The sequence below is a fragment of the Pinus tabuliformis genome, chromosome 8 (genome assembly GCF_031772625.1).
Source record: "Pinus tabuliformis cultivar Carrire ecotype Pingquan chromosome 8, CPIR1, whole genome shotgun sequence".
Taxonomy (NCBI): Eukaryota; Viridiplantae; Streptophyta; class Pinopsida; order Pinales; family Pinaceae; genus Pinus; species Pinus tabuliformis.
The window spans coordinates 1,275,484,427-1,275,556,515 of record NC_142294.1 but is presented as its reverse complement, the minus strand read 5'-3'; the positions used below and the strand labels follow the sequence as shown (position 1 = coordinate 1,275,556,515).

At 36.6% G+C, this 72,089-nt stretch overlaps 2 protein-coding genes and 1 pseudogene across 2 annotated transcripts; 1 reads left to right on the top strand and 2 right to left on the bottom strand.

Annotated features, from left to right (window-relative positions):
- Nucleotides 1–26,743: 26,743 nt before the first annotated feature.
- Nucleotides 26,744–26,828, top strand: LOC149240048 (U6 spliceosomal RNA; annotated as a pseudogene).
- Nucleotides 26,829–27,759: 931 nt separating this feature from the next.
- Nucleotides 27,760–64,013, bottom strand: LOC149240046 (ER membrane protein complex subunit-like protein (Protein of unknown function DUF106, transmembrane)). Its single transcript, XM_089373621.1, has 8 exons — nt 63,707–64,013; nt 63,520–63,613; nt 63,152–63,271; nt 62,981–63,029; nt 28,888–28,987; nt 28,531–28,592; nt 28,329–28,387; nt 27,760–28,090 (listed from the first exon to the last, which is right to left on the bottom strand). Exons 1-8 carry the CDS (start codon nt 63,856–63,858, stop codon nt 27,986–27,988), a joined length of 741 nt encoding a protein of 246 aa, XP_089229747.1. The 5' UTR covers nt 63,859–64,013; the 3' UTR covers nt 27,760–27,985.
- Nucleotides 49,710–52,536, bottom strand: LOC149240047 (uncharacterized). Its single transcript, XM_089367239.1, has 2 exons — nt 50,424–52,536; nt 49,710–50,299 (listed from the first exon to the last, which is right to left on the bottom strand). Exon 1 carries the CDS (start codon nt 52,355–52,357, stop codon nt 50,669–50,671), a length of 1,689 nt encoding a protein of 562 aa, XP_089223365.1. The 5' UTR covers nt 52,358–52,536; the 3' UTR covers nt 49,710–50,299; nt 50,424–50,668.
- Nucleotides 64,014–72,089: the final 8,076 nt, after the last annotated feature.

Sequence of the window (72,089 nt, the reverse complement as noted above, 5' to 3'; positions counted from 1 at the left end):
AGAAACAGTTGCAACAACTACAAGAGAAAAGTGTCATTTGACCAAACACCTTTCCATGTGGGTCACACATCATCATTGTGCCAAAGAAGGATGGGACTTGGCAAATGTGTATTGATTACAGGGCGGTAAACAAAATCATGCTTAAGAAAAGGTATCCCCTACACAAGATAAATGATATGTTAGATCAATTGCAATAAATGAAATGTTTCATTGACCTGGACATAATGTTTGGATATCACTAGGTTTGAGTCAGAGAAGAAGATACCTAGAAGATCGTCTTCAAAACTAGGCAAGATTTATATGAGTGGTTAGTCATGTCATTTGGCCTATGCAATGCATCAGATACATTTATGAGGTTAATGAATGTTATATTGTGCCCTTTATATATTCATTTGTTATTTTTTACTAGGATGATATTGTGGTATATAGTGTTATCTGGGAGGAGCACATCTCACAATTGATAGAGGTGCTAGAGACATTAAAGAAACACCAATTGCTTGTAAATCTCAAGAAGTGTGAGTTTGCACAATAGTATTTGGTTTATTTGCGGTACATGATAGGTGGATAAGAGCTAAATATAGATCCTTCCAAGACGGAGGCCATCATGAGGGAGTCAGTGCCTACTAATGTTTTTAAGGTTAATAGTTTCGTTGGGGAAGTACAGTAACTAAGGAAATTCATAGCCTCATTTTCAGTAGAAGCAACACCACTTCATTCCATAACAACAAGTGGTAACAGTTTCCAATGGGGAAAGGGTCAACAGAGGTCCTTTAAGGAGTTAAATAAGAAAATTGGTTAAGCACTAGTTATAGCATTACCGAACTTGCAATGGCACTTCGAAGTGGAGACAGATGTGAGTGGGTACGTTACGGGGAAGTCTTCGTGCAAAGGAGGAAGACCTATATGCTACCATTATGAAGTATTTCATGGGGAAATTCTCAACTACCCTACCTATAGTAAGGAAATCTACGCCCTGGTACAAGTTATGAAGAAGTAGAAACATTATCTTATGGGAAGGAAGACAACAATACACATAGATCACCAACCACTATAGTACCTACAGACCCAAAGTAAGCTACAACATACTAGGAGTTACAAGTGGATGGGGTTTTTACAACAGTTTCATTCGGTAATCGAATACAAGAAGGGTAACACAAACAAGTTGGAGGACATGCTTTCAAGGCCACCCACATCAAATATTAAGTCTTTGGGAAATTTGATGCACATGGATTCATTCACTCATGATGTATATAGAGATGCATATTCAGAGGATGAGGACTTATTGTAGCGGCTGCAACACCCTCCAAAATTTTGGCCTACATCCAAATTTCAGATCCTTCCTTGGTTTTTCCCCTTGATGGTCGCAAACACTCGGGCTCATCCCATGAGCTCTTGTCGAGTCTTCACACCCTTTTTGCTTGATTGACCACTGGTCATATTTTTTGGCATGTTGATCACTATGTCATGTTGGCGAGTTTGTTCTGGAATTTTTGAGGGTTTTTCTTTGTGTGCATGAGTTGTTTTCGCTCTGTCGACATTGGTCGCACTCGCACACAAATTTGTAAACATTGTCGTGCAAGTTTCGTCATGGTCGTTCGAAGACATATCTCAACTGTCACACTTGTCGCTCTTAACCTTTGAGTCAATCTCACTGAGCACATGTTTATCTTGTTGGTTTGAGGTGTCTTGTTTTCGAGTCGTGCTAAGTGTGTGATCAAAATTTCATCAATGCAAAAGTTCACTTTCTTTCACACTTAGTCATTTCTCTTGAAAAAGTTGTCGATCGCACAACCCTCCTTCAACCAGACCCCGATATCAGTGACCTTGCACTATTGCCCAAAACTACGCAGAGCTTGAGGCTACCCTCCGGGAAGCCTGCATTGCGTAATTCCAATTTTAAGCCAACTAGTTGTCTCCCATAACTGCGCAGAAGTTGTCCCTGAACTTGATCCAGTTTGTGCTCCCTGCAAGATCACCCATCAAGCCTCCCGCTAGTCAACTGAAAAAAATGACTTGAGTTGTGACCCAGGGCTACACTGGCCTCCAAAACTGCATAGAACTTGTTCAACCTGACTGCCTTGCACTGCCTACAAAAACTGCACAGACATGTGGAACAGGGTTTTGTTTCCTATCACTGCATTGTCTCGAGAAATTGCGTAGATATAACAGGCAGGCTTCCCTGCTAGCCTTCTCTATCCTCCCTCATAAAATTGAGTTGATTTGTTTATCACCTTCCCTTCTACCCCACTCTGTAATTAGCCCAAGAATTGCGCAATTATGTCTGGGAGCCCTCGTTGCCTGTCCCGGAATGTCTCCCAAAATTGCGCAATTTTTACCAACAGCTCCTGCAGCTTGATCTTGTTCTCCTCTGGAAAACTGCATAAGTTTTCCTATCAGTACCTCCTACTTCCTGCTCTATCTTCCCTAGAGAAACTGTACAAATTCCATCTAGATGACCTGTGCTCCCATTGAAAATTGCACAGATTTTCCTAGCAGTTCCCTGACACCTTGCCTGGTCTTCCTCCCAAAAATTGCACAATTTTTCCTCCCAGCTGGGTTATACCCTACAACTGTCACTATTGTCCCAGATTGCGCAAATCTGCCTCCTAGTGACATATGTGCAGTTTTTTCTGATAGTGCTCTGGAGCCTCGCATCCCAGCCTGAGCTATGCTCTACGCAGTTTCAATGCCTTGTCCCTCTCCCGGTCACCTGCACCGAAATGGAAAATAATGCATCATGTTAGACTAGGATATTTTTGGATTTGATTTCGTCTCATCATGAGTGATTGCAGGAACAAGTATGTCGATGAAACATGACACGACGACGAATGGGATGGAGAAGGAGTGCATGCTACAAGACTTGCTTGTAGTTAAACGAACGCATGAAGCACATCGAGCAGCGAGCGAAAGGGACAAAAATACATGCACCATCAAGAAAATACCAAGACCATCAAAGACCCCATGCACTTTGCCATGCAGAGGTGAAGACATGTTACACTAAGAGCATAACATCACTCAGCAGCACAACAGCTCGACACAGACACCACAGTAATCTAGTACATGTCAGTAGTGTAATGTCAAGTTATGTCATGAGTTGTACTATGGACCATACTTTTTGTAATCAATGTGATGTAAAGTGGAAGTCCAAGAGACCCACATATGAAGTTGAAGAGTCATGTAAAGTCTAAAATTCATAGGAAGTCAAACAGTCATAAGCGAAGTCGAAGAATCACAAAGGTCAGTTCTCCCCCCTTAGCTATATATACTCCCTCATTGTATGAGCAAAGGAATTTTCACCTTGGCTCCTCCCACATAGCCTTGAGATTTTGTAGTATGTTCTTTGAGGAGTGAAGAGTGGCTCCAATGTCCCACTTCTCAGGCTAGTACAAATGTGTCTTGTAATTTTTTCTTAATTCAAAAGCCTGTCTCAGGTCAGCACATTTTCACGCATGTTTTGTATCGATTTATAAGACTATTCTTTAAACGTTTGTTATGCATGTTTGCTTACCCTGTACTAAGATAGTTGAACTACTTTGGTTATTTTAGTACTTACATTGTTGAAGATGTGTTGTATTATTTATCATTGTTGTCATGTCTGTGTGGACTACTCCGTTGTACATTAGACAGGCCATCCTTGTGTTTTCTTGGTTTTAACGACCATCGCCCCCGTCTGGACTATTCCACTGGATGGTGTTTGTGTTTTTCCTTGAACTTTAGTTTTAATGACTGTCACATCCATTGTGGACTATTATGTTGGATGCTGGAAAGACCCTTGTTGTTTTCATGTGTGTTTCTTCCTGGGTTGGGACTACTCCCTCTCATCAAGAGGCTCACTTCACTCTGCCATTTTACAGTAAGAGAACCTAGACACGAGTTACACTACGCACTCATCGAGCACATGTACCTTGTTGTTTGAAGATACCATCATAACACTTTCATGTGCTAACAGCTAGAGCCAAGGCAGATCTCTAAGATAATGGCAAGCGAGACATCGTACCAGATGGGACTCCTACACTAAATGGTGTGAGGTCTAGTTGGGACTTCATACTAGGGAGATCCCCTTTGTTGGTAGGTCCATCACTATCAACGAGACTTCAAGGAGGTGCTTCAATAGTTGTAGAGCCAGAGTCATGTTCACCGTGGTGATAGCACAGTTGACTACCATATCCAAGATAGGTCACTATATAGGTTGGATAAGTTATGTGTTTTTAAAGGTAATTGACTGCAGTTGATTAGAAAGGATCACACCTCTAAGATTGGAGAGCACTTTGGTGTAGGGAAGACAGTGGCCAACTTACAAATATATGTGTATTGGATCAAAATGCAAGAATAGGTAGCTAGGTTCATAAGAGGATGTATGCTTTGTTGTACACGCAAGCATAGTAACAAGAAACAAGTTCTATATCATCCCTTACCTGTACCCACTCATCCTTGGGAAATCATTTCCATGGAATTTGTACGAGGTATACCAACAACCAGGAAGGGGCATGACTACATATTCATGGTAATTGATAAGTTCATAAATATTTGTGTTTTAATGCCTTGTAAAAAGATCATGAATCGGAAAGAAGTAGTGAACTTGTTTTTTAGATAGGTCTAGGTGCAATTTGGGATACCAAGGAGCATCATTTCAGAAAAGGACACAAGATTTTTGTGCATTTTGGACTACAATATGGGAGAATATGGATACTAAATTGAATAGGTATACAACATTTCATCCATAAACAAATGGGTAGACAAAAGTAGTCAACAAAACTTTGGCATTGTAGCTTTTGATGGCTTACAATCAAAAGAATCTAAAGGCTCGGGATGAAAATATGGTATATATACAACACTCTTATAATATAGCAGTCCACACTTCTATTGATAAGTCCCCATTTGAGACTTGTTTTTGGATATTTTCCACCTTCACTTTTGGATATTTCATATGGGTATCAAGGAGGGAGGGATGTTTTACGCAGGATTGCTTAAGGGTAGAAAAAATTTTTGAGAATATCTTACAATTCTATCTACATATACAGAAGACATTTTATAAGTCATAGGAAAAATAAAAAGCCACTTATGATCAACAAAAAATAGAGAGGTCATTCAAGGAGGGAAACAAAGTATGGTTGTAGTTGAATAAGGACATGATATATGGTTCTGGTAAGAAAATCAAGGCTTTGTGATATGGTACCTTTGAGATACTAGGAGATAATGCTTATAAAATCAGTCTAGCCTCATACATGCACATTTAATCAATGTTTAATATAGAGAATATGAAAATCTATGAGCCTTCCATGCTATATCAGGAAAAGGAATAGGTCCTACCATCTGTAGAGGATGTGGCACCAAACGCTAAAAGCAGAGTATACAGAAGATGCAGTTTTGCAGAAGAGGTCCAAAACTACAAGACAAGGGTAGAATTACCTTTGGAAGATTAGGTTGAAAGGAAAACTTCCAAGCAATGCTAAATGGTAAACCCAAGAGAAGGTGGAGGAAAAAATTCCTCACCTCATTAAGTAAAATATTTTGGGTCCCAAAATCTTCACAAAATAGGGAAGTATGATTTAGATTGGACCATTATATTTTTTTCCATCCATATTGATGATTTCATTAGAGAACTTTTGAGGTCTAAAATGGGCCTCCTAAGAAAAATGTACAACCAAAATAAACTTTATAAGAACCAATAGGATTCAAGATGATGATGTCAACCATGGGGGATGATTCACCATTTTTGGGGTAAAAAAGTAAAAAGATTAAAAAATAATAAAATAATAAAACTATTTTTTCAACTTGTATTTTAAACTTATCTCCCTAAGGTTTTACTCAAATTTCGAGTGGGATTACTTGTTGGATGCAAAATTTAATTCGTCGTCCAAGGAGTACCCATGTTGCATACTTTCAATGGACCCTACTATAGGAAAAATGAGAAATACATGAAAAAACGTGATTGCAATCACGTTTTTCATATATTTCTCACTTTTCGTGTAGTAGGGTCCATCAAAAGTATGCAACATGGGTACTCCTTGGATGAGGAATCAAATTATGCATCCAACAAGTGTTCCCACTCGAAATTTGAGTAAACGCATAAGGAGATAAGTTGAAAATACGAGGTGAAAATTAGTTTTTTTTCATTTTTCCCTCTAAAATTTGATGATGTAATCTAATCTTATTTTATTATTTCCACTATTATTTTATAATTTCCTTAGGAGACCCATTTTAAACCTCAAAATTCCACTAATGTTAGGGTATAAAAAGTGGAGGAATCGACTCATAGGACCATTTTTACCAACGGGATCCAGTTTGGCAGATTGGGGTTTGAAGCCTTTCGAGAACAGTTTGAGGCATCAAAGGGAGATTTTTGGGTGTAAAATTTTACCACATAAATGTGCGCATTTTTGTGATATTATACACATAAATACCATTCCAACAATTCAAGAATGGCCTCAATCGAAGTCAGTATGCTAATTTTATGTCACTCGAAAGTTGACTTTATTGTTTTAACCACCATAATTTGAGAGGATGCCATGTCATACCCCATTATTCATGGAGAAGGGTTTATCCATATGATAATGGTGAATAAAACTCTATAAGAGTCCATATTTTAACTCTAGTTAAGAGTTGAAGGAATCAAACCTAACCACTAAAAATCTATCATTGTTGTGTTATCACTGGGCCACAAGAGGAAAAGGGGTTACATTCTATTCAAGTGCATTTTGTTCCATAGATGAGAAAAGTATTCGAGAGTAGATATGGAGAGAGAAAACAAAGAGTATTTGTGCATTGTAGCATTCCATGGGCCATAGGTCTCATTTCTTTGTACTTGCATCCATTTTTCATTTAGAGAAACAAAGTAACCTCACCTTCCAACTAGATTTTCTCCTGGAAGGGTTTCCCAAGTTATATCTTGTGTAAATTTTTGGTTTGTCAGTTTTATTTCATTGTTTTATATCTGATGCATAATTATAATTTGCATGCATACATAATAAATGGTAATTTACATATCCATAAATATGAGGAGAGATAAATCGTGATAGTGTAGATTTAGGGATTTTGAATATAATTTGGTAGATCTGTAATGAAAAACTATCTAGTGGAGTATCCATGGAAGTTTACAGATCATGTTCATTTGATTTTATTCTTGAAACTGATATGCCTTGTGAATAGCTTTCACAATCTTGGAACATTATTTCTAGAGATATTGAGATCCAAGAGAGAAGAGAAGCCCTTGAAAGGTAAGCTAGTAATCCTCTTGATTTTTAGTAGGTTGTCTTATGTCCTCACAATCTTGTACTTCACAGAGAATAAGAGGTAAATCTCGTGAGTTTGATCCTTTGATTGAAATCAAAAGAAGCAAATGTTAAAAAGTTTGTAAAGACTTAAAAAATCTCATTTAGATTTGGAAACCAAAGTCACAAGTATATCAAGAAATTTTTCTCCTAAAAAGGTCATCATGACTTCTTCTTCTAGTTCAATCATAGCCTTACTTCTCATGCTTCTTCTTCCTCTTTAATCGAAAGCATGTATTGCCACTTCAATCATGTTTGGTTGACAACAAATCCTACTAAAGTAATTAGACAATATGGATTATTCCAATTTGAAGAAGATATAGATGTTACTCCCTTGGCATGTACCTTCTCCTTTAAATTTAGTTCCATCTACTAATCCCCTTCCCAAATTTAAATATCATTTTCCAAAGTTCTTTGGCAATGGAACTATTTTTTTCAATGAGCATTTAGTTTTATTTTTTAATTCATCGAGGAAAATGACAATGATACATGCATGAGATTGTTTGTTAATTAATTAGAAGGAAAAGTTGCATTTGACTTTTTTTATTTAATGCCCAAGTTTTTCGCAAATTGGGTGGAACTATGTTATTGGTTTAAATCCACTTATGGACAAGCAAATAATCCAATGGATTTGTTAAGGGAATATAAAAATATTGTTTATAATAAGGGTGAAACAATCAAATCATTTAGTCTACATTTCACCAAATTGTACAATCAAAGTCATGAGGTTATTAGACTTCAAAATCAAGTTCCCTAATGCATTATATTCTTCCTACCAACATATATTGGAATAGAAAAATGCTAATAGTTTAGCTTTCACTCTACAAAGCTATTTGGAATATGAATAATTGTCGATGAGAAATAATCTTATGGTTGACTATTTGAATAAGTAAATTGACATGTCTACAATTTTGCAGCTTGTGCAAGACATGAGTAACAAGATGGCAAATTTCGAAAGGAAGGGTGTTGTTTCAACCTCAGAGACTTCCATGCAAGCTTCCCCGAGAAATTAAAACCAAAATTTTCAGCCCATAATCATACTTTCAGGATCATGAAAACACTTGCAAAGTGAGAAAGAATGATAGAAAATAGATCTTTTGGAAAGAAATATGAGTCCACAATTGTCACTTTTAATTAGTCACTTGAAGATGATATAATATTAGTTGATACAAGAAACAAATATTATCAGGACATAAACAAGGTGGCTCTTTGGAAACCACTTCTGCTCAAATTCATATTCTCAATAGAATGACTCTCAAAATGCTTCAAATACAAGCAATCAAGTTGCTAGGGGTCCTCAACAACTTGAGGTAAACCCCACTTCCTCTTCTTCATCTCTATCAAAATACAACATATTTAACAAATGGCTACTTTAAAGTTGATGAGTCATTACTCGATATGGTTATTGTTCCATAACAACATAATCATCTTAAGAATTTTATGGAAGATATGTACGTAAATAAATTAGGTGTATATAATTCTATAAATCTGGTCAAATTTCCTCATTATTATATTTCTATGAAAATCATGGATAAAATTGCACATTGTTCTCTGATTGATGGCGGATTTGAGCCTAATGCAATGTCAAAAACCATTATTGAAAAACTAGGTCTTTCTTTCACCAATGAAAATTCTAAATGTATGTTAGCATATAGCATTCAACACATAGCTACTATTGGTGAAATTAAGGATGTAAAATTATTATTATGTGTACATGTTGATATCGGGGCGACCTACAATATTCAAGTCATAGATATGTCAATGATCAATTATTCTATCATTTTAGGAAGACATTGGCAAGCACTAATAGGTGAATACATGTCCATGGATAAAACCTATATCTCTCTTTCGAAATTCGGCAAAACATTATTTTACTTACAAGGGGAAAACTTCACCCTATACTAGACGTGTGCCTCAACTACATGTGAGTTGTGTTGAAGATGATATTGGTGTCTATTCTATATTTTTAGAGGAAGATGGAAATCTTGTCGCGCCTCTATTGAATTGGATAATGGTATTTGGCATATTCATTTTGATGGTGCATGTTTTAATGAAGGCAATGGAGTGGACATAACCTACATTCGAGGATTCAGAACTCATTATCAATTTGGTCAAGAGGATCTACACCCCATCCAATAAAATTCTAAAAAGGCATGCACAATCACTTTGGGAATTAATATTTATTCTCATCTTTTAATGCTACTCACATTGACGGGGAATTTAATTCAATGGCAAACAAACTTGTTGTTTTTACAATTAGTCGTACAAGGCAATTACTCCTTAATGATCTAATTGTGCGTTTAAGTCTTTGTATCATGTTCACTTCCCTTTCAACATTTGGTCCTAGGAAAATTTTCCAGGTGATGAAAACATATGTGCTTTCTTGCAGAATAAGCCCATGAAGAAAAAAAAATATTTATTTGCAAGAAAACAAATACCCCAAGGGATTAACTCCTTCAGAAAACTCATCCTCATCAAGTGATGCAAGTAATCAAAAGAAAATTATTGAGGAGGATTCTAAGAGGAAAATAGGTGATATTATTCTTGTGAACATTGAGACTCAAGAAGTTCCAAATACTTTTAAGATTGGAGCCCATTATTTAAAACAAGAAAAACAAAAGCTCATGGACTTGATCCATGAATTTCGAGATATCTTTACATGGTCCTATAAAGATTGTGTGGTTTTCACCCAAGCATTATTCAACACACAATACCTATCAAAAAAAATGTGAGGCAAGTGAAGCAAAGAAAAATATTAGTTAATCATGTGTTCAAGGAAACAATAAGGAAGGAAGTTGACAAGTTTCTAACAGTTCACATGATCCTTTTTGTCAAATTTTCAAAATGGGAAACAAACCTTCATTAGAGTTAATTTCAGCCTAAAAGTGGCCTCCTAAAGAAAAATAATAAAATAATAGTTAAAATGATAAAAATAAGAGTTATGAATTTTGGAAGGAAAAGAAGAAAATTATGTTTTTATTGTATTTTTGGCTTATCTCATTAAAATTTACTCAAATTTTAAGTGTAGACACTCATTGGATGAGAATTAAATTCCACATCCAACAAGTACCCATTAGCATACTTATGACATGACCCACATTAATAAAAATTGAAGATACATTAAAAAAAGTGTGTTGAACACGCTTTTCTAATATATCTTCAATTTTTATCAATGTGAGTTTTCTCATAAGTATGCATAATGGGTACTCGTTGGATGTGGAATTTAATTATGCACCCAATGAGTGTCCACACTTGAAATTTGAGTAAATGTATAAGAAGATAAGCCAAAAATACAATTAAAAAAAATAGTTTTATTCTTTTTCCTCCAAAATATTTACATATATATCTTTTTAAATTTAAAGGATTTTAATTGATTTACATATTATGGACATGAAAATTTCATGGGCACTTTTAGGCTGAAATTTCCTGTAATGATTCTGGTACAAAAAAAAAAAAAAATGAAGGCATTAGACTTTATGTTGATTTTTGTACCTTGAATCATGCAAGTATAAAAGATTAATTTTTTATTTCTTTAACATGGAATTAACTTTGCATTAAGTAGCAAGATCTCAGATGAAGTCACTTCTTAACAGTGTCCCATGGATAAAACCAAATATGTGTAAAGATAAGTCAAAAAACAAACAAACAAACAAACAAACTTAAAACTTTCAACAACTATTGGGGCACCTTTACTTACCAACAAATACATTTTTTCCTAATCAATCCAGAGGCCGCATTTTAGCAAGCTACAGAAATAACTTTCAATGATCTTAGTGGTGAAATCATTCAAATGTATCATAATGATCTAATTTTGTACTCTAGAATCTGACTAAGATTATTTTTATCATCATAAACAAGATTTCCTCCATTGCAGAAAATTTAGAATGTCATCAAATCCTATAAAATACCTTTGATTGGGCATATTGTATCTAATTTTGATATCAACATTGATTCAAAAAGAGTTATTGTCATCCAAAATATCCCAGCTTTCAATTCAAAGAAGGAAATGCAATCAATTATGGGTAAGATCGATTTCATGAGGTAATTCATACCTAATTTTGCTAGAATGGCTAAATCAATTCATAATTATTAAAACAAAACCAAGTGTTTTTTTAATGATAATATTGAAAAGGATTTTGTAGATATAAAAAATGCAATTGGTTTTACACATCCTGGCAAAACTTGATTTTTCTAAATATTTTATATATATATTAATGCTACTAAAAATTCTAATTCTACCATTCTTCTTCAGAAAGATGAACTTAACCATCAACATTCAATATCTTGCATGAGTTAGAGTTTATATGATAACAAATTAAAATATTTTTTAATTGAAAAACATACATTCACTCTTGTCAAAGTTATTAAAAGATCTCTACATTTCATTCTTGGTAAACAGACTGAGGTAAAAGTCCATTTACTTGCAGTAAATATTTTACTCTCACAGATGCATTTATTCGAAAAACTAGCACAGTGGATTTCCAAAATACACACTACACACACAACACAATCAAGTTACATGACTTAGTTTTTCACTTGGCTCAACATCCCAAACCAGAGTGCTTTTATGAAAATAAATAGTGTTACTTTATTTAAACTATTTTTAGTTGAATATAAAAATCTTGATTTAACAGGGCATCGTTGGTGCCAAAATATAATTTATTTTTTGCAATAGACTAATATTCAGACATTTTGTTGCAAAGGCCACTGCACATAAAATTTTAAGGATTGGTTACCATTGGTCATCTATTTTCTGATATCTGTATAAATATGTACAATCATTTGATGAATGTCAAATATCAACTGGTAGGGAGAAATTCTCTTACTTTACTTTTTGCCTTGATTTGAGCTTTAGGACATATGCATAATATTTTTGTATATGGATAAACCAAGTTTCGTTACCTTACATATCTCTTACTTAGTTTATTATTAACTTGACTTAACTTTTGATGAATCTAAATAGAAAAGTTAAATAAATAGTCTATGATGCTCGTAATGTTATTTTTCCCAGTAGTTTTCAACTAATTAAATATTATTTTGCAAAAACTTGGTTGTTGCAGTTCTTCCCGGTTTTCTTTCTTCCCTTGCTTCATTCCCTGAGTGTTTTTTATGGCATACAATTAAAGCTTTTGATCCAAAAGTTTATCTCCAAGAAAAATGCATAATCAACAATCTAAAAATCAAAATATTCATAACTATGAGACCAAAGATCTTGAGTTCTAGTCTACTAAATGTAGACTAACCTGTGGAGTCGCCATTTGTTGACCTAAGTATCTCCTACTGGTTGCAAAGCATATATCCTTATGTTAAGAAAAGAAATTAAAGTAGGTCCTTCAAGAAAATATCATCAATTATTTTATATGGCATCTTTGTTGGGCATGGGCATGAAAGTTAGTGGTTTGTTGATTTTATAGATGCATCACATATCTTTATTAGTGAATACTTATGTTGTTCATAATGAAAATGGTTTTACTGCATGAATGTAAATAGTGTTTAAAGGGAGAAATAAGTAATTTATAAAGCATATTGTTGACATTCATGAGATAGTTATTTATGTTTTTTTAAAAGGTTTATGATGACTCCACAACTTATGTGTATTGATTATGGTTCTACACTTGATTAAATAGTGATAAGATGTTATATGAGTAACATTTAAGGTATAGGGCATTAATCTTCATTGTCTTATTGTGATATAAAGAGATTCGTGAAGAAAGGAGATCACGACAATATATGAAAGCCATACTCATTAAAAGACACAATTAGCCCCAAGGGATAGCTCAATTGGTTGAGTTCTCGTTGCTAAGTACCTTTCCAATTGGGAGGTCGCGAAGTCAAATCTCCACGACGCCCTTGGGGTTAGGCCCAATCAAATAATCTGACGAGTAGATCCCTTCAAGTGGATCAGCCTGGATTATTACTCGTGGATGTAGTGGCCACTTAGTGACCGTGAACCACAGTTGAAAAAACAAACGCCACACTCACTAAAATACACTGTCAACAAATCTTGAAGTTATATTATGGTTGCTCCTATCACACAAGAAATATGTTTAAGTATTAAACATGATATATGTTTTAGGTTTAAAGCATGGCATAGATATTATTGATATTATATGGATTATAAGTATTGCATAAGGGGACTATGTCATACCCACAATACCATGCAAACATGAGGGTTTAAATGTTGTATTGATTGTATATCATATGAATAAATGAATAAAGTCAGATCCAATGTGACATTCAATGAATAATGTGCATTAATGTTATGGGCCTCATATGATTGTAAAGATGTTGTAGTTGATGAATTTTTGTAGTGTCTTTTGTTGGAGTGGCATAGACATTGACTTCGTGCATTATTGTTGATGGAATGGTGCATTAACATGACCTGCTTTGTAGCTGATCCATCTTGGAAGTTGTTATGGTATTTCGAGATGCATTTTTTTTAGTCATCAAGAAAAGTTTGTCACTAAGAAAGTTGACTCTATAAAGCACTTGCAACTGCTTTGAAACAATTAGTTTCTCACACACATGTTTATAAGCTCGACACTTTGTCTTTTCACTGGTTAAAGTTAGTTTTTTTTTAGTTGAACACTCTATTTACTATATGTTGTTATTCCATGTTAAATATGACTTGGACATAGCATAGATGATCTTAGCTAATTTATTTCCCTACTTCATTCTTTCTCTTGTAAATGAGATTATATGTTATTGAGATGTTAAAGTTGGTTTTACATGGTTTTGTTTGTCATAGTCAAGAAAATTACTCTATACAAAAATGATTTTGTTCAGGTTTTTCTTCCATGAATTCATATTTTTGCTTTCCATACTTCCCTCTTTTCTCAAATCACTATGTTTAGGAATTGTATGACTTTGTTCGAAGGAAATGTAGTAGATTCGAACTATGGTTTCCATACTGAAATCCATGTTGGATGTTTTGAGTTGAATTTGAAATTGGTTGTTGATTTTTAGTTGATTGTAGACACTACTAGACTGTGTTTAGTAAAACGGTATACTTTCGAAGAGATTCCAATTCTTGTTGGAATCAGACATGTTGAAAAATACAAGTTTTGAGTTCAATGTGAAATATTTGTTTGTGTTGATTATGTAAAGCCTCAATGTTCTTATGCAATGGATCGTATTAAAAGGAAATAATAAGTTTTAGGATGCAGACCTAATCCAGATGTAAAAAAAATAGTGATATTAAGTCCAACATACGCTCCAAAATTATGATTTTTAATATTAATTCAACTTCGAACATGGTATATAACCGAGATTGAAACTAGGGTTTATGTGACTGCTTTTATATTATCAATTTAACATTTGATTATATGAAAAATGGTAAAAAACAATTATGGTTAAATATAGGAATTTACAGGGTAAGTTCCTCAGACAGAACACCAAAGGACATCACTCACAAATAGATCACGGATCAATACATCAGTATTGTTGACGTGGTTAAAACCCTCAAATAGGGAAACAGTCCACGGCCTGAGCCAACGTGGCCACTTCAGGCAATTTATTAATAAAAGAATGAAAATTTACATAAGCTTCTCTCGTGAATGGTTACCCCACAAATGACCCTCCATTCTCTTTAAATAGAGATCATGGACCAATTGGGTGTTAAGTCACAGATCAAGTGTCGGTAATACCGATGAGAGAATGAACCGTCGGATCACTACATATCATGACCATCGGATTGTAAGTTACAAAAGTACATAGCAAAGAAACACACTTTACCTAACTCTACACTAGACCAAGTTATACTTAACTATTTCCTATGTGTTATAATATCCTAACATCCCCCCTTAAGAACAACTTGGGATAGGATTGAAGGATGTACAAATATGACACAATAGGAGAAGGAAGGAGGCATTAGAGCCTATCCCCCCTTAGTGACAACTTCCTGAACCCCAACCATAAATCGAAGTTTAGTAAACTTCGCCTCTGTGAGAGCCTTTGTAAAGATGTCTGCAACTTGATCATCTGTTGAACAATATTACACTTCAAGAACATGGTTGTGAATGAGCTTTCTGATGAAGTGCATGTGCAATTCAATGTGTTTGTTGCGCTAATGTTGGACTAGATCTTTGCATAGTTGAATGGCACTTTGATTATCACACCAAAGTGTAGTCAGATGTTGCTGTTGAAAGCCAAACTCTGACAGGATTTGATGAAGCCACAGGGTTTCCTTACTAGCTTCTACGGCACCATGATACTCTGCTTCTGCTGAAGAAAGAGAAATGGCACTTTGTTTCTTGCAAGCCCATGTAATAGGTCCTGAACCAAGAGTGAACACATAACCTGCAATAGACTTCTAATCATCAAGGTCACCATCCCAATTAGAATCATTGAAACCAACCAATAGAGGAGATGCTTCTGCATTGTAATGAATCCCAAACTGAATTGTACCTCGAACATAACGAAGTATTCATTTAGCTGCTTTCCAATGATTTTCATGTGGGTTTTGCATAAACCGAGCAATAATGCCAACAGCAAAGGAAAGGTCTGGACGAGTATGGGTCAAATACAAAAGTTTTCCTATAAGTTGACGGTATAAGGTAGCATCAACTTTAGGGGAAGTACAAGTGACTGAAAGTTTGGCTCTAAACTGAAAGGGAGAAGGGGCTAGCTCACAGTGTTCCATGTGAAAATGGTGTAGAAGATCACATGCATACTTGGACTGGGAAAGGGAAATACCTTCCTTGGATTGCAAGACTTAAAGACTAATAAAATAATGAAAGTCTCCTAAGTCTGTCATTTCAAACTTCTTTTTAAGGCTGGACTTCACATGGTTTATAAGGTTGGGATCACTACCAGTAAGGATAAGATCATCAACATAAAGAACAAGAATGATAAGAGACTTACCCACTTTCTTGGTGTAGACAGTATTGTCAGAATGACACCTAGAAAATCCAGTTTCTAAAAGAAAGCTATCCATTTTGGCATACCAAGCCCGAGGGGCTTGCTTGAGACCATAAAGGGATTTCTTAAGCCGACATACAAGACTGGAGTCTGTTTGTATAAAGCCAGTAGGTTGTTCCATATAGATTTCTTCATGCAAGTCCCCATGCAAGAAGGCAAATTTAACATCCATCTGATGGACTTCCCATTTGAAAGAGGTAGAAAGGGAAAGAACAAGGCGGATAGAGTTCATTTTGGCAACAGTGGAGAAGGTTTCAGTATAGTCAATGCCTTCAACTTGTGAAAAACCCTTAGCAACAAGACGAGCTTTATGTTTATCAACTTTTCCATCTGGTCCACACTTGGTTCTGTAAACCCATTTGCATCTAACAAGTTTTTGTCCCTTTGGAAGGGGAACAAGATACCATGTATCATTTGCCAATAATGAACGATATTCTTCATTCATAGCTGCGTCCCAATCTAGATGGCCTAAAGCCTCTGCAAAGGTGTCAGGATCATAATTAGCTGAAGCTTGAGCTAGTAAAGAAGAGGCTCTATCGAACTAAGAATGTGTACGTCACTAATTTGTAGGATCACCAGCAAAAGCACCTACTGCATCCCAAGTAGCACGAACCCATTTTGGAAGCTAAGGAGTTGAAGGAGGATCCTCAGAAGGTGGGGAAGGATTGTCATCCTCGTTGTCATCATTTGAAGAAGAAATATTTTCAGAAGTAGAAGGGATAGAGAGAGGTGGCACATCCGCCGAACTAGGCTCGTAGGCCGATATATTTTCAGCAAACTTTACATCTCTTCTAATGATAACATTTTTGGACTTAAGTGGAATAAGTTTGTATCCTTTGACATCTTCAGAATATCCAACAAAAATACATTTTTCACTCTTAGGTTCTAAAGCTTTGTGTTTCTCATCTGGAATATGGGCCCATGCTTCACTTCCAAAAACACGAAAGTGACTTATATCTGGTTTAATTGAGCTCCATGCTTCTTCTGCAATGATATTCTTTAAAAACTTAGTAGGAGTGCGATTTATTATGTAATTTGCACAGTTAATTACTTCTTCCCAAAAATTAAGACTAACTCCTTTATATTGAAGCATACAATTAGCCATTTCCTTTAAGGTACGATTATTCCTTTCAGCTACACCATTTTGTTGTGGAGTATATGGAACAGTATGTTGCATTTGAATTCCATTCTCGGTGCAAAAGTTGATGAATTTTTTGTTAACATATTCTCCACCATTATCATATCTTAGCTTAAAAATTTGATGTCCAGATTGTTTTTCAACAAAGGCCTTAAAGGCCAAGAACATGTTAAATACTTCACTATTGAGTTTTAAGAAGTATACCCAAGTGCATCTAGATAAATCATCAATGAAAGTTAAGAAATACTTGTAGCCAGATAATGAAACAACTGGAAGTGGACCACATAAATCACTATGCACAAGTTGTAAATGCGCTGAGGTGTGCCAAGAGGCACGTTTTTCAAAACTATCCCGATGATGTTTTTCGAGTACACATCCAAAACAAACACCATCTCTGCAAGATACCACTGGAAGACCTGCCACCATATTTTCTTTACATAGATTCTGAAGGGAGCGATAGTTTAAGTGACCAAATCGTTCATGCCAAAGTTTGTTCACTTCATCATTATGAGCAACAAATACCAAGGGAAGATTTGATGACCCAAAGTTGTTAAAATTATACAACCTTGTAGAATCATTAGCAATTCCAGTAGCTAAAATCTGTCTAGGATCTCTTAGGTCCTTAATTACAACATCATGAGGTGAAAATTCAACGATTTTACCTTCACCTGAATGAGTTATCTGATATAAAGATAAAAGGTTGCAAGATAAGATTGGAACACATAATACATCATTGAATTGACCATTGTCTATATGAACAGTTCCAGTCCCTATAGCACTAAGAGATCTATCATCACCAACATATATATTTTTGGTGTTATAGTCATTTAAAGAAGAAAGCATGGCTTTGTCTTTGGCCATGTGATAAGAAGCTCCAAAATCAATGAGCCACTCATGAGAATGAGAAGAAGAAGATACATTTAGTGCATATCCAGACCGAGATGCTTGATAACCACATGCAGAAAGTGTTATTCCTGAAGATGAAGTTGAAGTTGTTGAGTGCTCCAAATGGATGTTATGCTTCTTCATTGCTGCTTCTAAGGCTTCCATCTTCTTAAAGCATTTGGATTCTAAGTGGTCATCTCGATTACAAAAGTGGCAATGTCTATCAGTCTTCTTCCCTTTGTTTTTATTTGCCTTATCATTTTGTTGAAATGATTTTTCATTTTGAGACTGAAATGGCTTAGGACCCTTGTTTGGTTTAGGACCATTCTTTTTAGGATATGGCTTCTTAGGATTCTTTGGATTTGGTTGCTACTGGGCAGCTAAGGCTTTTTTAGAAGAGTTTCCAAGATTAAGAAGACCAAGATGCAAGAATTTTTCTTGTTCTCTTATTAAAGAATCACAAAAGGCATCAAAGGAAGGGGACTTGTAGTCTTGTCCATGAGAAATGAAGGCTTCTCTTGTATAATGGAAGGTGGAAACAAACACAGAGTAGGCTGGTCCCAACTTAGTAAGAATGGAATAGATAAGGTTACCATCTTCTTTCTTAACCTTAACACCTTCCAAGAGAAGTCTAAGGGTCTCGAACTTGGACAAAAAATCTTCAATGAAAGAAAAATTATTGGGGTCCAATGTAAGCAACTCATTTTCAAGTTGACGGGCTCTAAGTTCATTTTTAATTTCAAAAACTTTAGTGATATGTTTCATTGCTTCATTAGGAGTATCAAATTCTGCAATATGGAATCTAAGGTCTACGGAAATAGACATCCCTATCAACCCATGTGCTTGATCTTGCCTATTTTCCCATTTGGTTGCCTTATCTTCGTCTTTCGGTTTGGTTTCTTGGCCTGAGGCTATTCTGTAAAGACCTTTACTTCTAAGTAAATCCACAATGTAGGACCACCATTAGAAGTAGTTAGTGTTGTCAAGAATAACTTGGCATGGACTTTCCATTTTAACATAAACTGAAGCTATAGATGCAAAAACTACGTGTTCCAATAGAAAGATATCGAAAAATTAGGCTGATTCAAAAAAACGGCTCTGAAAATGGCTTCCAGATGAAGAAGTTATGGTTTTTTTAAGAAAAGTTGTTGAAGATGCTGACGAAGTGTGGAAATGTGCGGAAATGAATGATAATGTTATATTTTAAAAAAAATATGCCCCCTTTCCAAACTTAATTTAATTAGCTCAACAAAAAGAAAGACTTGAACTCAAGACCTCTATTATCATAAAGTAGCTTTGGACCAAGTGAGCTAGATTAAAAGGTTAGTCATTTTTGGAAAAGAGGAAGGGGGATTTTTTTGTTTTTTTTTTAGTCACTGAAGCTTTAGGGTGCGTGCTTACTTGAGAAAGATCTTTTTGCCTACAAAACAAAAAACACAAAACACAACACGGACATACAAAAAAAAACAAACCTTACGGCTTGAAGTTAGCTTTAGCCGGAAACTAAATATTTTCCTCAATGTTTCTAATTTTCCGAGATCACACTAAGGCGCGGCGGAAAAGACATACGCATGAGAAAAATCCTTCATTTATGTTTCTGATTTGCCCAGATCGCACAGAGTCGCAGGGCAAAGAGCATACACAAAAATGAAAGGTATAGATCCGGTAATAAAAAAACAAAGAGCTAAATAAACAGAGAAAATAACTAAAGACTGCAAATAAACATTATATACCTCTAGATCTTAAAAATGACGTAGCTAAGGCTACCGGAAACCTTTTCGCGTCAAACGAAAGGGGTTCCTCACTTGAACAGATGCTCCTAACACAATGGAGCAATCCTCTCGGCCCGAAAGCAGTCAATAACAGTAGATCTAGGAAACGACAGTTAGTGCAGTTCTACCAGCTTCAAATTTGGATCACCAACGGATGCGGCCCTCAAATAGCTCTAATACCATGTAGGAATTTACAGGGTAAGTTCCTCAAACAGAACACCAAAGGACACCGCTCACAAACAAATCACAAATCAATACACCAGTATTGTTGACGTGGTTAAAACCCTCAAAGAGGGAAATAATCCACGACCTGAGCCAACACGGCCACTTCAGGCAATTTATTAATAAAAGAATGAAAATTTACATAATCTTCTCTCATGAACGGTTACCCTACAAATGACCCTCCATTCTCTTTAAATAGAGATCATGGACCAATCGGGTGTTAAGCCACGGATCAAGTGTCGGTAATACCGAAGAGAGAATAAACCGTCAGATCACTACGTATCGTGACCGTCGGATTGTGAGTTACAAAAGTACAATGTAAAGAAACACACTTTACCTAACTCTACACTAGACCAAGTTATACTTAACTATTTCCTATGTGTCGGAATATCCTAACATTAAAAATATTAACTCATATTATGAAAGAAAAAAGCACAAGCTCATAAACATAAACCCTAACTTGAACTCGGGGTAAATAATACCATGATATATGACTCCAGTCTCGATTTGTAAAGTAAATAAGCGTGTTGGTTGTGTGTTTGTAGGGCCTAGGTTCTAACCCGGTTCATACCTATGTATTCACCATTACTTATTTGGAAATATATGTGCCCCTTCTTCGCACTCGTCTACATGATAAAAGACAAGAAAATAGTAATAATATGGTTGTTGACAGATAGAAATGCGTTTTCCTGGTTAAATTATTTTAATCGGGCTTTTCAAAAAGGAAAAGGATATAAGTTGCAACGCTATGTTACAATATTCTTTTGTATATGATACTCGAATGTTTGTATCATGATACTATATTAAGTTTATAGTAAACAAAACTTATAGAGTACTGATTATTGAACATTGTCTCAGCCTTCTTCCTATAATATCCACATCAATGAATTATTAAAAAGTATCATAGAGTTTTTTATGATAATAATTTGAATAATGATAAACTCATTGTAATTATAAAATATTCTGAAATGAATAACATAATAGAGTCTTAATCTCCTAATTTGAAACCTACACATCATTTTGTTATCTCATCCCAAAAAGATAATATTGTTTAACATCAATAAAGACTCAAAATGATTATTCATATTATAATGATTATTCATATTATATATTTTCATACTTGTACTTTCCTAAAATTAATATATCCCTTAACCAAATCTGGTTGAAAAATGTTAATAATGTATGCTTAAGGAACATATGAGATTGATAAGGCTTCTCTCCTAAACGGAATATGAGATGATAATAAAGGAAATTGTTATTGGTTGTTTGATTATATATGGGGATATAAGAATTTTAGAGGTATGTTATGTGAGTTGCTTCTTTTCTCTATCGAGTTTTCCTTCATTATTTTTTTTTAATGTCTAGTTTTTTATATTATAATTTAGGTCATGTTTAATATATTTATCAAAATTTTAATAAATTTTATTGCATTTAGTATTATCTTTCAGCATATTTATTCACTTTATGTATGTTATAAATGTAGTGGAGGCCGCAAGGGAATTAGGAGATAGAGAGAAAGAAGTCCAAAAGTAGTTTGGCAAGAGGACATAAACAAGAGGATAAGATCTGTCATCCTCTTTGATACCAACTCAAATAATTCATCAACTTGTACAAATTCATAATATTGATCTTGGAGACCAACTTATCTTACATTGTCCCTTCACCCAACTTAAATATCGTTTACAACCACATCCTAGTATCATGGATATTCCTGACCCTCCTCTTTAGCCCATGCAAGATGGGTGGCATAAAAAACTTATGCAACCTCCTTATGGTATTGACCATTGGTCTAGCAGTCCTAGAGATGCTCTTGTCACAACTATTTATGATGATATTATTTCTTCTGTCGTTTCATTTCCTGTTTTCTTAACTTACTACAGGTAACTTAACAAATTTTTAAAAACATATGAGATATGAAATCAACGAACATTGCTAGCATAGTTGTAAATGCGTCCTTCCTCATATTATTCCATAGAATAGGCAAGTATCCATTTGTAGAAGTTTTATGAGCATTTTGGTTAATGGTTTAAGGTGATCTAGCCAACAAAAGAAGTTGAAAGAGACCTCAATATGCATAGTCATTGTGATGGTAACAAGGCTTTTGTAAGAGCCATGGTATTCAAAAATGTCTAAATTATAAAATTAATTTTATAATGTGCCCATAACATGTGAAAGGTGATAATGCAACCCATATTAAATCATGACATGACTTGGATAATTATAGTTGTTGGTTGATAGGCACACATAAAAACCAAATGAATGTTTTTAAATACAATTTGAACATTAAAGTTAATCCGGATCAAGTGGTAGGTGCCAATGTCCCCAAAAGAAAGAGTGCAATTTGAAGAATCATAATTGTTGTCTTAGAAAAAAATTCCAATTTAGAGGTGTTCCAAACAAATCTTCAAAAACCATAATTTGGAATAAGCATAATTGCCTCCAACTTATCGCATAAATCATGTTTGATAAAGAAAGTCTCTACCACATTGTGTGTGTGTTTGTGTTCGCAATTGTGTAGCAATGCACTACAAAATGGCATTTTTTCTCACCAAAGATAATGAGGGTAAACCCACATTTTTTATCTTAAATATGACAAGAAACACATTGGATTGATGGAATTGCAAACACTATATGTTAACATTTTGCAATCGCATTGCAGTAGGGACATTCAAGGGTGCAAAGTCCATTCCTACATTAAAATTGCAATTTCATCAAATTCCAAAATTAAAATTTCAACAAAAATTGCCTTTGCCTAATTCCAATGATGCCAAAACCTGAAAAAGTTCAAAATCACAAAATAGTAAATCAACTTATGTGTGAGAGAGCGAGAGAGTGTGTGTGTGTTGTAGCTCAAGTCACTATAAAAAAAAATTGGTATCCTCTCCCACTAGAGCTCAAATCCCACTTTGTGATGTGCTTGCTCACTTCATGAGTTAATTGTTGAATTGACTTGACTTTGAGCCTTGGAGAATCTAGTTCACCCTGGGTACCATCCTTAGAATGAGGGAAGTACACATTAACTTTCCTCAAGAAATGCATTACATGAAATATATATATATATACACACACACATAAGCCCCAAGGGTTAGCCCAACTGGTCAAGTCAGTGCCTCGTCGTTCGGGAGGTCACAGGGTCAATTCTCCCCGAAAGCCCTTGGGGTCAGGTCTGTGATGGCCGAGGGGCAGGATCCTAGAGATCAGCTCTAGTCTTTACGTGGACGTAGCTGGCATCCACTGACCACAGGTGTCCGCGAACCACACGAAAAAATAAAAATAAAAAAAATCAAAATCAAAATAAAAAATAAAAATAAAAAATAAAAAAAAAAAAAAAAAATATATATATATATATATAAGTACACATTAACTTTCCTCAAGAAATGCATTACATGAAATATATACACACACACATATATATTAAGTACACATTAACTTTCCTCAAGAAATGCATTACATGAAATATATATATATATATATCCTGGACGTTTTACACCATTGTTTAGAAAACTCAATCCTTTTATAATTCATTATTGTAACCCTTGGCTTCCATAATAGTCATAGTTCATTAAAGCACATAAAATGGAAGTGATTTGTTGACATTTTCATACGTTTTTCTTCTAGCATTTGTTCCAATTTTAAGGAGCCTATCTTTGTAAGTCTTCTAACTATTACCCTATAAGGGGGGAGGAGGTACATTATCCCCAGTCAAAAGCTTCATTTGAGAAAGATGTGCTAACAAAGCTATTCAGAATTAATGTGAAACAAAAATTGACCTACCCTTCAAATAAAAATTAGGTTTTTAGTTAAAAAATAACACCTACTCCAAAAGAGAATAAAATTCTTTTGTAAATTGACAAACCTTCAACCCCCTAATCCCTCCAACTCTAACAACAATAGCTGAAAGCATTCTAAATCTAAGAGAGCAAGCCTTACCAAAAGGTGTTTTTGTTGTTTTCACCCTCTTCCTTGATTTTAGCTACTAAGGGTCAAGGCTTAATTAACTTTGCACTCGTGAGTTATATGTGAATCAAGATGCTCATAATGGATCTTGACACATTACAAGAGTACACCAATTATTCACTTGTGCTAAAACACTCATAGTCTTTTTCAAAAGAGAATGAGCTCATTAGGTTGCAAAGAATGAAAATTTTAGTGGTCAACAAAGCAAACATTTTTATTAAAGGTTAATTAATTTCATTTTTAATCTCAGGAAGGGAGAGTTCAAACTTTGAAAGGGGTCATTGGGTTCATAGGCCAAGGTAGATTACCATGAAGTATTTCAACCCAACGGAAAACTCATCTGCAAAAACCTATTTTGGGTAGAATTACGTGCCCCTAAAATCCTTGCATGATTTTATCTAAGGCCATAGCATAAGGTAATTCATTAAGGTACAATACAATATTTATGGTCATATTTGAAGTAGACTTAGAATTGGAAAAGGGGCTCCCAATTTCTTTGGACTCACAAGTATAGCTTATAAATAGATAGTGGACTACAAAAATATTTTATTGACTACTCTAATCACAAATTTTTAGCAAGAAAATGAACAAACATTAAAATCAAAAAAAGAACCTTTAGGAACAGAAAAATAATACATAGATAAAATGGAAAATGTCAATTTATTGAAACAATTACAACAAATACCCCAAGAAAAACAATAGCCAATCCCTTCAAATTACTCCAAGAAGGTAGCCTATGTAGTACACTAAAATATATGATCAACCAAAGCTTTACCTAACACAAGAAGTAAAGATTTGAAATAAATAACCATTGTAAATTGAAATTGTTTTATAGATTAGCAAAAGAATTGGAATTTTAGATAAGCCTTTTCAAGATTATGGATTTCAAGAAACTACATGATATTCTAATAAGTGTGAGAAATCCTAGAAAGGTTACTCATCAAATCAAATTCTCATACAGTTATTCCAGGAAGCCTAAAAAGATGAAAGAAACAAACGTATCAAGTCATCCAAAATTGACTATTCAACAACTTGGGAGTTCAAAGTAAAGGAACTTCATGCATGTGCATCTCTATGGGTATTTTATTCATAACATAATATAATTATACCTTAAAGTATTCAAGAGATATGGGTATTTTATTCATAACATAATATAATTATACCTTAAAGTATTCAAGAGATATGGGTATTTTATTCATAACATAATATAATTATACTTTCAAGTATATCTATAAGGGTACAAATAATAATAGTGAATGTATGGCTCTATAATTAATCTTGAAATGTAGAAAAAAGGTAATGATGATTTAAATGTTTTGATATTCAAATCTTTTTATGAATTGAACCACGGGTAGATGCCTTGTTTAAAATCTAGCTCTTTCTCCAATGTTAAACAAGATCCGAGGTAAAGTACAAATTAACTGATATATCTATGAGAATTTAATATGGAAGTTATCTAAAGAAGCCCTTCCTTTGCAGGAATAAACTTTTAAAGTAAAAGTTAAAGGATAAAGAAAAGAAATTGAACTCTTCTTTAACATGTGAGATAATGATTATTGTTTTTTTTAATGATAGAAAGGTGGTGGTTGATGGAAAGGGCATGAAGAGTTTTTTTTGAATTTATCTTTTTGATGCTCAAATGCACAAACAAGGATTTTAATAGTCTACGAAGAATTAAGTAGGATCAAATGGCAAACTGCTGTGTAATTTTGAGTAAACTATCTTTTAAGGCTCATAAAGTGTTGTAAACATTCTTCTTAAAGTAGGATCAAATGGCAAACTACTGTAATTTTGAGCAAACTATGTTTTTGAGCTCATAAAGTGTTGTAAACATAGTTAAAAATATTAATTCTAATTTTGGTGATCAAATATCAAATATAAAGATTTTCATGGAATCAAAATAAAAGAAAATAAAAGAAAAAAAGAAGAAGGAAAAATGTTCCAATTTTAGGGGCTTGAGAATTATGGATAACCTAAACCTAAAAGCACTTAAAAGAAGTTGGAGCAAGGGGACAAGAATCGGAAAATTACAAGCACAATTCATTATATGGTATAACTAAACACCTAATTTTGCTTCAAACAAAACTATATATATTTTTTATTTAATATAATTATTTATATGACTATGGTTTACGAAAGGGTATTTTCACTCCAATTTGGAGTGATAATTGACATAGCACTTGGTTACAATCTTGCTTACTCGCATGCATCGAAAGGAAGACTATGTGAAATTAAGTTAAATTAAGTTTTCAACCTCCCCGGCGTTGGAGCAGATAACTTAATATGAAGCAGGACATAACTTCTTGTGGAGCAGATAACTTAATATGAAGCCGGATATAACTTCTTGTTATAAACACTAGAAAGTTGGTCCATAACTGCCCTTGAAAAACATAGACACAGCAATGCAATGGCATTTAACAATATTTTTGTTCACTACAAAAAGAATTCGAAACTCACACTTTCCCATAATGATATTGCGGCTAGTAAACTCCACTACTTTGTCTCTTTGGAGACATCCAATCAAATTGGAATGATACGAAGTAGATTAGCATGGCAACGAAATAAAACTCCACTACTTTGTCTCTTTGGAGACATCCAATAAAATTGGAATGATACGAAGTAGATTAGCATGGCCACTCCCAGGGATGACATGGCCAAATTCTTTCTCGGAAGTATCAAATATAAGGATTTTTTTCTTTGAAAAAAATACTCTAGTACTTCCCAATCAACCATTTTTACATTTTCATATTCTAATAAATTCAAGAATGGAAATAAGGCCAACATAAGTGCATGTGGAGACAAATCCAAATTAAAGATCAGATAAAAAAACAGCCAGAACCATTATTAACATGGGAGTTTTATCTTTTAGAAGTGGATGGATATTCTTTGCCAAATCCAAGGCCAAAGTTGTAACTAAACTTAGCTATAGTAGAATACTTGAATCAAGGATCACTGATATTTTATCCCCAACCTACCCATATAAGAAAAAAACTGTTTTCGTTGTTAACTTTTATCTTCTGGAAGTGCATATTCTTGTGAAATCCAAGGCTACGCTTGTCACTAGAATAGGCCATAGTCGAATACTTGCATTGGGAACCATTAATTTATTGTGTTGTGAATGCACAATATCTACTCGTCTGCCCACAGAAAGAAAAATAATATTTTCATTATGAATTGTATATTTTGGAAGTGCATGTTTGCCAAATCCAAGGCCATGGCAGTAACTAGACTTGGGCATAGCTGACTATTTGGTTTAAGGACTTGATTTATCGCAACTGTGAATGCAGAAAATCTCCCCATCAGACCACTTAAGGCAAAACAGTATTTTCATCATCATGATATACATAAAACAACACAGCATTTTTAAGTATCTCTGTAATGTTTTGTTAATCTTTTCTTAACAGACTTCCTTCAGCCTAGATGCCAAGCCTGAGGGGTGTATGTTTTGCCACATGCCCCGGAGATTTGCACCAGTTTTCATCCCTTGTCATTCAGACAAGGCTGATCACAGTGAGACTGCAACCCTGGTGGATAGATCAACACTCCACCATCCTTTCCAGAAAAAAAAGGGACCGTTGGAATCGTTTTCTTGATCTTATCTGTAATTAATTTAGTATTAAGAAGTATCAATAATTCATTGACTACAACCACTTCCTAAATAGTTTTTGATTGTCTCATTTTGCTCTATAGTGGATCTGATAAATTACAGACAAAAACATCAAAATCATATTGATCGAGGTATTGGTACAAGATGAAAATGCAAGTGTTAAGATTATAAATGTTGAAAAGAATAGCTAAAACTACAAATTATACAAACAAAACTAGCTTGCAAATTTTCTTAAAACTGCTTCAGCTCTTTGCTCTATCTTAGGTAAAGCCCACTCATGCTGAATTATTTCTAGCCCGTCTTTCTCTGCTCCAAGACTCTGTCAGTTAAAAATCAAACAAAACATTTGTTACTTTTGGCAACAATCAAAGACAAATCCTCTAATACAAACTAATAAATAAATCCTCACAACATATTTCAGAATTTTGAAAGCAGTCCATTGGATTTCATGTCTTAATTAATCGAATAAAAGAATCAAACTAACAGACAATTTTAGAAGATTGCAAATTAAACACCCAGAATAATCATAAACAGTCCAAGATACCTAATAATCATACCTTGGATGGATCAACCCCAAATCCACTCATTTGCATCATTCTTTGTGTATCATCTGTGGCTGCAATGCAGTGGCAAAATAGTTGAACAAAACTGGTCAGCAAAAAGATGAATCACAAAGGAAAGTACAAAAATATGAATGTGATGTTGAACAACTGCATAAACACAAAATGAAAAGTTATATAGAATAAATTTGAAACTAACCATTTTCTTCTCCAAGGATCAAACTAAATAACCCCCTTAGACCAAAGAGGTTTAAGAAGTACCTATAAAACAAATAGAAAGCATCTCAGCAACAGAAGTTCAAGGTTAGAAAACAATTGTCAACATAAAGATTCATTTTCGTTGTTGCTACATTCTGCCTCCAGGCAACGCACCAATATCTTATTTAGAACAATTCAGGAAAGACAGTAAAAGGTCAATCTTTAGCATGGAATTTCATTTTTCTTCCTTCCCTGATCTACCCAGACAACACGTCACGCACCAACAGACTCATTCTAGCATTGCTTTAACAATATAATCCACACAGATAACAGTTCAAATACAGGCTTTGTTACATACCATGAACGACTGCTGACATAGCTAACATCCACAGTACTTAAATCAATCCCATTTTGTAACATAGACCGGAATCGTTGAGTTAAAGGAAATGGTATCTTGGCTGCAAAATAATGAAACAGTTCAGAGATCAATCAATTTATAACTAAGATTAGTGAAAAGCTGCAATAACTTGCTTGTTGCTCCATAAATTAGTGTGACAGGAAAATGAATAATCATACTTTGAATATTATACAATCTATATATGCCTTCATATATATATATATATATATATAAAGTACCCATAAGCCATAAACAATAAAAAATAGAGGTCTGTAACTCCAGGAAAGTAATCATATCGAGGTACATAACAGATCTGACAGAATCAACCTAGTGACTTACTAACTCATCAGGTTTTTGTTTCCATCTGGGAGCCTTGTGCAAAGTCAAGCAACTTCTATAATGTTAGAATGACTTAGCAAGGATGGATTGCTGCTTATCTGAGAGGATGCAAATTCAACTCGACATGTCAAAAGGTGAACAGCGGACAGCCAATTCACCATGACAAGTGTTACATTTTCAGAAAATACACCTTTGTACAATCTAATACAATATTTCAGAGAATAGAACAATCTGAAAAAGGAAATGACAATTCTTAAATGGTGTGTCGTATGAAATTTGTTAAGCATCATATCCATTGTATGCCTTTTCAAATTTCAGTTGCAATCTGGAATTCAATCTCAAAGACACCCTGAATTCTGTAATTTTAAGCTTACCAACAAATTTTGGGAGTGATATCAGTTGCATGCAATCATGTCTGTATCTAAGCATCGGTAAAGCAATCTTTGTGAACCTAACAAAAGGGAAAGGTGTTGAAATATGTAACCAGGTTCAGTCTTCATAATGACATGTAATCATGATTTTATGTATTTGATGTAAAGAGAAAAATAAAATTATTATTGTCATTCTTGAGGCATGGGTTTCATGCTCAAGGTTATTTGATTTATAGGTCAAGCACCCATTGAGTGTTTCTAGGGCTTGTCTTTCAGTCAACAAATCACAAGAGTCATTTTCATGTATGGTAGACCCTTTTGGGCATGTTATCTATTGTAAAGAAAAATTTATATGAGTCAAATTAGAGTCAAAGACCCGTCAAGGCCTTTGTCATAGTGCTACAACAAGTTGGCCTTCAAAAGATGACAAGTCGGTTTACCAAGAGGAACAAGTCAGCCTATTAGGGCACTCAAAGAAGCCTATAAATAGAAGCACTCAGCCTCATTCAAAGGACATAAATCATTCATCAAGAAGTTCGATCAAAAGGCAAGAAGAAGCCTTATATCAGGCGAAGGAGGGGGAGACAAGAAGAGAGATAAAGCGAAGTATATCAAGGACTGTTTTGGGCTTTCTTTCCTCACACATGCGAAGTTAGGACATCAATCTTGCTGCATCAAGCACCAAATTGCAGTCATACTAGGAAGCCGAGAATTGTCTCCAAAAGAAATCCCTTTGCAAGCCGAATTTCCTAGGAGAAGGAACAATCTCAAGCAAAGGAGGGAGAAGGGTAAAAACACCATATTCTCCCACACATGCAGAAACTAGGGTTTCTGCAATAGCTGAAATTGCAGTCAGAAATTGTGGGTCCGAAAAAGAGGTCGAAGGAGAAGTTGCAGCTGCTGGAAAGCTAGTTTGACTGAAGTTGACTTTGTGGAAGAAAAGCTCATCAAGGAGAGACTTCACTTGGTCTTGGAGGGGTCTTGGTCAAGGGTCATAGGTCTTGGAATTCATCATTTGAAGTTCTATAAGCAGAGGAGTTATTGTGGGTTTCCCTCTCAAGAGGAGAGGTTTTGGCCCTTGCTGGTAGCCTATATCTTGTGTCCTCTTGTCTCATTGTTCTTTAGTAGCTGTTTGATAATAAAAACACTAATTATAATCAAGTGAAAGAAGAAGCTAATCAAGTTAGGTAAAATGTTAAAATTGGCAACTAGGGCCAAACTCCATGTGGGTCATCTTATTTATGGCAGCTGATATTTTTATTGGATCCCTCTCATCGAGAGGTGTAGGATTGATCTAAAGATTATCCGATCCCGATAAGTGTTCATGGAGTTATGAATTTATTTGTGTTATAAGTCAATTTGTCAAGGTCGGCCAGCAACTAAATAACACCCACATGTGCTCAACGTTTTAGTATAGAAGGAGATGACTTGAGAGTCATTTCACACACACTTCTCTCTTGATTTCTCTCCACTTGTCTTGGCTTGTCTTCAGCGATTTATGTTTATGTTCTATCTGTAGTTTACTTTAATGCTGATGTGATTGCTAATCTGGAAAAGATATTGAGCTAACTGTGAAAATCTAAATAAATTGCTCTAAGTATAAAACATACCTAAAATTAACATGGTATCAGAGCTGAGGTGAAGACAATGCCCAAGCAAGAGTGAAAGAGCAATCACCGAAGACAGTTGGGAAAGGCCAAAAGGATCAATGGATTCCTCATCCCTCTTCAAATTCACCGAGCGTGAAATCAAAGGAGAGAATATTATCAAAATGGCAAAGCAGATGCATCTGATGGCCTACCTGAAGATCACTTCAATGGGAACTCTGGATCTAAGGGTGGAAGGAAAGGCAAATACCTTGCTTGCAATAAGTTCGGCCATTATGCAAAGGAATGTCCGAATGGTAGGGACACATCACTTGATGATGATAACAATCATTTCAAGGACATCTCAATGATCGAAGGAATGCAGGTCATCAAGGAAATAGCTGACTCTTCCAAGAAGGCAAGGAACCCCAGGTATGAGGAATCAAATGTTATTTCTGATAAGATAAAAAAGCGTTATCTTATATTGGCCCTCTCCTTCAGACTCTTTGGGAATTTGGCTTATTGATTGTAGTGCTTCAAGGCACTTCATCGGATAGAAGGGTGCTCTCTCTAATTTCGTAGAGATGGAAACAATCATGGGATTATACTTGGAGTCGATGCCACCTATTCCGGAAAGGGTGTAGGGAATGTTACCCCTAAATTGGATGAGGGTAACTCGATTCATTTACAAGAATCTCTTTTATGTACCTGATCGCAAGAAGAACCTAGTGTCCATTTCGGCAATGGAAGTCAAAGGTTTCAGGGTGGCATTCATCGATGGAAAGGTACGTGTTTGAAAATAGAATTTTCAAAGATGCTTTTACTCATGGGTTCAAGATTGGCAATTTGTATCAAGTTGCAGGATGATCCATTGGGGACCATGTCAGTTGACACATCTCATCTATAGCACCGGAGGTCTGCTTATTATGGGGCCCCACCCAATGTGAGTCAGATGGTGACAGGGATGCCTGAATTCAAGAAGAGCATGAAGGTACATGTCTGAGATGTACCAAAGGAAAATCTTACAAGGGGACCGTTCCCCTCATGTAGCAGGTCCACATGTTTGGAACAACCCGAGGGGTTTGAGATTCATGATCGGAAATCTCATGTATGCAGGTGGAAGAAAGCCTTCTATGGCTTGAAGCAAAATACCCCGGGCTTAGTATGAGAGGATTGATAGCCGTCTAATGAAGTTGAGATTCACTAGGAGTGAAGCTAATCCAAACCATTGCTTGAAGGTTGTGGATGATAGACCTCTCATACCGGCACCTTCTAAGGACAACCTCTTTCTAACAGGTGCAAAGCCTCTCATTTGCAAAAGTAAGAGGGAGTTGGATTATGGATTTGGAATGGTAAACTGCAAGCCTGTGACTACCTCGAGGATCTTAAACTTTCAAAAGTTATGTGGTAGTGATGCCGAACTAGATTTGGGAAATGCCTCTGAGTTTCATAAACTCATTCGCATTGATGTTCTTGATGAAATTCCGTCTGGATATATGTTTTGCAGTCAGCATGTTGGGCTCATATTTGGTTGAGCCTCACTGGATTGGTGACAAGAATCTTCTGAGATATCTTCGAAGCACAATCTCTCACGGATTCAGATACACTGCCGGAAATGTGAAGCTGCATGATTATTCGAAAGCTGACTGGGCAGGGAGTGTGGAGGATCGCAAAAGCACTTCTGAGTGTTGGTTCTCTTTGGGTTCTGCTTTGATATCATGGATGAGCAAGAAGCAAAAGTCGGTTGCTATAAACACCATCGAGACCGAATACATAGCTACGAGAATGATCTCGTGTGAAGCTACCTGGTTGTGAAAGCTCTTCAGTGAGTTGTTTGTACACATGATGGATACCACCGGGATCCTCTGTGTCAACCAAGGGGGGGATTCGATTGTTGAGGAATCCTGTATTCTATGATTGCTCCAGCATATAGACATTAGATACTACCTTATCTGGGATATGGTATGTCGATGAGCGAGGAGGCTCTATCGCATTGAGACTAATGTTTTAAAAACCAGCCGGTTAGCTAGCCCATTGGGTCAAACCGACAGAAAAACCCGATTTGACCCTCCATTTCGCCAAAAAAGTGGACAAACTAGTCCTACCCTGCCGGTTTAGGACAAAACCAATCGATTTGTGGTCAAACCGGTAGGTTTATTGCCAGGGCAACTATAAACCCCAAAAAATGTATTTTTATGAGTTTTGAAGCTATTTTGAGGGAAACTTGGGGTTGTTTTCCTCCAAAAATAGTCCCTCCAAAAAAAACATGCCTACCCTCTCATTTTCCTGACACATCTCAACCCTAACAATGTTGGCAAGTAATGGTAATGTTAAATTCTTAAAGTAAAAGGATGAAAATGAAAATTGAAGGAAATGAATGAAAATTAAAGGAAATGTCACTTTTACTTAAATTTTTAACATTACCATGAAATGACTCAGGATGTTTGAGAGTGGTTTCGACCTCATTGGATTTCATATGGAGAAACTAGAATTTTAGATTTCACTCAAAATTCAGCAGACTTAATGGTTTTCAGGATTTCATGATTTGGGGGTTTGCAATGTTTCCATTTGATTCTATCATGCGTGAGGGTATGAGATTGACATTTGATCACAAGCATGAAGCCCTTTACGAACCTTGATCGTGGTGGCATTGATTGTTGAACTTTGTTGATGTTGGTGGTACTGATTGTTGAACTCCTCTACCATGGCCTTAACAAGAATGCACCCTTCACTCAAAGGAAAACAACTGGTTAGGCATGCTAATATTTTTCTACCACATTATAAGGTTGAGGAGATGAACCCTTCACTCAAACCAAAATCATTGGTTAGGCATGTTAAACCTTTTCAATTTCTATCATGTTATAAAGTTGAGCAATCCAAGTCTGAAGACTTTGAGCTAGATGATGTTTATGTATCTCTTGTTGATGATGTTTATGTATTTCTAGTAGTGTTGAATCAATGATGAGTTTCATGAGTGACCATGTTGATCAGTGATTCGTAGTTTTGATGTTTATTTTTGCTACTACTACTAAAGTTGTAGAGGAGTTTTATGAGTCCTCAAACTCGGAGGCATATTATTTGTGTAGCTCATGTTGATGACCTCTTGTCTAGTAGTGGTGATGAGTTTGATCATGATGAGTGATCATGTTGTTGATCACTGATATGTAGACTTGTAATAGTTTTGTGACCCCATAGCTTAGAGCATTGTTTTCAAACTCTAGAGGCCATTTAGAGCCTCATTGATTATGTATTTCGTTGCGGATATGTATTGCACTCGATGCCATTTTGATATATTCACCTTTACATGGTCTACAGATGAGAAAACCTTGCATATTTTGTTTCTATTGGCTGGGAATCATGGTTTTAAATCTTAAAAATAGTTTTTTTCATTAAAAATTAATTATTTAATGTATTTTTTTAAACCGGTTCATTTAGACCTGACCAGTCCCAGTTCGAAACCCAGTTTATTAGGTGGACCAGTCCCGTCACCGGTTCCGGTTTTTAAAACATTGATTGAGACTGATGTACAAGGCGCAAACATTTTGTCAAAGCCCCGGGGGAAAGGTCAAATTTGTGACTTTCCCGAACGACTTGGAGTCGTTGAGAGACCTTCTTATAAAGGTCCTACATTATGCATGCATTGAGCTCTGGGAGCTCCGGGGGTCTTGGGGTACTGCTTGGAGCAACAAGCGACCATAAGGCGACTCACCCTCCCCTAATGGTGCGTTGTGTACAGGGTGAATGGCTCAGCCTTCCCTTGTGATACCCCGAGGCAACTTAGGGACAAGATGAATGGTTCCCCTGTCGAGGCATCCTACCCATGCAGTCTGGGACTCATGGGAAGTACCTCTCATCTGGCCAATGAGCAGGGAAATGGGGATAGGGACCATAGTAGTACTATCGATGGACGCATCATTGTATCTACCGTACTCCCTATGCTAGGAAGACCTCCATTGATCTGGGATCAATGAAACTGATCTGGGATCAGTATGAGTGATTTGAGACACTCTCTTTTGATATTGATCTGAGATCAATTGGAACTGACTTCGGGTCAGTAAGAGTGATATGACTCACTCTCTTGGAATTGATCTTGGATCAGTAAGAGTGATATGACACTCTCTTCATATGGAACTGACTTCGGGTCAGTAGAAAATGGTATGAAACATTCTCGATCAATTCTTCTTCTTCATGGTTTAGCAGAGCAGAGCAATGCAGGGCACTGACGGTAGAGATAGTACAGTCTGGCAGATGAATCAGCGGATGGAGTTCTCCCTAGTTGAGAGGGAGTGTTAAAATTGGAAACTAGGGTCAAACTCCATGTGAGTCATCTTATTTATGGCAGCTGATATTTTTCTTAGATCACTCTCATCGAGAGGTGTAAGATAGATCTAAAGATCATCGGATTCTGCTAAGTATTCATGGAGTTATGAATTTATTTGCGTTATAAGCCAATTCGTCAAGGTTGGCCAGAAACTAAATAACACCCACATGTGCTCAACGTTTTAGTATAAAAGGAGATGACTTGAGAGTCATTTCACACACACTTCTCTCTTGATTTCTCTCCACTTGTCTTGGCTTGTCTTCAGCGATTTATGTTTATGTTCTATCTGCAGTTTACTTTAATGTTGATGTGATTGCTAATCTGGAAAAGATATTGAGCTAACTGTAAAAATTTAAATAAATTGCTCTAAGCATAGAACATACCTAAACTTAACATAAAATACATCACAAGCAGTTATCGAAGTAAGAGAAATCACCTAATCTATATACCCCTAGAATTCTCAACAAAGGGAAAGGAATAAATTTAGCTTAAGAAACAACCAGCTGCACCTTGTGAAGATCATCTCCTTCTGAAGAAGAGAACAAACAGAAATTTCAATGAGCACATGCTTTATAAAACAACCATGACCCAACTTGCTATAGGCTAACTATAATTCTTCACTTGTTGCTTGTGAAGAATCTGAAGCATATACCCAAAATATGCCTCATGATCAATACAAGATACTTAATGATGATTTCTTACTTAATTTAATGGGAGCTTTTGCCTAGCTCCAGGGTCCAAATCTACTCTATTCTAATGAATTTGTGACATATACAAGATGTGCCTCTAGGTACATGGACTCTAAATTAGTGACAACACAAATTCCACCACACAATAATTAACACTTGGCCATAGAGGTGCAAAGGTACACTGATAGAATAGTATTAGAATGTTGCAATGTAGGTTGTCTTTTGATCATATAAGTGTAGTTGGATTATTAAAAGAAATGTATAATTTCCAGAGAACTAAATCGTGCCATTTCCCCCCAACTTTTTTAAAACAAAAAAGACAAATTTAATGTGTTTGAGGTACAGTATTGGAACATGGGTAGATTTGAATGACATTTATATTCAATCACTAGTAAATCATATATGGCGTTACAATATCAATATATGGTACAACTATATATGAAAAGGTATTTTAATATGCCTTGTGCAAGAAAAGCAGGAAATGCCTATTTATTAACAATGCAAACAAAACTACCAAATGCCCACTGCCCTTCCATTTTCTAAATAAACAAAAAATACAGAGATAGTTGAGAGTGCTAACAATTACCAGCTGAGGAGGAAGAATTAGATCTCTCACTTCCTTGTACATTTGGTCAAAACTTGTTTGATTTATGAAGTGCTTTTGTGGCAAGGTGCAAATCTATTAATTTTTCCTAAAACCTAGCACCCATAAATTCCTTGAAGTAGCAAATTACAAAACTACTCAAGAAATGCATAGCTAGATTCTTAACACAAGTAATGGAAGCAAAATTACACATAATCAATCTCAATTGCAATGACACAAACAAATTCTGCCCAATCAACAGTTCCTTAATTCTGAACTTACTTGGGCTCTCGTCCTAGGATAATGGCCTAACTATGAAAATTACAAATAAAAAATACTCTGGATTATATCTAGCGGATCAAGCCCTAGATTGGTCCTCAATCTCCTTCGCTGATATGGATCTCCAATGCTACACTTTTGCACTTCCTCGGACCCAGCACACTAGAGTATCACACTCCTCACTTAAGAAAATCCCTCCTTCAAAGACTAGTGTCGTTGTATGGTGTATATTTCTCCTCTTCTAGCCTCGCTTTTATAACTTTACATTGAACTAAATCCCTAACCCTAATCTCCAAAATTATTGAAATCGAGATTAGATCTCGCCTCACTTGAGATCAAGGGTTGAGATTAAAAACATAATCACTAAAGTAATTTGCTTTATTTTTCCTAAGTTTCTTTATCTCAATTAGCCAAGGCCCAACATAATAATTATGTGTTTTTCATAAGTTTAAACTTAGGCTAAGTTACATTAGCAACTTGCTCACTATTGAGCAAGTGTCCTAAGGAGATTTGCAGGTGACTTCTTGCACACATGTGCAAAAGTACCTTCCAAGCTACAAACATCAACACTCCCTCTTAACAAGGGTGGTACTTTTCCCCCTTGGAACTAGCTTCGTTTCCAAAATTGCATCCACTGCCTTGGTTGCTCCCTCTAAACAGAAAGCCTTCCCTACCACTTGGTCTGTAAACATCCTTGAAGTCCTACTCCCTTTGGTCTAGCTACTAGAAGCTTCCTGCTCCTGAACATCCTATAAGGTCATCCCATACCAAGAAACCTTCTTAACAGACTTCGATGAATCTTTCAACTACTCCTCCCCACGTGAACCTAAAGGCTAGCTCCCTCTAGGTTGCTCAACCTTCAAAGCTTCAAGCTCCTTGTTTTCTATCATTGCTCTACTTCTTGCGATCACTCGAATACGCTAGCCCTCTAGCCTATACAAGTTTCTCTCTCTAACTCCTATCACATCCCTCATCTGAGCCAGATCCCCTAGGTCTTATCAGTGCCTACCCATCCTAGAACACTACACAAAACCCCTTCTTCTATATCATAGAGAATGAGAGCAAACTCCACCCGAGTTCTAGCACCCACAATACATCCTTTACTTCTAACCTGCCTCCTAACTCAAGCTAGAATATCATTAATCCAATTCCCCACCCCCTTTACTGCATGTCTGGAATCAACACCAACCTCTACCTGCAGTTTTGGGTCCCACTTGGTAGGGTTGTTAAATAGCTCATGTGCCCCTATCATGTCATGTGGCTCCACTGTCTAGTAGTCGTGCACCCACTAGTATTGTGCTTGAGGAAAAGTAAGAAACATGTGTGAATTCGATTTAAAACTTCATGGCAAATGCCCCTTAAGCTTCTATTGATGCAGACAAAGTTGACAGTGTGCCTTTTCCACCCTTCTTCCACTCTAAACACTGTAAAGCATAGTGTTCTATCTTATGATAAGCAAAACACATGACTCTTTTTTTAGGTTGTGAGGTTGACTCCTCACCCCTGCTACTTGAACCTTTGCTCCTCATTGCCTGACTGGCAAGAGCAAGATTCTCATCATTCACACTCTTATGTTGTTCTCTACATAATGTTTTGTCCCAAATTTCCTTTCGAGTGAAGTCATCCCACAGCCTGCTCCAATCTAATAGTTCTCTCATGCTAGAACACTTGTCACAAAGGTAGCCATGGTTTTTTGAACCCACTCAAGGCTACTCATACAAGCTCCTCATCTAACACGACCAACATTGCACAAAGCAGGGATGTTTTTTGAAAGAGGGGACGCGGAAGCGTCATTTCCCAAAAATCTAGGAAGCGAAGTGTCTACTATATATATATATATATATATATATATATATATTTGCATTTATATTCAAAAAAAACATCCCAAATACCAAATTAGTTGTAGAAGACAAGAAAACATGCATATTTTTACATAAATCAATCAAGATAGATATGGCATCCATGATTCCATTGTACATCAATGATTAATTATTCGAGCATCAACCATCTAGATTCTAGCAATTACAAACAAACATCAAATTTTTAAGCATATTATAAAACATAAAACATTTAGAAGATAAATAATAAAATCATCAAACATTCAAGTAACTTATCTAGGAAGTGAGCAACTGTCAACATTAGTCATGTCCAAAATTCAAATAATAATGTTTACAAAATGGGCCACTTGGCCACCACCAATACTCAAGTACACATTGAACTAGGAAGAGTAAGACAAAAAAGTTCAAATTCACAACAAGCCTACAAGTCTAATCTGTGACAAAAGCAGTAAATTGTGAATATATCTACTAATCTCTCCTCCTTCCACCACGAAAAGTACATGGTGGTGGGCATTCACGTGGTCGCAATGAAGAAGATGGTGGTTGTGGAAGTTGTGGCACTGAAACTGATGAAGATGAAGCCCCTGTTTTTGGTGTTGAAACATGGAACCTGGGAACCAAGGTACCAGATGGGGGTGGCATCTCAACTCGATCATCATCATCTTGGATAAGAGCATCCTCTAATTGCTCTAATCACAACACTCCATCCTCCAAATTGGGCTCCTCTGGATTTTTGTCCCAAACCTTAAGGTCTTTATTAGTCTTTGCATCATCACATTAATGGGACAACAATCGCAAGTTGTAGTGAACATAAACCAAGCTCTTTGCTTGGTCTAAACTCAACATGTTCCTTTTAACGCTGTGGATGAAAGAATAAGAGCTCTAACACCTCTCTGCAGAAGAAATGTTTACCACCTGTGATAGCACCCACAATGCCATAGCCTGTAGAAGTGGAGTAGAACCTCCATGCATGTTCCACCACTCAAGAGAAGAAAAAGTCTCTCGATCTCTAATTGCATGCATGCCCCCAAATGGACCAATGTTAAGCATATAGTTGATCAAATATTTCCGTACCATGGCAGACTCCTCAACAGGGACTAATTTATCCAATCTAATAGTTCTCTCATGCTAGAATACTTGTCACGAAGGTAGCCCATGGTTTTCTAAACCCACTCAAGGCTATTCATACAAGCTCCTCATCCAACACGACCAACGTTGCACAAAGCGAGAACGTTTTTCGTAAGAGGGGACGCGCAAGCATCATTTCCCAAAAATCTAGGAAGCAAAGAGTCTACTATATATATATATATATATATATATATATATATATATATATATATGCATTTATATTAAAAAAAAAACATCCCAAATACCAAATTAGTTGTAGAAAACAAGAAAACATGCATATTTTTACATAAATCAAGATAGATATGGCATCCATGATTCCATTGTACATCAATGATTAATTATTCGAGCATCAACCATCTAGATTTTAGCAATTACAAACAAACATCAAATTTTTAAGCATATTGTAAAACATAAAACATTTAGAAGATAAATAATAAAATCATCAAACATTCAAGTAACTTATCTAGCAAGTGAGCAACTGTCAACATTAGTCATGTCCATAATTCAAATAATAATGTTTACAAAATAGGCCACTTGACCACCACCAAGACTCAAGTACACATTGAACTAGGAAGAGTAAGACAAAAAAGTTCAAATCCAAAACAAGCCTACAAGTCTAATCTGTGACAAAAGCAATAAATTGTGAATATATCTACTAATCTCTCCTCCTTCCACCACGAAAATACATGGTGGTGGGCCTCCACGTGGTCGCAAAGAAGAAGATGGTGGTTGTGGAAGTTGTGGCACTGAAACTGATGAAGATGAAGCCCTTGTTTTTGGTGTTGAAACATGGAACCTGGGAACCAAGGTACCAGATGGGGTGGCATCTCAACTCGATCATTATCATCTTGGATAAGAGCATCCTCTAATTGCTCTAATCACAACACTCCATCCTCCAAATTGGGCTCCTCTAGATTTTTGTCCCAAACCTTAAGGTATTTATTAGTCTTTGCATCATCATAGTAATGGGACAACAATCGCAAGTTGTAGTGAACATAAACCAAGCTCTATGCCCGGTCTAAACTTAACCTGTTCCTTTTAACACTGTGGATGAAAGAATAAGAGCTCCAACACCTCTTTCCAGAAGAAGTGTTTACCACCTGCGATAGCACCCACAATGCCAAAGCCTATAGAAGTGGAGTAGCACCTCCATGCATGTTCCACCACTCAAGAGAAGAAAAAGTCTCTCGATCTCTAATTGCATGCATGCTCCCAAATGGACCAATGTTAAGCGTATAGTTGCTCAACTATTTTCGTACCATGGCAGACTCCTCAACAGGGACTAATTTATCCAATGCTCTCATATAAGCCTCTAGAACCTCTGGATCTAGGTGTAGTTTTCTCCTGCTCCCCCCCCCCCGGGTGTTGGTGTTGAAAGCCATGATGGATGATAGTATTTTGGTGTCAGAACATATGCTAAGGCATGCAATGGAATGTTTAGCATATCCCATCGTTTTTCCACCTCTACACAAATATAATTGTACAAGGTTATATCTCTAGGCTCAACAATGTCTTTAATCTGCCACAACATGGATCTGAATTTGCAAACTTGATCATGTAATATATTGGTTTGGTAAATTGCAAAACATATTTACTCTAACCAAAATAACATGTCAAGAATAGTGTCCTTGGCTACATTAGCACCATCTCTATCAGTGTTAATTTCCTCCTGTGATTTAGAGGTCATCATATTAGTTAAAGCTTGTCTCACCTTCACTAGCCGCATAAAGGTGAGGTAATAACTTGCAAATCTTGTTTTTGCGGTTTAAGCAACTGCAACTTACTCCATAAAAATAGTTTACCCTTGTATGCCCTGTGATAAATTTAATGAGTTGCTTCCCTCTCTTGTAAAGCTCATTAATCCATCCACATTCTTTATGCTTCAAAATATCATGCATCAAAAGGTTCAATGTGTGCACCAAGCACCCAAACCAAAATATGTGTGGATGAGTATGCTCAATAAATTTTCTTGTTGCCTTACAATTTGTTGCATTATCAATGATCACTTGAACCACATTATTAGGACCAACATCTCTGATTGATTGCAATAGGAGATTTGCAAAGCTTTGGGAAGTTGCACTGATGGAGGAGTCATGACATGTAATAAATATTGCACCACTAGAAGAAACACCAAAAACATTTATCAAATGTTGGTTTCTAATATTTGTCCACCCATCTGATATAATGGATACCCCACAATCCACCCACTCATTTGTAAAACGTGTCAAAGCTCTTTGAACCTTTGCTTTTTTTCTTTCTAATAACATCGTTCTAGCTTTCTCATAGTTGGGGCTTTTGTATCCTTTTGGGGCTTCATTGATGGCCTTAACCATATCATGCCAATAAGGTGAGCAACGTTGCTGAAATTGGCCACTAGGGCCAAACTCCACATGGGTCATCTTATTTATGAAAACTGATATTTTTCTTGGATTCCTCTCTCCAAAGAGGTGTAGGATTGATCTAAAGATCATCCGATTATGACATGTACAAATGAAGTTATGAATTTATTTTGATTATGGTCAGATTGTCAAGGTCAGCCAACAAACTTATGTAGGCTCAGAAGCCCAACAATCACGTCTATTCATCCTCAACATTGCATATAAATAGAAGGTAGCCTCAATATTGACATATGCTCAATATGCTTAGAGCAGTTGTGGATCATGGATTCTCTTAAAGGCAAATCCTACTCTGATTATCGCAATATACAACAGTGGTTCCTAGCACATATGCTCAAATGGCTCATTAAAGATCTTCCTCAACCAAATGGCTTCATAATAAGCCATGCTTGTTGCTTTATACATTTAGCCTCAGCGGTGCTCCTAGAGCAATAGACTTCAATCTTTGATTCATCCACGAAATAAAAGTGGATCCCAAGAGATATAGCACCTAGATGTGCTCTTTCCATTCACCACACTACCAGCCCAGCCAACATCGGAATATCCATGGAATCTTAAATTCTTGGCAATGTACCTCAGACCATAGTTAATTGTATCACAGAGATATCTCAATAAGCAGCTATCCAATATATGAGGCTTAACCATAAATTGTCTCAGAGTCTTCGTAGCAAGGCATATGTCTAATCGGGTGTTTAACAAGAACACCAGGGCCCCCACAAGTTGTCTATATCTGGATCAGCAGCTTCTCCATTTTATCAAACCTTTAAGCTTAGGAAATAGTGCATCAAGGCTAGGTCTTTCATCTCGTCTTTAAAAGTCAACTCCCTCTTACATTGATAAATGAGAGGATCATGATATGTTAGACAAACATCATCAATAGTTGCATCTTCACAAACCAATCATCATAGCTTGACCATAGCTCCCTCTGAATATTAGGAAAGTGGCCCTGTCCAAAGCATAACCATCGAGCTATCTGCAACCTGCTACCTTTCCTACCATTAATCCTTTGGTCCATGTGCCAAAGTCATCCAATCATAATCATGCAGCTTCTCATGTAACAAAGATATATTGAATCATCATCAAAGTCATTTGTCTTGCCTCCATCAACGTCCTTTGACACGGTCTTCCTTTTTGTAATAATCATTGGGCAAGAAGAGTCATCAAGCCATTCTGTCAGGGATTCTATAGCTCCCTTTGAAGACTTACTTCAATTGGTCATCTAGCCTTCAACAGTGTGCAATGCAGCAACTGTATCAGCAAACTTCTAGGAAGCTTGCTTTAAATCAAAGAAAAAAAACTCTAAAGAATCATCATGGTCCTCCTTCAACTAGGTTGAAGAAATCCTCCCATGAGATTATCCAAAACCAGTTACCTTATTTCTTTATTGCTAGATGACTACTACCAATGCATCAAACTACTCAATCCATTATAAGGAGGTTCTTCTCATCCAAGCATCTGTATCCATACGACCATTCTTCATAAAATCCTAGCTTTACATATCAAAGTGCCCAATGATCCAACCAAAAACAGGGTCCTCTCAGTTCCCTCCTTCCAATGCTTTCTTCATGAGGCACCTGCAATGATCATTAACAAGCACTACCAAGCACAATATGTGATAATAAAATCATGAGATCAAAATAACAATCTAGGGTTTCCATGCAACAATGGAGGATGGAATCCTAGGGTTTTTAAATACAAACCCTAGACCTAAAAATCAAATCATCGTCCTCATCAATCATTATGGGGTTTATCATATATGCCCTAGATTCTTCACAGACCCTAGAAATCATGAGATAGGGTTCTCATAAGGGAACTAGTAAAATAGGGTTAAGAGTTTTCATTTGGCTAGGGTTTCTCATGAACCATCAAGTGTTATCAAAACTAACAAACCCTTCTATCATATAAACATCTAACCCTCTATCATTTCAGACCCTTAGACAGAAATAACATATATTATACACACCCTAGCATTTACATACCTCTGTGCTTCATAATCATAAGGGTTGCTCCAAGGGCCTGCTCCAAGATGCCATGTACTTGCTCTCAAAAGAGGAAACTTCCAAAGTTTCTCATATTGCAACCTTTATCACCATATTCTTTCTTAGCTTCTGAACTTTTGTCTGCTTCAAGACTTCCTTCTGATTATGACTCGTACAAATATTGTCTTTAATGTTGCCATTGATCAACAAGGATCTTCAAGGATTAGCTTTCCATTTCTCACTATTACAAGAAAAACTCCTTTCTTTGATGGTAGCTTTTCTTGAAGACAAGACCCTAGGTCTAGAATTTTGAACTGCCTTTCAAAATATGTTTTGAATGCTACTATATATATAATCTTCTTCAAAAGACAGTTGGACTTCAAATGAGTACCCTAGTTGTAGGAGAAAAGTCTTTTTAAAAACAACATATATAAATAAATGCCTTTGATGATCACACAGTCCAAATTTATACTCCACGGGTTGGCTCTTTGAGCAAGATTGCATTGAATGACTATATATGTCTTAAGGTTGTGCATATTTACCACACCCTCTTATTCTCTTCATCTGGCTTCAGTGATCTTCCAAACTCGGATTTCATGTATACAGAATTGAGGCTTTCAAGTATCTAGACCTGTAGAATAGGACTGCGATTTCTTTGAGGTATAGTGACCATAGATCAGCTCCCTTTTATTGTTCAAGCTTCAGAACTATTCTTCTCTTCCACAGGAGTCTCGGCTCCTTCTTGGGTTATTAGGAATTCCAAGTAGATCTTCCAAGTTGAACTTCAAAAATTCTTATACTAAGAGGAGGAGTTGGCTTCTCTTCTTGTAATCTGAAGCTTTAAGTCAAGCCATTTATGCCTAGAACTCAAGGGAGACTCAGCTCCTTCTTTCCAAGGTGACTAAAGTCACTCTTATAGCCTTCAATTTGAACACAAGATCCTTTTAGTGTATTATCCTTCAAGAGTTCGGCTTGTAGTTCAAGAGGGACTTCTTCTTGCACGTACAAGGTTTCATATACAGAAATTCGAGCTTCAGACTCAGAGTTGCGCTACCTTTTTCAAGGGGATCGGACCTTCATAGGCTAGAGGATTAGCCTTCCAAAACAACGCTTGTAAGACCATAAACTAATTCCGATTTGTTGGCTTCTTTTGCTAGCTATAAGGACTACTCCAAATTCACGAAGACAACCCTTCCAAAAATCAGATTACTTACAAATATGCTCAGAATTCAGATTTCAGAACTTGGAAGATGATTTCAATCCTTAATTCATGATTACAGGACTTCGCTCTCCTTGAGAGATTATTCGGACTTGAGAGGGCTTCAAAACTAGCCCTTCGACCTTCTTAAGTTGTGCTTTGGTCCTTCATGAGCAGAGCTCTTAAGCTCTCTCTTCTTGAGAGGGACTGCGGTCATATCATAGAGGAGGGATAATGAAAATGCCCAAAACTTTGACATTCCATGGAGAGTTTTCCTTCTAGAGGCAAGGCCTTAACGGAGCTATTAATATGGCCATTCAAACTTTGTGAACAGAGCCACTATGTTGTACCAAAAGCTTTCTTTGCTCTGAGATGAAGATTGGTCACCCATATAGAGTACAGATTTTGGATCACTTCTCATATCAGAATTGCTTCCTATGATAAGATGCTCATCCTTGTATGGCAATTGGACTAGCTCCTTGGACTTATAGCACAAAGTTCATGGGTATTTGCTATGTCACAGGGTTCGCCGAATTTGAAGGTTTAGGTTCGTAATTCGGCGAACCTCAAAAAAAATTTGAAATTCGTTCAGGTTCGCCGAACCTGAAATTCGAACCCGAAGGCGAACCTAATCGAATTCGAACCTGAACGCAACCTAAACCTAAACGCGAATTTAATCGAATTTTTTTAAGGTTCGATTTAGGGCTCTGCTTCTAAATTTTATTAAAAAGGAGCCCCCCCTATGTCTTTTTATTCATGTCGCTTCTCGTTGCCACGCGCATGTTCGCACGTCTCCGCCCTCGAAGTCTCCTTTTGCGGTGCGTTGGTTTTACGCTACCTATATGTGGATAACAACAACACGAGTGTGGACTTTCAAACGCTTACTCGCTTTTTCCTTTCACTGATTTAGAATACATAAGATAATATGTCGTATAAATTTAAGCAGGCAACTCTTTTGAATTATTTATATTCGTAAGGAGGAACAGCCCACTTTTCCGACATTTTCAAGCATCTGTACTTAGTTCCTTTTCACTAGTATTCGTGGCACATTCACTATTTTGGATAAGTAGCAACGTTTTAAGTTTTGGTTTTAGTGCCATAACCTTTTTATTATACGGGCACCACAAGTTTTATGAGGCTATGAACTCTCAAATGAAAATATATAAATATTACTATTCGAGAATCGATTGTCATTTTATGAAATGAGTGTACATGTTTGCCATATAGTTTATATTTGATGATAAATATGTAAATATGTTATATTTGTTATATAACAAAATATTTTTTATTATTTTAAAATTTGTTAGAGATTTCGTATCTCTTTTCAGTTTTGCTTTTCAGTGGAATTGATGGCATATCCATTTTTTTTAAAAGTGAAAATGTTTAAAGTTTTGGACCTTGGTTTTATATGTAAACTTTTTTTAATGATACACGAGGATTATGAGGAAAATATGGAAATGTTTTTTTTGATATCCATGGATGTGAACTGACTATACGTGTTTTCCATGAAGTGTGTATTTTATGATACATATTTAAATATGTTATATTTAATATATTTAAAAATATTATATCTATATCTATATATGTGTGTGTGTGTGTGTGTGTGTGTGTGTGTGTGTGTATTATTAAAAATATGTATAGTCGAACCTAATGTCGAACCTCATTCGAACCTGATCAGAAAATTCGAATTCGAATCGAACTTAATCGTTGTCGAATTCGAATTCGAACTCGAACCGTGTGACATAAAGTATTTGTTCTTTACTCATTGGACTGTAATTCGGCCACTGATTAGGGATTCCAAAATTAAAGATTTCTCCCTCTAGGAATTTGGTCTTAGATGACCTGCTTCCACTCTTTCTATTTTGAAGATTTTAGAGACCCTTTTCTTCTAGCAACATAGTCATAAAATATGTGCACTTATAGTCCACTTCATGTTGTCTTATTTTCAGACTTGTAAAGGGAGGAGACCATGGAGACTTGTCAACAAACTTCTCCTTGTGATTGCTTTCTCTTTCACTCTTGCTTGGGCTTGTCCTCACCTAGGCTCTGATACCATGTTAATTTTAGTTAACATGTTCTTTGCTTTGGACAATTACTTCGATGTTCCATGTTAACCCAATTAACAATTCCATTTCATTTCCATTAGCAATCACATAAAACACTATCACATTGATAATAACTGCAGAAAAAACAATAAACAAATGCAGAAGACAAGCCAAGGCAAGAGAACACAAGAATTTTGCTCAAGCCAAGGAAAAACCCCAAGATGGGGAAGACCCTTGATCAATTCTTCTTATTATCAAATGTTCAGCAGAGAGAGAGAGAGTACAATAATTCAAAGTCAAAATTGACTTGCCAATTTAATGATCCAATACCACTGCCCTGGTGAAATAGATGGCCCACTCAAAACTACAATTCTTACACTCTGTTAACAATAGTCAAACTACCCTAACCAGTGGTCAACGCAACAGCAAAAGTATCCTTCTTGAGCTTAGTCGAAGGCAGTCAAACTCAATCATCCTTGCTGGTAAAATAGCAGCAAAAACAGTCATCAAATCAGTGGTCAAACCAAGTCAAATGATGATGTCACCCTGCGGTCAAAACAATTCTGCAAGTATGTGGTCAACACTAGTCAAACAACCCATATTTCCTCGATGTTTGTGCCCAACAACTCGTCACTCCAAGATCAAATTTTTGGTGGTCAAATGAAGTCAAACCAATGAAGGAAACTCGGTCAAACAGTCCTGATGCAGAAAGTTAACCCAAAGAGTCAAAGATGCCTCCAAAAATATCGCACATGTGAAGAAGAAAGGTCACCTTGCAGCCTATACCTAAGTTACCGAAAACGCGGATCCTCGTTTCCGATATGGAAATGGATATGATTCTTGTCCAAAACGCTGTAAAAACGTTTTTGTGTCGTTTCAAAAAATCGAAAACTTTAGCTTTGGAATTGGATAAGTTTCCAAGGGATTTAAATTTTTTGGATCCGCTTCTGGATTTCTGGAAACAGATCCACGAAAATCGTGATCTAAATCCACCCTAAAAATGTTAAAAAGCGTGAAAATTTGTATAGCCATAAATAAATAATAAAAAGGAAGAAATCAAATTTGCAAATAAACTCACTATAAACACAATCTCATAACGTCTCTTCTAAATCTTTAGAAACAACAACACTCCATATATTTATCAAGGATTCTTACTAAGAAAAAGATAGATCTTCAAAAATGCAAACAAAAGTGTTTGATGAATGTCTTTGTAAAGAGATTTATTTGAGCAATTAATTTTCAGTTTGGTTAAGGTTTTGTTATTTGTCATTGATTTTGCTCTTGATTTCATAAATCCCTCCAATATAACAAATCTTCTCTAGCCAATCTTTTGACTGCATATAGACAAGAGACCAAGCTGACGTTGAGAAGATTGAAATTTTCAAATAGGTCTTGACGAAATATCCCAATGATCTCATGGGCCTTTTAATTGCCATGCATGGAAGATAGATATCATCTGCCATGCATGACACGTTCTTTGAAGGAGTTGGACCCGAAAGCACAAAGGTTGTAGCATTTCTAATTACATTACTAATGATGATGATAATATGTTGAATTTTATAATAATCACTAATGATGATGACAATGTTTATGTTGAATTGATGATGATGATTTGTTTATATTGATTATGTATTTTTAGACATGGATTCTAGATTCTAAAAGATGAATGGTAATATATATATAGATATATATATATATACATATATATATATACATATACATATATATACATATATATATACCAATGTTGCACACATCGCGATCGGGATTTAATCGGCGCCGGGAAAAAAGCGGAAAAAATCGTTAAAATCGGAAAAAAAAAAAAAGCGGGAAAAAATCGTTTGGCACAAAAATATTCATTTTTTTTCAATTTTTTTCAATTTTTTTAATATCTAAACCATCTACAACATAAAATAAATACATTGACACATAAATATGATAAAAAAACTAATATATAAGATGTTCAATATCATTTCTAGCGCTAAAATCACACATAACATTGAATCATGTCCTGAATAGTAAGTCCTGACTCCTGAGTCCCAAGTCCAACTCAGCCTCAAAATATCAACAAAAAATATGATAATGTATCTCATCATGTCATAATGTCATATACAATAAAATGAAAGTCTAATCCTATTGATTTCCTCTGCCCCTCTTGCGAGAATATGGCACAGCTTTCTCTTTCCCTCTAGATGTAGAAGCTGGTGCCTGTGGTGGTGGAAATGGCAGTGGAGTCTGACGTGCTCTAGAAGCTGAAGAACTAGTAGTAGCAGCTACAGGAGGCTGAGGTGGACGGAGACCACGTCCTCTACTGGTGGTAGTGGTAGCCCGGGTAGCCCGGGTAGGCGGTGTCACCTCCTCCTCCTGCTCCTCCAACTCCTCCTCCTCCTGCTCCTGCTCCTCCTCCTCCTCCTCCCCCCTCCTCCTCCCCCTCATCCTGCACTAACCAATCCTCAGTGGGATCCATGAGAGGCCTCTCGGTCTCAACCCTCCATTCAGCAGTGGTGTCAATCCCATCCAATGAGATGGCTTCCGTATCAGGTGTCTTCTCTAGTTGTTTCACCCACAATCGAAGATTGTAGTAGACATAGACCATGTCATTAAGTCTATGGGACTCCAACCTGTACAAAGTTCATGAAATAATAAATTAATAATTAATATTATAAAAAAAATATTGTTTAAAACTTTAATGAATTCAAAAATTTATTTGGAAATTTGCAATATTTTAAATGTTTAAGTGTTAACCTATTGCGCTTCTTGTTGTGTATTTTTTCAAATACACTCCAATTGCGCTCACATCCCGAGGAGCTGCATGTTTGGCTGAGGATCCGCACGGCAAGATTTTGCAAAAGGGGTACTCTGCCACCATACATCTTCCACCATGCGTCTACAACAAAATTACAAAGAAAATTTTAAATAAACATAAGAAAAAAATGGAATTTGAAGAAACAATGAAATTTGAAACAAAGTTACAAAGTACATACTACAAACTAAAAAATACCTGGCATTTTAACCGTCCTATCAATGACAGCCATCTCAAAGCCAAATGTGCCAGCTGACAACTTATATTGCTCAATTTGTCTAGAGACCTCCATACGTTCTTCTGAAGTTCTCACCATCTTCTGGACACAGGTTAATAATCCTTCCACGACCTCAACATCAAAATTAAACCCACATGCATAAGAAAATGCAGGGTTCAGGAAAAGGCCAGCAGCATGAATGGGACGATGGAGTGTGTTGTTCCATCGCTCATCAATGACGTTCCATAGAAGGAGTTGTCTTTGGAACCCATCATCTCCCTTGTCATCATAGTAGGACCGAATGGCTTCTTTGGCCCTATCCATGGCTTCATACAAATAGCCCATTGCGGGCTTCTCACCATCAACCAACCGAAGAACCTTTACCAAAGGTTCTGTAACAGCGCACACCTCCTGCACTCCCGCCCAGAAGTCCTCCTGGTATGAAACTAGTCTGCAGACGGCCTCTCCTTCTGGTTTGCGGCTCATTGTCGAAGCACGCCACTCCTCTGAAAGAAACATTCTCTTCAAATCCCACATAGAATTCAAGAGGGATTGAAGAGATATGAAACTCGTCGCAAACCGTGTAATGGCGGGGCGCACCAACTCTTTGTTGTTGGTGCATTTTCTCATCAAGCTAAGCACAGATGTGTGATTGTAAATAAATTTTGTGATGCTTTTTGATGAGTCAACAACCTCTTTGACAAAGGGAATTTTCCCAATGTCCTCTAACATCAAATCAATACAATGGGCAGCACAAGGTGTCCAAAATAAAGTAGGATGCCTGTCCATAAGCATTCTACCAGCAGCAACATAATTTGCAGCATTGTCCGTTATGACTTGGACAACATTTTCTGCACCCACCTCCAAAATAAACACATCCAGCAAATCACATAAATTTTTTGCATCTTTGATTTGATGAGTTGCATCAACAGATTTGATAAACATAGTCCCCAAGGGACAACTAACCAAGAAGTTTATAAGGGTTCTCCCCTTTTGGTCAGTCCAACCATCTGACATAACAGTGCATCCTGTTTGTGCCCATGATGCCCTAAAATCCTCCAATCTTTGGGTGCAGTCACGCTTTTCATCTTGAAGAAGCCGGCCTCTGAAATCATGAAGAGAAGGGAGTTTGTACCCCGGGCCAACACTGGCAACAGCATCAAGAGTAGGTTGGAAAAATGGATTATTCCTTATAATGCTGAAAGGAATATCACTCCAGAGGAGAAATTTTGTCATCAACTTGTCAGCTTTTTCTTTTTCAGTTCTTTTTAGCATTGAACCAATAGTTGGTTGTGAACCAGGTGTGGTTCGAGGAACAAAATATGATGATGCAGCTACCGGATTGACTGACGCTGCAGTAGAACCTGTGCCACTTGGCCCACTTCCTTCAGCTGACCTTTTTAGTTGCCTTTTGAGTTCTTCTTTGGCGTCTCTAGTGTGCTCTAATTCTCCCAATGCTCTCATGGCTTTTTGGATAATTTCAGCATTTGTCTTTAGACAGGGCACCACATCACGTCCAGGGATTTGTGCAAGGTGGAACTTCAACCTGTACACCCCCCCGAATATTTCCTTTCCACACAACTTGCAATACAAGTTTTGTCTATCATTCGGAGTTTTAGGGTCACCATATTCCCAGAAAGGATCCAATTTCCTTGGCATGTTTGTTTTTGAATTTTGAATTTGCAAACCTATGGAAAAATAAGGATTAGGAAATAGGAATTTAGGATTACATAAATGATAATAGTAAATACAAATTACAATTTAGCATTTGCAAAATTACAAGCTAATTATTTCCAAAATCCCAATTTCTAAACCCAAGTTACCCAACCAAATGCCAAAAAACAATGAAAAATCAAAAAAAATAAACAATGTTTAAACTTTAAAGAAAATGAGAAAATAAAAATCAAAAATTGGTTCTCATAGTCATAACAAATAACCCATCCCAAATCAATGAAAAATTTCCAAAAATTCTTTAAAAACAATGAAAAACAAAGTTTTTATAGAACCAAAACAAAAAAAAATTAATCTACATACCTGGTTTATGGACAAATTGGCGATCTTGGCTTGGATTCCTCCTAAAATCGCTTCGATTCGCTCCCACAACGGACGGCAACCCTCTCCCTCACTTCTTCTCCTTCTCCTCCGCGGCGGACTGCTGAATGAATAAAAAAAAATTCGTTTTTTCCATATAAAACCCCGCTGCCCGCGCCCCTCGCGATTTAATGCGAAAAAATCGCGATTTTATCGAAAAAATCGCGATTTTTTCGATAAAAATCACTATAAAAAAAAAGCGGCGATTTTTTGGATAAAAATCGCGCTTTGAATCGGCAATTTAAAAAAATCGCGATTTTACGATTTAATCGCGATGTGTGCAACACTGATATATACATATACATATATACATACATATATATATATATATATATATATATATATATATATATATATATATATTCCTCGCCGTATCGTATTTTGATTTTTGAAAATTTGTCGTATCCATTTCAAACCTCATATCCATATCCGTTTCAGTGCAACTTAGGTCTGTACGACCCAATCAATGAAGGAGAGTGAAGAATATGTTGTATGATGAATGTGCCAAATGAGGTTGGAGGTCTCCTCTATTTATATGTGATGGACGAGGGTCAATTTGTCCAACTTGACCCCAAGCCAACCTTGACAAATTGCAGATGTGTTGGCTTGAATTAAAAAACATATTTCTCCTTGTCCAAATTTAGTGATCTTTAGGTCAATTTTGGTCCTCTCGAAAAGAGGAATTCAATCCAATAATCAACTTCTTCAAATGAGTTGTCCAAAGTGGAATTTGGCCCTAGTTGCACATTTTAAGAATAGGTGTTTGTGATAATGTGGCAGCAAAGTGGAAATGCTTCATGGCAGCTACCATGGTCATAGGACCAACTGATGGAGGTCCATCATCCTAAGTGTATACATGAATGAAGGGAGCAATCATGAAGGCATGAGTTACCCCTTTCCTCAACCTACTTTTTCTACCCCTTTGGTGTCCCTTTTACTTCTTTTTTATAATGATGAGTTAGCTTCTTGCTCATCAAGGTTGGGGCATGCAAGGGTTCCTTTATTATGTGATGGAGCATCAAGTGCTCAACAACTGGGTGATGGCTAATGAGGTGGATAGAGCTCATGTAAGGCTTTTTCCCACACGCTAATTAATGTCCCGGCCATCTTTTGCATTTCAACTTTTCCTTTTCTTTCATTGTGGCCCTCTTATGCTTTTACATTTCTTTTCGCCGCATCAACCTTCAAAGTAAATTTTATGACCCAAACTCAAGCATGAGGATATGAGGGTGCCAATCACAATGAACCAATGACAACAAACCCAAAGGATGGATATGAAATCAGGGGAACGGTAAAAATTGGTAAGTATGGAAAGGTCATAGACACACAACTTCAATCCAAGTTTCCCAAGTAGATAATCGTAAGGCCTCATAGGAGGTCCCATTGGACTAAGGTCAAAAACTAACCCCCCTAGTAAGGTGAAAGAACAAGTTTATAGTCAAAATAAATTAATCATCTAGACCCCCTCCTTAATCCATGTTAGAATGCCAAGATTAATTAAAAGCACATGATTGCAAAATGGTGAAAGTACCTATCAGATGGTGACCCACCTTCCTTTAAGAGGAATGTCAAATGGAGAGAGGTGTTTGACCGATGAAAATGGTTAAAGAATATGGCATATCATCATAAATTGAGCAACGTAGGGATATTTCCTTGTTGGTTGTCCAAAAAAAAAATCTCCTATGGGGTTACCCACTTTTTGATGGGTAACAATACCAAAAGCTAGGAAGAGGGCTGGAGAGTACTCATGCTTTCCCATTGTTGTGATGTGGATTTCCAATGTCTGTTGTGGTCACTTGGGTGACTCTTATACTAATTACAATAGATAGTAATGTGAAAGATATGAAGGAAAAATAAAAACCTTTAGGATAATTAAAGTTAACTTCAAGACACTTCCTTGAAAGGAGAGGGTATGTTATGCCACATATTATTTAATATATTAATAATAAATAATAAATACTACATGAAGCAGATAAATAAATGGTATTAGAATAATAGAAATATGATGATAATTAAAATAAAAGCTAATAACAGCATGAGGATAATAACAGTCTTAAGAAAAGCTCAATTAAGAAAAAGTTAAAAAGCAGCATTATTGATTACTTAAATGACAAGTGGAACCTGTGCATGGATGGAGAAGAAAAATTGTTAAAATTGGCAACTAGGGCCAAACTCCACATGGGTCGTCTTATTTATGGCAGCTGATATTTTTCTTGGATTCCTCTCTCCGAAAGGTGTAGGATTGATCTAAAGCTCATCCCATTCTGACATGTACAAATGAAGTTATGAATTTATTTTGATTATGGACAAATTGTCAAGGTCGGCCAGCGAACTCATGTAGGCTCAGAAGCCCAACAATCACGTCTATTCATCCTCAGCGTTTGCCTATAAATACATGATGCCTCCTCATTTGAACACACTTCACTTCTCACACATCTCTCTCCTCACATGATTGGGTACGGATTTCTGGGCAACCTCTCCACACATGCGAAGAAGAAAATAGTCATTTTCTGTTTTTGGCATTGACCAGCGTTGACCAAATTTCAGGAAGGGTTTTGACTAATGTTGACCAACCAGAGTTGACTTGTTTGACAGCGTTTTGTGAGGGAAATCTATTTGGGCATGCTGCATTTCTAGGCATAGAAATCAAGCCGTTCCGTATTGTTTGACCAGTGTTGACTGCAGAGAATTGACCACAGATTTGACTTCTGCGTTGACCAAGTTTGGCTGTGATTTTTGGGACTATTTTGGGTTGATTCAGAGAACTGTTGGAGGCCGAGTTGAGTGGGTTTGACCGCATTGTTTTGGAGGTCAAAACTGCCCTGTTGACCAGCGTTGACTTTTCTAGTTAGGGGTCTTTTGCTACTGTTATAAATTATCAGAATTTTTAAATTGTACTATCTCTCTCTGCTAAACTATTGAAGACTAAAAGAAGATTTGATCAAGGGTTTCCCCACATTGGGGTTTGTCCCTGGCTAGTACCACATCTTGTGTCCTCTTGTCTTGGCTTGTCTTCTACTGTTTATGTTTATGTTTATGTTCTATTAGCGTTTTACTTACATGTTTATGTGATTGCTAAACTAAGATTGATATTGGGCTCGTAAAGGAATTGAAGTAAAATTGCTCTAAAGCATAGAACATACCATTGTTGCCTAAAATTAAGATGGTATCAGAGCTGAGGTGAAGACAAAGCCCAAGTAAGAGTGAAAGAGCAATCACCAAAGACATTTGGACAAGGACAAAAGACTCAATGGGTTCCTCATCCTACTTCCCGCCTGAAGACAAGCTCCATGATAAATTTGACTATCATGGATGGAAGATGTCTCTTGATTTGACCTTGGAAGAGAAGGAAGTGATGGATTATGTGCAGGGTAAAATCCCTGAGCCTCCTTCAAATGCACCGGCTGCTGCGAAGACCAAGTACAATAAGGTTGAAGTCAAAGCGAAGAAGATTATCAGGGATTCCACTGACAAGCATCTGGTGGCCTATATCTCCGAATTCTGCATTCTCTGCTCATGCCAAAACGAGGAATAATGTAGGGTCTACAGGTCATTTCCATGGAAAGCCTGGATCTAAGGAAGGAAAGAAGGGCATTTGCTTTGTTTGCAATAAGTTTGGCCACTATGCAAGGGAGTGTCCTAATAAAAGGGATACACCTCGAGATGATGACTATCATAACAACTCCAAGGGCAACTTCAACAACAACAACAACAACGATCAAAGGAATGGCAAGTCCAATGGCAAAGGAAAAAGGAATGTGAGACATCAAGGAGATGGTCGACCCTCCAAAAATCAAAGAACTCGAGGTATGATGAATCCAATGTTGTTAACAATAAGGAAAAGAGTATTATCTTATATCGGCCCTCTCCACTGCCCTCTCCTCCAGACACTTTGGGAAATTGGTTGATTGATAGTGGTGCCTCAAGGCACTTCACCAGATACAAGGAAGCCCTCTCTAATCTGATAGAAAAGGAGACAAACTTGGAGATCATCCTTGGAGACGATGCCACCTATCCCGTGAAGGGAGTAGGGAATGTTACCCTTCAATTGAATCAAGGTAACACTATTCATTCGCAATAAGTACTATATGTACCCGATCTCAAGAAGAACCTAGTGTCCATTTCAGCAATGGAAGATAAAGGATTCAAGGTGGCCTTTATCGATGGAAAGGTACGTGTTTGGAAAAGAAATTTCAAGGATGCTTTTACTCTTGGGTTCAGGTTTGACAGTTTGTATCAAGTTGAAGGAAGTCCACTAGGAGCCATGTATTGCAACACATCTCTACAATCTGAACTATGGCACCGAAGGTTTGCCCATCTTCATTATGAGGCCCTACCCGATGTGAGACGGATAGTGACAGGTATGCCTGAGTTCAAAGCAGAGCATGAAGGTGTATGTCTGGGATGTGCCCAAGGAAAACTTACAAAGGGACCATTCCACTCAAGCAATAGCAAGACCACAGACATATTGCAACTGATCCACTCTAACATATATGGTATGATGCCCGTAAACTCCCTAGGAGGATACTTATATTATCTCACCTTTGTGGATGATTATTCTCGCAAGACCTGGATCTACTTCTTGAAAAGAAGGATGAAGTGTTCACCTAGTTCCAACATTTCAAAGCCTTGATCGAAAACCAGAAAATCAAGATATTGAGGACTGATAATGGGACCAAGTATGAATCCAATGAATTCCAAGATTATTCCAGATAAGTTGGCATTAAAAGGGAGACTACAACGTCATACACTCTCGAGCTGAATGGTGTGGCTGAAAGGAAGAATCGCTCTATTGTAGAAGTTGTCCATGCCATGCTTCATGGGTCAAGGCCTTCCAAAGTTCCTATGGGGTGAAGCTGCAAATACCGTCGAGTATGTTCAAAACCGATGAAGACCTCATCAAGCATTGGACTCCAAGGCTCCCGAAGAAATGTTCACTAGTAAGAAACCCAATGTCTCTCATTTTAGAATTTTTGAGAAGCCCTGTATATTTTCATGTGTCGAAAGAGAAAAGAAGCAAATTGGGTGCATTTGGGAAGAACGGAATCTTTGTGGGCTATAGTGAAAATTCTAAGGGATATAGAATTTATGTGGCTGGTCAAAAGGAAGTTGAGATAAGTCATGATGTCACCTTCGACGAAGACATGGCCCTCAAGAAGATCAACAATCTTCCTATCCTAAGCAAGGACAAAGAAGCTAACACAGGAAATGAGGGTGAAAAAGAGGACGAAAAAATGTCTGATGTTGATGAACCTATGGATCCTATTGATCCACTCCCTCATGAGCCTTCCTCCTCCAAGAGGAGACCCTCATGGCTTAGGGAGACTCTTGAAGATGATGAGAGGCACATTGCACCAAGGGGGACTTTCCATGGAAGCAAGAAGTCGAACAAGTACCAAGAATATTAGACCGCCATGAGCACTATCATTCAAATGAGCCTTCATCATTTGAAGAAGTCGTTAAGCAACAAGTATGGAAGGATGTTATGAATGAAGAATACGAGTCAATTATGAAGAATGATGTTTGGGACGTGGTCCCTAGACCCCAGGACAAAGCAGTTGTCACTTCTAAGTGGCTCTACAAAATCAAGCATGGAGCTGATGGAAGTGTAGAAAAGTTCAAGGCTCGTTTTGTTGCTCGAGGCTTCTCTCAAAAGGAAGGTGTGGATTACGATGACATATTTGCACCTGTTGCCCGATACACCACCATCTGCTCGATCATAGCCCTTGCTGCCTCGCAAGGATGGAACCTACAACAGATGGATGTCAAGATCGCCTTCTTGCATGGTTCAATCAAAAAGGAAGTCTATGTGGAACAACACGAGGGGTTTGAAGTTCATGATTGGGAATCTCATGTATGCAGGTTGAAGAAAGTTCTCTATGGATTGAAGCAAGCACCCCGGGCTTGGTATGAGAGGATCGGTAGCTATCTGATGAAGTCGGGATTCACTAGAAGTGAAGTCGATCCAAACCTTTACTTTAAGGTTGAAAATGATAAACCTCTCATTCTGGTACTTTATGTGGGCGACCTCCTTCTGGTAGGTGCAGACCCTCTCATTCACAAATGTAAGAGGGAGTTGGTTTCTGAATTTGAGATGAAGGACCTAGGACCGATGCACTATTTCCTAGGGTTGGATCTCTGGCAAAAGCCAGGTCAAATTTTCCTCTCTCAAGGAAAATATGTTGTGAAGATATTGGAAAGATTTTGGATGGTGGACTGCAACCCTGTGACTACTCCGATGGAACTTAACTTTAAGAAGTTATGTGGTAGTGCTGCTAGACCTGAATTGGGAACTGCTTCTGAGTATCGTCAACTCATAGGAGCACTGACGTTCTTGGTGAACTCTTGTCCGACATATGCTTTACAGTTAACACATTGATCCAATACATGGTTGAGCCTCATCATATACATTAGATTGCTGCCAAGAATCTTCTGAGATATCTGCGAAGCACAATCACTCATGGATTGAGATACACTGCCAGAAATGTGAGGTTGCATGGTTGTTCTGATGCTGATTAGGCTGGCAGTGTGATGGATCGCAAGATCACTTCTGGATGTTGTTTTTCTTTGGGTTCTGCTTCGATATCCTGGATGAGCAGGAAGTAGAAATCGGTTGCCTTGAGCACCGCCGAGGCCGAATACATAGCTGCTAATATGGCCTCCTGTGACGTTGTCTGGTCGAGGAAGCTCTTTACTGAGTTGTTTGGACATGTGTTGGATACCACCATGATCTTCTGCGACAACCAAAGTGGGATCCGATTGTCAGAGAATCCCGTGTTTCATGATTGCTCCAGGCATATAGATATCAGGTACCACTTTATCTGAGATATGGTACAACGAAGAGCAATAAGGCTCCATCACATTGGGACTGATGAGCAAGTCATTGATATTCTGACAAAGCCCCTGGGGAAGGTCAAATTCTTGGCTTGCGAGAACGACTTGGAGTTGTGGAGAGACCCTCTTATGAGGGTCATGTATGAGATGGACATTGAGCTCTGGGAGCTTCGGGGGGCTTGGGGTACTTCTTGGAGCGGTGAGAAACCATAGGGTGAGTGGTTCAGCCTTCCCCTAGTGGTTTGTTGTGTACAGGGTGAGTGGTTCATCCTTCCCCTGTGATACCCCTTGGCGACATGTGAGCAGGATGAGTGGTTCATCCTTCTCCTGCCAAGACATCCTACCCATGCAGTCTGGGACTCAAGGGAAGTACCTCTCATCTAGCCGATGAGTAGGGAAATGAGGACAGGGACCATAATACTACCGATAAACACATCGTGTACTATCGTACTACCTATGCTAGGATGTCCGATGTTGATCTGGGATCAATGAGAACTGACTTCGGGTCAATAAGAGTGGTATGAGACACTTTCTTTTGATTGGGACTAACTTCGGGTCAGTAGAGAATGGTGTGATACATTCTCTATCACTTCTTCTCCTTCGTAGTTCAGCAGAGCAGTGCATGGATGGCAGAGATGATACAGATTGGCAAATGGATTAGCAAGTGGAGTTCTCCCTAGTTGAGAGGGAGTGTTAAAATTGTTAACTAGGGCCAAACTCCACATGGGTCATCTTATTTGTGACAGCTAATATTTTTCTTGGATTCCTCTCTCCGAGAGGTGTAGGATTGATCTAAAGATCATCCTATTCTGGCATGTACAAATGAAGTTATGAATTAATTTTGATTATGGACAAATTGTCAAGGTCGGCCAGCAAACTCATGTAGGCTCAGAAGCCCAACAATCACGTCTATTCATCCTCAACGCTTGCCTATAAATACATGATGCCTCCTCCTCATTTGTACACACTTCACTTCTCACACATCTCTCTCTCCTCACATGATTGGGTATGGATTTCTGGGCAGCCTATCCACACATGCGAAGAAGAAGATAGTGATTTTTTGTTTTGGGCGTTGACCAGCTTTGACCAAATTTTAGGAAGGGTTTTGACCAGCATTGACCAGCCAACATTGACCTGTTTGACTACGTTTTGATGAGGGAAATCTGTTTGGGCATGCCGCATTTCTGGGCACAGAAATCAAGGCATTCCGTACTGTTTGACCAGCATTGACTGTAGAGAATTGAGCGCAGGTTTGACTTCTGCGTTGACCAAGTTTGACTGTGATTTTCAAGACTGTTTTGGGTTGATTCAGAGAACTGTTGGAGGCCGAGTTGACTGGGTTTGACCGAGCTGTTTTGGAGGTCAAAACTGCCCTGTTGACCAGCGTTTACTTTTCTGGTTAGGGCTCTTTTGCTGCTGTTATAAATTATCAGAATTTGTAAATTGTACTCTCTCTCTGTTGAACTATTGAAGACTAAAAAAAGATTTGATCAAGGGTTTCCCCACATTGGAGTTTGTCCCTGGTTGGTGCCACATCTTGTGTCCTCTTGTCTTGGCTTGTCTTCCACTGTTTCTGTTTATGTTCTATCAGCATTTTACTTACATGTTTATGTGATTGTTAAACTGAAATTGATATTGGGTTCATAAAGAAATTGAAGTAAAATTGCTCTAAATCATAACATACCATTGTTGCCTAAAATTAACAAAAAATCTATATAATGAAGATAGAGAAGCGAGTATAACATCTTTTGCTTGGGCGATTGATGGAAATGTTTAGAAAAATAACAGTAGTTGATTGAGAGCTCAAGGGCTCTCAGTTATCTTAACTAAGGGGTTGATTGGGTAGACAGCCATCCCCCACACTCAATTGCGGTCAGCTGGATCAAAGTTCAGAGCACATCACTTACATTAACGTGCATTTTAAGTGAGTTGCTTTCTACAACTCTGAAGTAAGATTCTCCCAACTTGCTTCTCATGTGGATTATGATACTGATGAAATTTTATTTATTTTTATCAGACAATGGTTATGAATTTATGTGCATAATTCATGATATGATTATCTTTTAAGTTTGAGCCATTAAATTACAACATCCGCTAGAAGATCAGCAATTTGTATCAATATCATAAATACTATGAACCGAGACTTTTCCATTCACGGATGCCCATATATATAAAGCAAGATTTGATGGGATGTCGTGGCATTGGTTCCTCTTCTAGGCATATCTTCAAAGCATATCTTCAAAGACCCTTGCCAATGCAAGCTACAAAGTTGTGTATTAAATATCTGATCTGAAACTTGAAGCATGCAACTTTTCAAAAGCTGCAAATGAAAATTATATACATGGACTGTGCAAAAGAGCCCATCTACAAGCCTGCTGAATTTAAGACATATAATAAACAAGAATAAGATTCTTTCATGTTAAGCCCTCTATTCAATGCTAAAATTTCTCAAATTATTGCATTGTACTTGGGTTTACATCAAAAGTTCTTCCAAAACAGCAATCATTAACAATATCATTCCTATAAAAATTTCTGTGCCATAACTAGCAAAGATAAAATAAAACGGAGTATGCAATAACAAGCACTAAACGGCACAAAGGAAGCTTCATGTTATGCATATGTGCTATGTCGAGGAAGCTTAGTTGACGTACAAGTCAATAAGCACTGTACTCAAGATTGAGTTCTACAATGCTAAATTGTTGTGGGCTTTATAGCTTCTCCTCATCTATACTGTAAAGTTCATAATCATTGTATAAACCTTGGCTCAAGTTGCAAACTACTGTTTAAACTTTGAAGTAGCCAAACCACATTAAAAGGTGAGCTCACTTATCAAAGGGCTCGCTGTCTTTTAATGCCAATCATATGACATATAAAATGAAGATTGTGTATCATCTTAGTATCAGCATCATCCCTCTTCCTTGGACCTTAATTTTACAGTCTGGTTTACAGTAGAACGACAGGTATATATTATTGCCTGCTATGTAAGTGTTAATGAAATTGTTAGTTACTTTCATAATTGGTAATGAGGCTGGAGAATTAGCGTGAATGCTTCCCATTTGAACAACCGAAAAGAATATTCCACATCGTAATTCATTCCAGTAGTTGAGTTACTGTCAAAAATTCCTAATTACTATTTAGTGAACTTGTCAGCATCTGGTTGCTAATTTTATAAATGCAAATGAAAATGGTTTGAAACTTAAAACAGGCATTGCAAATTAGGAAATGAATAGGGCAACTACTCTGGAGTATCATGATGCATAATGCTAATCTGAGATAGGTAGCACGTCAAAACAAAACCAAAAAAAGCTACAATTCAGCAAGCTGTAAAATAAGTACAGTGGGAGAACGATGTTGCACCTGCTACAAATCCAGAGAAAAAGAAGTTGACCCAGGCAAAAGTCAAGGTCTGCAAAAGATCCAAATTTCAGCTCAAATAAGAATGATGCCATGTTAACGGCAGAAGCAAACAAATTCAGTCCTGAAGACTGGCTATCCTGCGTTCATGGGCAAAGAGAGAAATTCCAATACCTGAGGTATAATCATGGACAAGTTCTTCTTCATCATATCCATTGCCATGTTTGGATCAGTAAACATCTGGGCTTGCATATTTTGTGCCTGGCCTTTTGGGACATGTAGAAGCCCATTCTCCTGAAAACACAAAAAATAAAGCATTCATATTAATCTGATGTCGAGGGACCTTCCACATATTCCCAGATCCAACCTCAATTGATTCGCGCCCCGTGATTTTTAGGGGTTCAAAGTCCGCATATATTTTGTCAAATTCTGTTTTGTTTGTGCAGAGGCAGGTTTCAGGGTCGATGCCTATAGGGTAATGGGTAAAACAAAATAGCTATTGGGCAATCGATAAAATAAGAGAAAGCATATACCGAAGATACCTCATTGTTGTAGTAAGTCCGACGTGCCCGAAAGGACCTTCCGGGGATCAAAGCGGCCGCAGCCCTCAAATTCCTGACTCTCATAACCAATTGCCTGCGCTCCACTAAATCCAAAACCCTTAGCTTTCTGACATTGAAAACACAAAATCTGAAAAACCACAATGAATCGAGAGCTTTTATTACTCACCCTTCCTTGACAATTTTAGGGTCGGGCAGCTGCGACGATCTCATGAGCTTCGACACGAAATAGCGTAAGATGCCTATCAGTACCATGACCACAGACAATGGCACCAGTACCCAGTTTCTGATCGCGGTGTCCAGAACCAAATCCTCGGCCATTGTCACAAATCACTGCGACTCGCACTCAGTTCGCAAGAGCGCAAAATCTTCCCAAGTCAAATTTATGACAACCGAGGGCTTTCGGTTTTCTTTGTGTCGATTTCTATTTTAAATTAAAAGCATGTTAGGGGGAGTTCATGGCAATATGACAACCCCACTGTCATGTAAGTGGTTCATGTCCAACTTTTATGAAGGAATTTTTATGGGATGACTTTAAACGTTTTTCAATTTGGATGTTTTCAATCAATTTTACATCTAGGGTTGGGTGGGATGTGTAATCTCTATAATTAGATCATAAAAAAGGGAAAATTCATCGTGGAGAAAAAAAAATGTTGGATTAGTATTTTTTTTAATTAGATTTGTTGTTTTTAATTGTAAAAATATATTTATGGTTTAAAAAAGAAATTGTAATTTCAAAAATTAAAATTTATAATTTGAATAGTTATAAATTTTTGGGGAAATAAAGGAAAAAGAATAAATGATGATAAAAGAGCAAAATTATAATATGTTTAGATCATGTTATTATGATCTATTTTTCAAGAACATTAATTTTTATTATATTTTGAAAAAATCATAAATATAAAATAATAATAATAATTGAGTAAGAATGGGTGATATAGTGATTTGATTAAGTATATTTATACAATAAGCTAATTTTTTTCTTACTAGTTTCTATGTCGTTGTTTTTAATTAAAAAATAGCAAATATGTTGTTGGCAATCAAAGGAATAATTACTCTCCCAAAAGACCTTAAAAGTTCATTGTGAAGATGTTTCTAGGATTAGTGGCAATACTCTCGAAGAAACCTTTGTTGTCATTTCTTTTAAGAGCATTATGTTGTTTTTGACAATTATGAACAACACAATGTTATAATCGTATGACAATTACATACCTTTAGAGGTTGTAATGTGATCCTAGATGAATGGTGTATAAGAGGGTGCATCATTGTCACTAGTAAAGTATTAGTACTTACACTAAGAATGGGTGATATAGTGACTTGATTAAGTATATTTATATAATAAACTAATTTTTTCTCTTACTAGTCTCTATGTCGTTGCTTTTAATAAAAATAGCAAATATGTTGGCAATCAAAGGAATAATTACTCTACCAAAAGACCCTAAAAGTTCATTGTGAAGATGTTTCTAGGATTCGTGGCAATACTCTCGAAGTAACATTTGTTGTCATTTCTTTTAAGAGCATTATGTTGTTTTTGACAATTATGAACAACACAATGTTATAATCGTATGACAATTGCATACCTTTAGAGGTTGTAATGTGATCCTAGATGAATGGTGTATAAGAGGGTGCATCATTGTCACTACTAAAGTATTAGTACTTACACTGACATTTTCTTCTCTTAAATAATCTACTTGTGATGTTATGTAGGGTATATGGATCTTCATTGGCCACCAACACCTCAATTACATCTATGTATCCCAATAAAATTGTAAGAATGCATCTATGACATTCATTATTATGTTATGTGTTATTTAATAAATATGTATACTAGTATAGATCCATCTTAAGCACGGATCTAACATGAGCCGAGAGGAATCAAATTTCTTTAGGTGCAAACTTTTTTTTACAATGTGTAATTTTTCATTGTTTAAATTGTATTTTTGAATGTTATATAGAGTAGATAACCTAAATGTGTAAGTCTAAAAAATCTTTGTTGGATTTCGACAAAAAAAAGATATACCTAAAAAACACTAAACTATAAAATATTGAGACCACTTCAAATGTTTTAACCATAAAACTTATTTTTTTCAATAGCTTTGTATGATATATACATATTTTTTCTAAAACAATATATAATATATACATAGTTGACATTCAAATATTTTACATAACATGTGCATCAAGACATTTTATGAGCATACATTAAAAAAAAATTGTTGTTAATTTATTTTTAGCCCACATTAAATATTTTATTATTATTATTATTATTATTATTATTATTATTATAATAATATATATATATATATGTATATATATATATATATATATATATAGTTAAAAAAAAATATTTAATGATATATATATATATATATATATATATATATATATATATATATATATATATATATATATATATATATATATATATATATATATTATATATATATATATAGTTAAAAAAAACATTTTAATGATATATATATATATATGAAGTCGATATTGACATAAATTAGTTAATGTCGATGTTTAAATAGTTTATTTAAATCTTGTGTGGAAATATTTTTGAAAGTTACACATTTTTTTTTAGTTCTAATTACTTTACATGAAATTATATTACATCATATGGGCAACTAAAACATACATAACATATTCATTTTTTTTAATTATAGATGACATTGCTTTTCTATTTAGAGAATATTTTATTTTAAATTTAAGAGGTGTTAGAAAATCGGAAAGGCGGAAATATTTTCTTATGTTGATAATTTCTTGTGATATATTTGAAATCTTATTAACTTTCTTGTGTTCTTCTTTTATCTTTGTTTCATCAAGCAATTATCAAACGCAAAACATGAAGATCAAAGGCACCAGATGTAGGTACTTTGCCAGGGCTAAAACCCCTCCATAGGAGAAAAACCAAACAAACTCTTCCACTAGAAAATTCAAGTTGAGATATACTAAGACCCTAGACCCAAAGACCTTCCTCCTCCACCAAGTCATCCTTCCAATACGATTATGCAAACTTCAGTAGTCCCTTCTTACCCAACAACTTCAGCCCAGCAAAAACCCAGAATTTCAGCCCCCAGCAAATCCATTCATCCCATCTATATTACTGCAACTTCGACCCTTTTAGCAGTTCAGCAGCTTCACACGTGAGAGAGAGAGAGAGAGAGAGAGAAAAAATTTCGACTTCTTGTCCTTGATTGAGACCTCCTTCTCCTTCGCTAGCCCTTTCCACCTTCTTCCTTGAATTTCACACTTTGTATTGCCCCCAACAACTACAGATCGAACTTGGTGAGTGAATGCTCCAAATGGGGTCAAGTTGTTGCCTTTATATAGAAGATTATACCCCTTAGTTAGGTCGACTTGTCCAATTTGAGGCCAACTTTGTGGAGGAGACCTAATTGAACTATTTTCATTAAAATAAATTTATTTCTTGACAAATGAAGCCCAAGAAGGGTCTTTTACATTATGACATGGACAAGGACACTTGACATAAACCTTATAAGCCTACAATGGAGGCTTTGACCTAAAAACCATTGACCCAAGCATGAAACTCATGCTTTAATAAGTCAATTTATTAATAAAAATTATTTTTCTTTCTTTTGGCAAATACATTTTTTTTAACCAAAATGAGTATTGTTTTTATATATATAAATCGTGCCCGTTCACGTGCAAAATCGAGATTTTACATCATATTTTCGAGCCTATTAAGGGCTTTTGATACATCAATTGTTCCACATGTTGGGTGTGGAGCCTGATTATCTTTTGTATTCAAAGGTATCGCCACGTTGGACCCCAGTTCGTAATGGGGCAGCAACGCCGCCCGTAAAATATTCGCTGCAGAGGGGGTCCGGGGGGGGGCAGCGCCCCCGAAGCTAAGAACAGATGTAAAATTGCCCTGTAAAATGTTGTAATTTCGTAGTCAATCTGGGCCGTTCATTAGGTGGAGATCTGACGGTAGAAGTTATGTTTAATTTAGGGCTTTTTTTGCCCTAGAAGGCAACCCCTCACTATATATGAGGGAATTGTATTACATCTATGTATATCTGTATGGCTATAAAATCGACATAACGGAAATAGTAAATATATACATTTATAGTGTGTCATTCAAAAACATTTTGCATAAATAGAGTGAGAGAACAGACTATTATTCCATTGGTGTTGGATTGTTCAGATCCAGGCCAGTGAATTCTTCTTCCTTGATCTTGTTTCTCTCCTCCATCTTGAGGTTCAATTGTTCAATTTGTTGACGCAACGCATCCACCTCGTCTTCCAATTGTCAGATGCACTCCTTCTTTTCCAATTGTTGCTCCTACATGGCCAGAGTCTCAAATTGTTGTTGTTGGATATATCGCTGCAGAATTTCCAAACCTTCCTGAATCACCAAATGTTCCTGCACACAGTCATTGCAGGCATGCCTGTTGTTGTCGCCTTCTCAAGTTTTTCCCTCCCTCAACCCCCCCGTCCTAGGCCTATGGCGGCCCCAGGAGTTGGACAAAGAGTTGTCCTTTGTTATATTGCTATGCAAGCTCATGATTTTGTCTAGAATGCCACAAACCCACGACTCTAATATCCTACAGACCCCCAACTCCAAAATTCCCGTGAAGATTTGCTCTAGATCCCCCACCTGACTCTACTTATCCTCACAATTCGTGGCCTCACTCAGACAACTAGCATGTTGTAAATCACACGCAGAGGTAAATCAACACCCAGATTCCCTTTGCGACAGCAAACTCCGCTAAAGACCCCTTTGAAGGTCATCCCTTTGACCCAAAACTCGCAACAGATGCTCAGAGACCCCAGCTTCAGCCGTCGGGCCTTTGCATAGGCCACCTGAGCTAAGATTGACCTTAAACCATAATAACAAATCAAATTATTACTCCTCAAAATAAAAGTTGTAGGTCTTGATATTGATGTTGTACTGGAGATCAGTAACTCATGGAGTTGAGAACCCCATGCTCCTCCTTAATTTCCCAGCTAACAACCTTAATTTGTCAGCTCTTCTCATGGTCATTCATCCTCACCCACACTTTCTTCCCACGAGCAGCCAGAAAAATTTTGAGCAGTGGAAATAAATGTTTCTCCGAATCTCCCATTAACTTGCCTTCACTTGTACTGGAACGTTGGCCTTTGCAACATAATTCATGTCATGGGGATTGGATTCCCATGTTGTGTGATCTCCTAATCCCATGTGTAGTACCATCATGAAGGACACAAACATGTTGTTGTAGCAGACAAATATTACCAATGCCACAAGGCACAAGGATAGTTCAGGCCAAGCAAAGTATGATGGGACAGGGACCAGGAAGCGGGAGGCTAAAAGAAAAGGGGGAGGGGCTATATTGAAATGGAGAAGAGGAGGAATGATAAGAAAGAGAGGTTTAACAGGATGAGAGGAAGATAGGTGACAGAGGATAGGGAGGAGAGGTAATAAAGGAGACGAGGGGACGGGGAGGAAGGGGCTGGGGGGCCAAAAAGAGAGAGAATGAAGCTAGGGGGGTAAGGAAAGCATAAATGCAACTAACCTTGACAAATCCAACTTGTTGGTACTTTCTAACCTCTTGGATGAGCTAGGAATGTCATCCTCAGACCAATAGTTGAAACCCATGAATAAGATTAGAGAATGCATATCGTTTCCTCTACCTCATTCACTATACTTTTTTCTACATTCAACTCCCAAGTCAATTTTTCTTGCTTATATGCTTCCTGGTTATTCCCTCTTAGGATATGAAAAAATGACACAAAATCAAATAAGGGAATCATCCCTTGGGATCTCTTAATAATTTTATTTAGGTTCATGTTTTCTGTCGCTGAAATATAGTTCATATGCTTTATGATCAACATTGAGTCTCCTAAGACCTGGATCTTTCTGATGCCCTTTTTTTGAGCCCATGTTAGACCGAGAAACAAACCATAAGCTTTTGCTTGATTGTTTGTCTTCCTACCCAAGCCCCAAGCATATCTGTCTTCGATGATTCCTTCGGGATTAATGAGAATCCCTCCCCCTCCTACCACCCCAACTTTTGACAAATACATTACATCATGACTCAAATACAATTATGGAGAATTACATTAGCTACATTCTTCAACTCTCCCTCTTAATTAAGGTAGGTATTAATAATTACATACTTACATAAGTACATGGAATATCTTGAAGTTATATGCTTTATGAAGAGTCATAGCACACGCAATGCTACATATTAGATACTTGACCAGGGTACTCTAATCAGGTGGGACTAAGATGGGCTCAAGATTTAGCCACTATAGGTACCATCGGGCTTTTAAGCTCTACCACCAACCTAGGGATCTAAGTGTGCATCCAAGGTCAGAGATCCATGACCAACGCAACCCTCCATACTTCAGGATCTAGACATCAACACATAGGCTGGCCAGATGTCCTCCCAAGCATCTTTCCATAAGACACTTCATCTCTCCTAATCAACTAAATTGGATATATCCACTGATCCAAGCATGCTTCAAACGTTCAATCTTTTATGGAGAGATCATGCACAATCACAACCCCAATCAGTAAACTTATATATATATATATATATATATATATATATATATATATATACAACTAAACGCAAACCCTCAGGATCCTTAATCATTCTAATGCTACTTATATCATCTTCAATATTATCAGAAGTTTTCCTTTTCTATTTCTTCAATAACACCAAACATAGTCTCGGTACTTCTCAATTCTTTTGTTTATAACTTCATGAATCATGAACATTCATCTATAGTACTTTCATTCATTCAATTCCATTATTAATTCAAGGTATTCATTATGATTGTCATAATATGCCCTCTCTCTCAACTAGGGAGATATACCCTCTCTTCTATCCAGGCTCCCTCCTAACTTAGGGAGATTAACAACTTCATAACTTCGGAGAAACTTCATTCTTTCAAGGCTTCATTTCTTTCTTAAGGAATCAAGGTTATCTTGATCATCTTCATTCTTATATCTTCCTTTATCATGCTCATCATTATCATCTTCAACTTATGAATATCTTGAAGATTATGTACCTACAAATCTCCAACATCGAGCATAACCAAATACAAATATACAAGAGCGTGAAGACAATTGTAATACGTTTATTATGTCATTACAATGGAACCATCAAAACATTAAAACTTTAGACATCAACTACCTAAACCTGGTTAGGTTCATAAGGGACACATATTTTTATATATTAGACTTCAACTTCTTGCCAGGCTTTTGTCATAAGCCCTAGACTACATCTTCAAGACATAAAGCCTTAGATATCACTAATTCAATAATAATAAAATCATAGTACAATATATCTAAGGTTTTAACAATATGCTTTTAGAATTGCATGTGAGACTCTACTAGGGTTTTGTTACAAACCCTATATTTCACAAACTAAAACATCAACACACACACACATGTATGGTTTCATAATCATTCCTTAGTATTTCACAACAATATCTACGAGGTAAACATTAATACATCAAAGTCAGATATACAATAATTTCATCATACTAGGCTTTTTAGCATATAGACGAATATACACCTATGGTTTTATTCCTAGGATCTTACTATAACGATTGCAAAGGATTTGTTCATAAACCCAAATTTACCAAACCCTAAGGTTTGAACAACAAACCCTAACTTATCAAGATCTAAGGTTTCAGTTTACAAATTTTACAATAACAGCAAACCCTAAAATATTAAGGTTTCAACGATATTTTTAACATACCCTAAACACAAAAAGGTCAGGGTTTTATAGTGAACCCTAAAGGTTAGGGTTTCACACGAATGATCAAACAACAAGAGATAGTATAACGAGGGTGTTGAGAAATCTAGGGGTAGCAACATAGGATGATTTCTCTTACTTTGATAATTGTTTGTGGTATATTTTTATTTCACTTAATTAGCTTCTTCTTTCACTTGTTTATTAGTAGTGTTTTCTTCATCAAACAATTATCAAACCATAAAGAAAAATAAGATAAAGGACACAAGATATATGCGATCATCCAGGGCCAAACCTCTCCACTATGAGAGGAAAACCCACAAGAATTATTCTTCTTATAGAATCTTCAATTGACAAATTCCAAGACCTAGACCCTTGACTAAGACTCCTCTAAGACTGAGTCAACCTTGCCTCTTTTGCCAAGTCAAATTAGCTACTTCTTCCTTGTCTTCATCTTCGGCCCTACAACACCTTGACTGCAACTTCGACTTGTCTTTATGCAACTTCAGTTACCTGCAACTTCTACAATTTTTGGCCCTTGCATTAGAAACCCTAGGCCACATGTGTGAGATGATGAAGGCAAAATTAAGTGGTTTCTCTCCTTTGCTTGTATTGGACTCTTCTCCTTGTGAATTCAGCTAGCAAAATGATCCTTTATTAGGCTATATCTCGGCTTCTTTTAATGTTTGCATTACTTTACTACAGAAACCCTTGTTGTAGTCACATGTGTGAGATGAATGCCCAAAAACTATACTTGAAAGCTTCGATCTTCTCCTTCCTTTCACTCACTACTCAAGATGCTTCCTTTCTTCCTTATTCACACTTATTTTCTTA

What these genes read in the sequence shown, in the direction of transcription:
- LOC149240046 (XM_089373621.1), bottom strand. Translation starts at nt 63,858, where the DNA reads ATGGCCGAGGATTTGGTTCTGGACACCGCGATCAGAAACTGGGTACTG. An exon ending in TGTCCATGATTATACCTCAG is followed by an intron (nt 63,030 to 63,151) that starts GTATTGGAATTT and finishes GATCTTTTGCAG; the next exon opens with ACCTTGACTTTTGCCTGGGT. An exon ending in TATGTCAGCAGTCGTTCATG is followed by an intron (nt 28,593 to 28,887) that starts GTATGTAACAAA and finishes TTTGTTTTATAG; the next exon opens with GTACTTCTTAAACCTCTTTG.
- LOC149240047 (XM_089367239.1), bottom strand. Translation starts at nt 52,357, where the DNA reads ATGCCAAGGAAATTGGATCCTTTCTGGGAATATGGTGACCCTAAAACT.